Below are 72,089 nucleotides of genomic sequence, written 5' to 3' on the forward strand. Positions count from 1 at the left end.
GCTTTTCTCCCCGGACCTCCACTGAAAACGGGCTTTGCTAGGATCATCCTGATCATCAAACTGTAATAAATAAGTAAATAAGAGAAGAATAAGTTGGGTCTATAAAGTCCAATAATTAGTATAATTAGTACAAAGTCTAAAGAGACTGGATATTTATATCAAAACTTGTGTACTTACTGTTATAATGTAAAAAAAGTTTTTTTTTAAAGAAATGCTTTGAAGTTCACTATGTTAGGGGGCTCCATATATTGTGTGAAATGTTGCACTAAACAGAGGGGATAATTTTGAGAATGCTTTTCTCAGCTATAACAAGTATGTAGAGAAGTATGCAAGCAATTATATTGTCATATTCCTTAGGGAGTATATATTGTTCATAGGTTCATAGGTAGGTACTAGGCTATCGGCCCAAGGGCCTACGCAAGCCTAGCCAACAAGGCGTTGGCTTACGCCACCCAAGAAAGTTATTTTCCTGTGCCCCTGCCGAGCAGAGCCACAGAAGTGATCCCCGGGATGTATTTCCTATTTCCCATCCACTCATCAAGATTTTTCTTGAAGAGTGCTAATGAGGAACTTTGCTTGACATAGATGGGTAGCTTGTTCCAGAGTATGGGAAGTCTCTGGGACAGGAATTTATCCCTCCAGCATGTCCTGTTTATTGTAGTGACAAGGTTTAGGTCCCTAGAGCATGTAGCTTGGAGGGATTGGGATTTCTTTAGGTGTAGCATGTCCAGCAGCTCTCGGTTTGACATAGCTTTATATGTTAGGCAGAGATCACCTCGAAGTAGGCGATATTCTATGGCGTAAAGCTGGAGTTTTTTGAGACGGTCAGTGTAGGGCATCTGTTTGAGGCCAGTAATCCTCTTTGTGAGGTACTTCTGTGGCCTTTCCAGCTGCTGCAGATGTCTTGTGAGGTACATTCCAAAAGGGGCGTTGTACTCTATAATGGGTCAATGATTGTCGAGTAGAGGGGAACAATGACCTCTTTTTTCCTGGATGAGAGCCCTTTTGTGATGACGTGTGCCATGTAGAGGGATTTCCTGACTACTGTGGTGATGTCAGTATCAAAGGAGAGACTACTGTCCACCTGGGTCCCAAGGTCTCTTATCACACATTCGGCATTAAGTAGACTGCCACCTATATGGTAGTTCATGGGTACAGAGTTTTTACCAAAGGGGATGACAATGCACATTTTGGCATTGAGCTTGAGGCCATGACTCTGACACCAGCCATCTGTCTCAGTGAGGGCCTTCTGTAGGATGTCCACATCATTTGGGGACTCAGCTATGGCTCCTAGTTTGCAGTCATCTGTGAAATTCATTAGCCAAAGGTCTTCTGTGTTAGCCTGTACTTCAGAGAAGTAGATACCAAACAGTAGAGGTCCCAGGACTGAACCCTGTGGTACTCCACTTGTCACTGGTTTGAAGTCAGATTTGGAGTCTGCAACTTTTACAGTGTGGGTCCTGTCAGTGAGACAGTTGGCAACCCATCTTGTGATGTAGGGATTTATACCTAATTTAGTGAGTTTAGCTATAATTCCAGAATGGAGGATGGTGTTGAAAGCCTTGGTGAAGTCACGATAGGCTTTGTGAACCACCTTACCCTCGTCTACAGCTTTGGTGACTGCCTCAAATAAGTCGATCAGGTTCAGGAGTCATGACCTGCCTTTCAAAAACCTGAACTGGGTGGTGTCCATAGTTTGGAGGTTGCTAATGTCTTTATTTATGAGTTCCATGATGATGCTTTCCATGACCTTACAGACCAGGCTCGTCAGGCTAATGGGGTGATAGTTCCCAGGATCAGTGGTGGCTCCCCCTTTGTGGAGTGGGATAACTGTTGCTGTGCGCCATCCAGTGGGCACAAAGCCTGATGTGAGGCTATGACTGAACATGGTGCTTAGGTGGGGAGCCAGTTCGTTCTGAAGTTTGTGTAAAACGCAGCCTGGGATGTTGTCCAGTCCCATGGATGCTGTGTTTCTGGCTTTAGAGAGTGCAGCTTTTAGCTGTATAGTTGTGATTACAGGGACTCTGCATTCTTCCTGTATAGATATGGGCCCTTTAGGGGGTGAGAGGGGGGTAAAGTTAGCACTGACCTTTCTGCCAAGATGTTGGCAATATCAGCTGGTTTTGTAATTTCTGTGCCATTGTGCTGTAACTCAGTGCAGATCTGGGTGTTGCCATTGAGATTCTTGACATAGCTATATAATGCTTTGTGGTTGTCCCTAGAATCAGTGGCAGTTTTGTATTTGTAGCTAGCTCCAGAGGATCTTATAAGGGATCTCAGCTTCTTACTGAGGCTGACCAGGGAGCTCCTCCACTCATGAGATTTTACTCTCTTTTGCAACAGATTCTCCCTTCTGTTGTAAGTTTGTTTATGGCAAGGGACCACCAGATTGGCTTCCTTTTTTTGGAGGATAGTGTCTTGGTTCTGTTTGGGATAGCACGATCCATGCACTCCTGTAAGTGCTTATAGAGTACATTTGTGTAGGATTCAGCAGTCTTAACTGTATTGTCCATCTTGCATGGGTGTCATGAAGTTTGCCACTTCTGTCTTAAGAAGCATAAAGTTGGCTTTGGAGAAACTTTTTACTGTGGTTTCCTTAATGGATAGTTACTTATTTGCAGATGGGTTTCAATGCATTGATGTAATGAGAGGCTATGATCCAGTAGCACCCCTATCCATTTTTGTTGCATGAAGTGTAGTTTGTTCTTCAGTGTTGAAGAGTAGTCATAGTGTATGAGTTGGTAAGTTAGTGCACTTTGGAGAAAGGTAGTTCTTAAGATGCTCAAACCATAATATTTTTACTACACTTTTTGCAGCATTTCAGAAATTTTACAACTATAACTTTGTTCTGCTTCTTTGAAAAGGAGGTTTGAGGTTTTATAATCCACTTTTAGTTGTTGTAGTTACTTTTTTGCAGTTGGGTTTCAATGTGTTGTTGTAATGAGAGGCTATGACCCAGTAGCACCCCTATCCATCTTTGTTGCATGGCTGAGGGTAGAGGACAGCCATGGAGATCAGTGATATGCAATTCCTTAGCATGTGTTAATCTTTTGTTTATGACAAATAGCATTGCTATCATTTTTATTGGTGTTCAAACAAAACCTGTTTTCCTGTATCAAGTTCCAGAGGTTAGTAACATCAGTAAGTTTCTGAGATGTTGTGGAAGGAGCTGTGCACATTAAGGACTAAGCTATCAGGGTACAAAAGGTGGGTAAGAATTGATAGACATAATGAAAATTTGTGGATAAAGAGAGAGAGACACAGAGAAAGTGCAAAGATGTAAACCTTGGGATACTATCTTTTTGCAGGTAGTAGTGTTAGTATGTATTCAGTCAGGGAAAATAGTAAACATCCTGTTACTGAGATAGTTTGAAAAGCAAAGGCACAGTTCATTTGAAAATGTACAGGAATGCATTGTTTCAATTAGTAAATAGGATCCATGCATTAAAATGCTCTTTTGAGGTAAAAAACATTGTACTGCAGGTATTCCTGTAGAAGTTTGGAAGTTAGGAGGGAAGAAAGTGATGAAGATATGGAAGATTTTGTTTAATAGTATTTTAAAAGTAAGTGAAGTGTCAACATTTTGGAAGAAAGTTGTGGTGACTGTATTGCCTAATGACTGTAAAGACCCATCTGGCTCATCTTCATATAGTCCCATTTCATTTTTAAAACATGATTATAAAGTGTTTATGTCTATACTAGCTGAAAGAATGGTAAATGTGTTGCCAAAATTGATAGATATGAATCAATGTGGTTTAGGAGAGAGGAGGAAACATTTGACAACATCAAAATAGCAATTATTATCTACAAGAAAGCAGAACCTAAGAAAATGCAGCTGTTAGTGGATTTTGATGCAGAGAAAGCATTCAATAGAATAAGCTGGGATTTTTTGAGTAGGGCAATGGAAACGTGTATTCCATTACAGTAATAACATTAACTAGGAGGATAGATGAAGGATCAGGGACAAGAATTAAAGTGGGAGGGTTCATCTCTGATAAGTTGAGTTTGAACAGAAGAACCAGGCAGAGGTGTCTTCTTTTCCTGTTATTTGCTTTATATTCAGAGCCATTGGCAAAGAAAGTAAGGGACTGAGAAATGCAAGGATATAATTAGTATGGTAGTCTAGAAAAGTTGGCCTTATTTGGAGATTACATTATTTTGTACCTGATAAATCCAGTAAGGAAGATTTTGAGACAGTTTCAGGTCTTTTCAGAATATAAAATGAATGAAGATAAAACAAAGATTATAGCTGAAAAAAATAGTACCCACACATGAATTGGTTAAGCAATACATATATTTATGAGGACATAATGAGTTGAGGTATTTAGAAGTATGGAGTAAAAAGGCTTATAGTATTGCAGTTAATGGTATGCTTGAAGAGACTAAACAAAAAATACAGCAAGTGAGAAACTGGAAGCTCTTGTTTATGGATAGTAACATACAAATAATGACAATGTTTTTAGTACCTTTAGTTTTATAGGTTCATAGGTTCATAGGTTCATACTAGGCTATCTGCCCGAGGGCATTTACAAGCCTAGCCCATAGTTTTGTGGCTTACGCCACCCCTTTAGTATGGGGAACTATACCCATTATTTTGCTGTGCCTCTGTTGAGCAGTGACACTGAGGTAATCCCTGGGGTATATCTGCGATCTCCCATCCATTGGTCAAGATTTCTCTTGAACAAGGCCAGCGAGGTGCTCTGCCTCACATATACCGGGATTTTATTCCACAGCATAGGGAGTCTTTGGGTGATGAATCTATCCCTCCAGCGCCCTATTAATAGCCGTGTCGAGGTTTAAGTCTCTCGCCCTTGTGGCTCTGACGGATCTAGATTTTTGAGGTGAAGCATATTCATCAAATCTGGGTTTGACATGGCCTTGTATGTTAGGCAAAGGTCACCTCTGAGCAAGCGGTGCGACTGAATAGAGCTGGAGTTCTTTCAGTCGGGCAGCATAGGACAGATGTTTGAGACCCTTTATCCTTTTGGTGAGGAACTTTTGTGGCCTCTCCAGCTGCTGCAAGTGTCGGGTCAGATACATTCCGAATGGGGCATTGTACTCAATCATTGGTCTGATGAGTGATGAGTATAGGGAGACTATGACCTCCCTTGATCTAGATGAGAATCCCTTCATGATAAGGTGGGCAATGTAGAAGGTCTTCCTAACTACTTTAGCTACATGGGTGTCGAATGACAGACTACTATCAACCTGGGTCCCCAGGTCCCTGATAACTTCTTCTATGCTCAGTGGATTGCCACCTATTTGGTAGCTAGGGTAACCTTGTTTTTCCCGAAGGGTATGACTATGCATTTTTGGCATTTAACTTTAGGCCATGGCTCTGGCACCAGTTATCCGTTTCTGTGAGACCCTTCTGAAGGATATCTGTGTCAGATGTGTTTTCTACTATGGCCCAGTTTGCAGTCATCTGCAAACTTTGTCAGCCATAACCCTCCTGTGTTTGCTTGTACTTCGGAAAAGTAGATGCCAAACAAGAGTGGGCCCAGGACTGAGCCCTGTGGTACACCACTTGTGACAGGCTTTGAGTCTGACATGGCGCCAGCAACTCTGACCCTGTGGGTTCTGTCACTCAGCCAGTTTGCAACCCATCTTGTGATGTATGGGTTAACATTTAAGCTGATGAGTTTTTCAATGATACCCGAGTGGGGTATTGTATCAAGGCCTTCGCCAGATCGAGGTAGGCTGTATGGACTGCCTTTCCTCATCAATGGCTTTGGTGACTGTTTCAAAAGTCAACCAAGTTTAGAAGGCATGATCTGCCTTTGACAAAGCCAAACTGGGATGGATCCAAAGTCTGCAAATTCCTATGTCTTTATTTATGAGGTCCATTATGATCCTCTCCATGGCTTTGCAGATAAGGCTTGTCAAGCTAATGGGCCGGTAATTTCCAGGGTCGGTGGAGGCACCGCCTTTGTGAAGTGGGACCACAGTTGCAGTGCGCCACCCCTGGGTAATGTATCCAGAGGTAAGACTATGATTAAACAGCTGTCCTAGCTGTGGGTTTAATTCCTCGTTGAGTTCGTGGAGCACACAGCCGGGGACACCATCAGGTCCCATGGATGCTGTGTTTTTGCTTTGGAGAGAGCAGTTCTCACTTGGGCGTTGGAGATGTTTGGGGGCTGCAATCGCTTGGTATAGATATCTCTCCTTTGGGGAGGGGAGAAGTTTGCACTGAACCTGTCAGCCAGTATGTTGGCAATGTCTGTAGGATCAGTAATCTTCACATCATTTTGAACTAGTTCTGAGCATATCTGGGAGGTTCCTCCCAGGTTTCTAACATAGCTAAAGAAGGCCTTATGATTGTCTTTTGAGTCTTTAGCTATTTTTCTCTCAAAATTTGCTTTGGATGATTTTATGAGAGCTCTTAGTTTTTACTTATAGTGATCAAGGGTGTCTTACCTTTTAAGGATTTTGCTCTATCTTGTAGTAGCTTCCTCCTTTGTTGTAGAGTTTGTTTATGGCTGGGGTCCACCAGACTGGACGCTTGCCTTTGGTACAAAGAGTCTTTGTTTTGCTTGGGATTGCCTTATCCATGCAGTCCTGCAGGTGCTGGTAGAAGGCATTTGTAAGTGATTCAGCGGCTTGAGTACTGTTTTCCACGGCTCGGGGCCTTAAAGGAGACCACACTAGTCTTTAGAAGTGTGAAGTCGGCTTTCGAGAAGTTCTTTACTGTGGTCTTTTTTATTTCAGGTGGGGGTGGGATGAGGACCTCCAGCGAGATTAGTTTGTGATCTGATCTCACCAGTGAGGGGTATACTTCCGGTGTTGAACATTGTGCTCCCATGTTCGTGATGATGAGATCAAGTATGTTTTCTGGGTTTTATGGGTGAAGTGTATTTTTGTCAATCAGTTGAGAAGTTGTGGAGAATAATTAATAGAGTTGAAGGAATTTATCTGAGAGGGGATAAGTTGACCTTTCTAATAGAATCAGGTGGTTTGGAATTACCTGATTTGAGGGGATATTTTAGTGCTACACATTTTAGGCTCATATAGATAACACAATTAGAAGGTTATAATTTAAAATGTAAAGGGATGATGATAAAGTAGAGGGGAGTTCAAGAAATAAACAAAGAGTGAGATTATGGATGCAGATCCTTAATTAGAATAATAGCAACTATACAAAATATTATATTCATAAACAGCTGAAGGCATTCTAAGAACTAAGCTAACACAAAAACGGAAAAAGGGGATTTTGCCAATAGGGATGATTGAAAGTAGGGGTACAGAAAATAGACACGAAGCAACTGACAAAGGAGTCAAGGTACTGGGAGCAAGAAACTAGAAAGGGAAAGTTAAGAGACTGAGATGAGGCCAAGAAGACATTTGGTTTACAAGCAAATGACCACCTTCCTTACCAAGGATTGATATCAGAATATAGGCAAAGAAAAATGGATGGGGACTCTTAAGTGAATGACATGCTCTGGTAGAGTTTATTGCTGAATTTTGAACAGAAGCTGCTGTTAAAAGGGGGTAATTAGTAGGGAATATAAAATATTGCAGGATATATATATATATATATTTATAACAATCAATCAGAAGAGGTTAGAAAAGATTGGGATGAGAGACTATGTTATAGCACTGGGATATCAAACAATCTTCAGACACCAGCATTAAGAAATCTTCCTTGAACAACATGTGTGAACAATCTTTTATGTGAATGCTAGTGACTGAAATCATGAATACAAAACTGCATGGAAATAAAATGCCTAGTTAAAAGGGCATCAGCCAAGATAAGACAGTGCTTATGAATAATTCCTCTATTTATCAAGGCATAATTATCAATAAGAATAAATATTTATGATGAAAATAATTCCTCTAATAATCAGATGTCAGATGATAGATGTAAACCAGCTATAAGACTCTGCAGTGTTTTTTAGAACTGTCAGCTCAGCTTGCTATTAGTGAAAAAATAGAATGAAAATGTTACAGCAGACTGGAACAAGGGTCACACACTGACACACACTGATGTATTGTAACAGCATGGAATGGCTTTTCTGTTAGAAGCTGTATAAATCGTGCATTAATCAGTAATTTTCCATTTCTGTCAAAACATTCTTAAACCAGATGTGTAAAGAATAAAAATAAAGTAAAATACATGTTTTTTTAAAATGTACATATATGCTACAAACATCAAAGAATAGGAAAATGTATATTATTGTTTCATACGTTATCTATAGAATAAATGACAGAAGCAGATGTTGTGCCTTGTATATACGTGCCACAGATTTTATATGAAGGTTTTATTAAGCTTTTGTATTACTTTGTAAGTTGCAAACTTTTATTGAGACTGAATTATTCAACAGTAATAATAATAATGCAAATATTAACTGCAGCTGTAACAACAATAAATAGTCTTTCTTATTAGAAAAATTAAATAATTAGTAAGAGCATATGACGATAAAGCTGAAGCAAGAAATGCTTGTGTCTGTACTTGTTACAAAAAATGAAAAACCTGTCGTAGTAGCACTTCTAAAATAACTCCATGACCAATTCAGGACACAATGCATGTCTAAGGAGGCAGGATGGCATCTGTCAAAACAGTATATAAAGTGCTGTACTCACTTATAATCTTTGTCAGATACATGAGAAATAAACTGTACTGACCCCGAGATGCCTTGCTTTGCGTATCATTTATTTTTCTTGTTTTTCTGTCTGTATTTTTCTTCCTCATAGATGCAGTGCTTGTGCATACGTGTACAGACTAGAAAAGCAGTTTACAAGAGAACAACAGAAGGACATATATATGATTCCCAAGTATGCAACAAAGTCAAGAAGGTTTAGAATCTTTGCTTGCAAGTGTTTACATAGCTATTTTATATCGCAAGCAGGCTTCAAAGAAGTTTTCCTTAGGTAGATAACAAATGTTGAAGGTGCCATGGGGAAGAAAAAGGTAACTGGGTACATTTGTTTTAGGTGTTTAATGAGTTGGCAGATTTAAAAAAAATTCCTGCAGAGTACTTTGTAAGAAATATTGGGTGAGCAAATGGGTGTAACTAAGAAAATGATTTTTGAGCTGGGACACAGGATCTGAATTGCCAAGACATAGTAATTCTATTAGCTGCCAAAGACACCCACACAGCATGGTTTCCGTCCCAAGCATAGTACAACTACTGCACTCATATCATTCATCAACATAGTCTCCCTAGCTTGTGATAACAATAAACTTGTCTCATGCCTATTCCTTGACCTTTCTAAAGCCTTTGACACTGTCTCTCACCCACTCCTCCTCGATAAACTCACTAACTCACATTTCTCTCCCCCTACTAATTCCTGGTTCTCCAGCTATCTCTCAACCTGCCAGCAATCAGTTAAATAGCTCTCTGCACTATCCTCCCCTCTCACTGTACAAATGGGAGTCCCCCAAGAGTCCATTATTGGACCACTACTTTTTAATATTTTCACCAACGTGCTCTACTCCTCTTGTCCCCAGTCATCTCTTGTGCAATCTGCTGATGACTCAACTGTTATAACCATTGCTGACAACCCAACTGACCTTCACTCAACTACCCAGGCATCCTTCCACACCATTGAGACTTGGCTTAGTGATAAACTAATACTTAATCCAAAAAAAAACTAAGCTCCTACTCTTCCTCCCTAAAAACATCACCACACTCAAAAGTACATTTACCATCTTATCCTGCAACAACACTATCATCTCAACTGAATCTAGTACTCAATTGCTAGGTGTTACAATAGATGATCAGCTTAAGTTTGATCTCCATATTACTAACTTGGTTAAAAGAACTCATCAGAAACTTGGACACCTTTCCTGTAGCAAGAAATGCTTAACTAATACTGCCCAAATAACTCTCTCCCAGGCGTTATTACTCCCAACACTCCTGTACAGCTGCCACATATTCACAAACCTAAATTCTACACTTATTTCCAAGCTTGAAACTACCTATAATAAGATTGCCAGGTTTGCAGCTAATCAAACCTACAAGTCACACCACTGCTTAGCAAAACAACTAGACTGGCTAGAATTCCCTCAGCTGCTCCAACTATACCAACTACAAATCATCCACTCAATCCTCTATCTACCCTCCTTCTGCCCCAGCCTCTCCACTATCATATCCAAATATTCCCCTGCTAGGATGCTACGCAGCTCAAATCAAGAATTATTAGACATCTACAAACCCAAAACCAAAATAGGCTGCCTTCTCTATAGCTATAACCCAGCTATATCCTGGAACCAACTCCCTTTGGAAATAAAATCCCTCCAGCATAGCAAAAGTTTCAAATTAGTCACAAGGAAATACCTAAAAACAAAATGGTCTTGCCACTGTAGCCAACCACCCTGAAACCACCATACTTTCTCCTATTTCACCACCTCACTCTTAATGTATCTTTAACACTATTCCCCTGCCTCTTCTACCTCTTCCCTTCCTCTATCTCCACCCACTCTTAATTCTTACAGTCTTGAAACAACCTACCTGTCTAGTCTGTCTCCTATACTCTACCTCCCCTACATCTCCTACTAGCCATTCCTACTTTCCTTTCTTGTTTCCAAACTCCTGTACAACTAGATGCTACCCACTTTAAATAAGCATCTACCTAGCTACTAGCTTATTTTGCTCTAAGCAGCTAAAATAATATTGTAACTAGTCACATTTTCTTCTGCTAATTGCTTAAAACCTTGTTTGTAACAACTCACATATTTGTCTGCCAGTTGTTAATACTCTGTATAATTTAATTGCCTGAGGAGTTTTTTTTTTCTCTCCAGGTCACTGCTTGTAAGATCCTATAGCTGATTGTTACTACTATGTTACTAAAATTTAATAAATTGTTTTCTAGTCCACAGGAGCTTTTCTCCCCGGGTGTCTGCTGAAAATGAGCCAAAAGCTCAGCCAGACTAACCCGGTTAACAAATGTAAAATAAATAAATAAAATAAAATAAAATAAAATAAAAAAGCAATTATTAGAAATGGAAATTAAAGTCTTAACCAACTGTATCTGAAGTACTGGGTATTATAAAAGCGACAAAAAGAACTGGAAGAGGGACCTTTATAAAATGGAAGGAGAAAATTACATAAAAATTAATGGAAATTGTGGGAACAATAGCTGCAGAATAATGTTCAGGAGAAGGAGGAGTGATGATTAAGGGAAGGGATAGAAATTCAGCAATTTATTTATTACTGGACTGCTGAAAGTTATGAAGAAAGAAAAGATGTGTGATGTATTTTGTATGTAAATGGAAAAATGTTAATATTTATTATTTTTTTTCTGTTAATGTATGTCTGTCTATGTCTTAAGTGATAATTTAATACAGGTGTTAAAAAATGGCTGCAGTAACCATGCATTCTCCTGGTTTGTGTATACATAATCTGTAACAGAGTATGCTGCTGTAACAGTGCTGTATTATGGCCTATAATCATGTTATCTGTCATAAAATATATTTGCTAAGGTATTCTAAGATAGGATTATACACTAATCTTTCCAGAATTTTTGCTAGAAGGTCAGTGTTTGTTATAGGCAGTAGTCATACACTAATGTCGGACTGGTTATTTTTGGGAGTGGGACGATTGTGACATGTTTGAAAGATTGAGGAGCTATTTTGGTTGTGTGAGAGAGGGTGAGTAACCTATCTTATTGTTTTGGCAAAGATGTTGATGTCCATTTTTGTATTGCAAGAGTATCTCTTGTATATTTTTCTTCTTGCAGTGTAGTCAGGTTATCAGTCATGAATGTCAGGCTAATTATTTGCCTGTGAGACTGGCTGTTTGTTTTTTAAGTTATCAGTATCACTGAGCCTATTTTAGGAGAGACCTGATGAGGTATTTATACTTAATATAATACTGTCAGATAAAATACACCCTTTTAATTTTATTTATTTATTTAGCATTTGTTTACTGGGAGAGTCTGAATGGGATGACTAGCATACTCATTTTTGTGGAGGCCTAAGGAGAAAAGCTGCACAGTTAGATTACAAATTGCAGTGATTATAGAGATTACAAGCAGTTAAATATTTGATACTTGCCATAATGATAACAAACAAATATTATGAATAGTTCTAAAACATCGTAAGTTAAGCTACGAAAAAATCATGTAAGAAAAGTTGGCAATATGACACAAGGTAGGTAGTAGAAAAGAAATAAATTTGCTGGAGGAGAAGTAAGAGAGTCTAAGAACAGGTAGGGAAGTAGAAAGGTGGGGGTTACAATGATGGCTGAGGAGGAGGAGTGTAGTTGGTGGAGAGAATAACTATACTGCTAAGACATATAACTATAACTCAGAATACATCAGTTCACACATACATTAAATCAACATGATTTACAGGTATGCAATTCTCTCAGTGTAAAAAATATCCAGATCTCAAACTGTGAATGTTTTCCATATCTATCAACCATATGTTTACTGTTCTGTGCTTGCAATCTTGACTCATACTAAATCATATGACCTTGATGTAACTGCATACGCTAATCACCCATGTAATCTAAATATAACTGTATATGTTAATCTTGTATGTAATTTATATGTATATAAAACTGTGCTTTTAAACTTGAATCTCTGTAAAGAACTGTGTTAATCTTCATGTCCTGGGTTGTGGTAGGCAGTTTATTTACATAGTTAACAAAGATAATAAATAAATAAAGAGAAGTAAAATTTCCTGGTTTGCATATTTGAGGGAAGGGGGGATCAGTGATATAAATTGAAATGTCTACATTCAAAGGGGAGGTCTTTGACACTTCTGTGATGATAATGTAGATTACAAACCAACATCTACAGAATGAGGGGTAGGAGCAGATTTAACAATGCTCTGGCTGCATATGTGGAGAGAAATCACAGCCAATTTTTTTCAACAGGAAGAGTTGGTTGAAGATTTATTTAGGAAGCAACTGATGCTGTTGCATTGTTGGAACAGAAGCTTGTAAATGAGAAAAGATGAAGACTGGAGCACGTTGCATCCATTTCTGCAATGAAAAAAAATTGGGGGAAAATGGCAAAAAGAGTACTGGTTGTTTTGGTAAAGTGCAAGGCCTTCCACATGGCAACCAAGGCCAGGAATGAACAAGAAAGCTGGTATCACAAACTGTCAAGCCACTGAAGGCTGATGAAATAATAAGAAAATAATAAACACAATGAACTGCACACAAATTAAGCTAAGCACTCTCATTCGTTTAATTTGAACTTCTTCAGAGCTTTAATATGCACACAAACCATATCATGTGACCAAAAACAATTAATTAATTAAACAAAATTCTAAATTTTAGAAGTTTCAACACATAAAAAATGTGAAAGTGCTACATATAAAAACATTCATAAAATGTGCGTATATTTTGGTCTATTTAGCTACTTGTGATTCTTGAAAGTTCTTATGTAGGTGAAACCATCAGAAAATTATGCACTCAAATTTCTGAACATTTATTAGCTATCAAAAATAAAAATGTCACAAATGCTCCAGCTAAGCATTTACTAACGTTAAGAAGTTTGCATTTTTTTGTAATAGATTATTTAATCCCTAGCTCTTACATTGGTGATTTCAAGATCTTTTTGGAAGTTAAAGAGTTAAACTGGCAGATTTTTTGCAAACCAGCAAAGTGCCAGGTCTTAATGAGGCAATATTAAATGGCCCTTGAAAATGTGATCTTTTCTGTTTTTATGACTTGTTAGTATACTTTGTTACATTTTGGAGTATTAAATATGAACATTTTGTGAATGTTTTTATATGTAGCATTTTCACATTTTTTATGTGTTTGTAACTTTTAGAATTTAGAATTTTGTTTAATTGTTTTTGGTCACATTATTTGGTTTGTGTGTATATTAAGGGTTTTCTTATATTGCACTGAAGCTCTGAAGAAGTTCCAATTAAATTAATGAAAGCACTTAGCTTCATTCCTGTGCAGTTCATTGTGTTTATTTATTATTATCTTATTATTTCATCAGCCTTAAGTGGTCTGACAGTTCATGCTGCCAGCTTTCTTTTTCTTTTTGTTTTCAGTAATTATGTTTTTTGCCGTTTTTGGTTTTGGTTTGTTTCTATATTTTACAGCATGGAAGCCAGGAACACTAGTTCACCTGTTGGCTTTTTCGATGATGGATCTGGCATTAATCTAAACTTGACTAAACATCCTGTGCCCTTTGAGCTCCTGGATCTCAGCCAGTCACTCATGGGTTTTGTAGCTAGAGGGCATGCAATGCTTACAGATATCTAACTGCACGGTGCTGACTTGTGTTTGTCTACAGCAAATGGTAGTAAAGTTTTTGGCAATGGCCAGAGGAATACAATTGTAGAACAAGCTTCTCAGGGGCAGAAGCAATCTATTAATTCTTGTCATGTAGTAGCTTGTTTTAGTTTGAGCGACATTTTATACATGAGCACTAATCCTGTTGACTCTAATGAAACTTTGCCTTCCAATGCTTTAGGCGATGCTGGATCACTTAAAACTTACCAACAACTTATTTTTGAACTAGAAAAGCAGCTTGCGAAATTCAAAATCATCGAGCTTGAAGTTTTTTATCTTGAACATTGTATTGCAATTCAGCAGGTTCCATTTGGTTTGAGAGTGTTCAAATTTCCAAACAGAAAGCAATACAATGATGCACTTTACAGTAAATGCATTAATGTATTTAATAATACTAGCTTGGAGGTTATGAGACTTCTTATGTTTGATTATAAATAAAAGCTCAAGATATTAAACACAGCTATTAAGAACGTGGATGATGCTATTAATAAAAACAGATGTTTTCATGAGTGTTTGGTAGAATATAATATTATTGGGGCAAAATTGCTAGGCATTGTGCCACCATTGTACAACATAAATGGAGAAAGTTGTTGAGGGACTCAAATGCATATGATACTTGTAAGATATATCCTATTGGTAAATTCAAAAATGGTGAAGATGATAATTTGCTTGATAATAACTAGCATATGCCTTCTACTGTTACTATGGGTAGAGAAGTTAATTCTCAGATTAACCAGGAGCATTCTGCTAATCCTTTTCCTGATTTGAACAGTCTTTCTGTTGGAGCTGGTTGTATGAGTTTTAGTAATGTGGTAGGCAAAAATTCTGAGGTTATCACTTCACCTTCCAATTTTCAAGATATGGTTCCAGAGAATCTTGGTATCAAGCAGAATGGCATAAACAGCAAATGGAAGGTGAAGGGGGAGAGGCAAGGGAAAATGAATTTTACCAAGTCTGACAGTTCAGCACATGGTTTCTTTGTATTGAACTTTAGTGACTTTGTTATTCAAGAGACACATTTGGCTATTTTGAACAATATTTTTTTATTTATTCCATCATGCAGGGTGAATTTGGTCAATACTTTTAAAGAACTGAAATTATATGTACAAAAGCTTAATTTGCATTTCATTTTGAATGATGTAGATGTTTTGATGAAAAGGGGAATGATAAGCTTAAGAAAAGGAGAACATTTAATCCCTCAATTCACCACACTCTACAAGTATTTTCCGATACTTGTGATAAGGAGATTAGAGACCTTTTGTGTGCTTCATTGCCTAAAAAAGTTTTAATATGACTAGTTCTGACAGACAGGCTTTGTTGGAGCTAAGAAATGCTAAAGGGCTCCGAATTATGAAGTCTGACTAAGGCAATGGAGTTGTTCTGATGAATTCTGCTGATTATATAGACAGTATTTATGCTATGTTAGCTGATAGTAATCCCTATGTGCCTACATAGGTTAATGAAATTAATTATCATTTCCATCAAGTTGACAACATTTTATTAGATGTTTTATTTAATGGGCAAAGTGATGGTAAGCTTTATGAGTTCTTACAGATTGAATTTCCAAAAATATAGTTGATTTTTCAGTATCCTGAAAACTCATAAAGTTATTGCTAAGGGAGATTTTCCCTCTTTTAGATCCATTATTTCAGCAGGTGGAACAAAGAATTTGCTTTTATTTATTTATTTGTTTGGATTCTGTTATTAATCCTTTGGTTCAGAGATCCCGATTTTATTTGAGAGACTCTTGGGCATTGTTGGATTTATTGTGTCAATATACATTTTCTGGTCGTGAACAATTCATGTTCACCTTAGACGTGGTTTCATTATACTTTTGTATACCACAAGACATAGGGTTAGATTTTTTCAGAAATTATTTAATTTATTTGACAAATTTTGATGGCACATTTGTTAGTATTCTTGGCACTCTTGCCATGCTTCTTTTGAATAACAAATTTTTGTGTTCAGTGGGGATTATTTTAAGCAGAAGAAAGGTGTGGCTATGGGTGCAAGGATGGCATCATCTTATGCCAATTCAGTGAGGGAACAGGAATTTATTTGTGTGCATGCTTATTTTTCACAAAGTATAATTTTATAGGAGATATATAGATTATTTTTTTTGTTTGTTTTTTTAAGGGAGTTGGAGGAAGTTGGTGTATTTATTTGTGATCTTAATGCTAGCATATCATTTTTAAATTTTACTAAAGGGTGCTTAGAAACTGTGGTTAAGTTTTTGGACATTGAAATTAATATGGACTTGGTGTTGTGTACTTTTGAGAGTAATATTTTAGGAGAGCAACTTTTGTCAGTAATTATCTTCCTTCTAACAGTCAACATCCAGAGTTCATGAAGAAAACTGTTGTTAGGGGTTATTTTATTAGAACTAGTTATCTTCTTAGTGTGGACACCAAATTTGAGAATTAAATTATATATTTCAAACATTTTTTATTAATAGAAGTTATACTGATCCCTTTTTAGATAATATAATTGGTGAGGTTAGAAGTTTAAGAAGGACCAGATATTCTCCTATTTTGCTTGATGGCTTTCATCATTTCAATACTTTTAGTAAACAGTCTTTTGAGGATGGGAATTATGAATTGATGTCAATGGGGTTTCTTTTAAGTATTTCTACTGATGCCCATAACATTAGGATTATTTTAAGTACAAATTGGAAGATTATTTTGGGCAACAAGGATCTTACTGATGTGTTTGGGTTGGCACCCAGGTTTAATTATAAGCAGAAGTTTGACCTCAAGAAGTTATCTGACCATATCCCCATTACTGGTAATATTAGTAAAAGGGGTGTGTTCTATTGCAATGGTTATTAAGTAGTGTAGATTTATTAATGAAGGATCCAATGTTGTCGTTAGACACAATTGTTTGCAATTATGGGCACGTTTGTGGTCTGTTTAGCTACTTGTGATTCTTGTCAAAGTTTTATGTAGGTAAAACCATCAGAAAATTATGCACATGAGCATTTATTAGCTATCAAAAATAAAGATGTCACAAATGCTCCAGCTAAGCATTCCTTAGTTAGCACCAACTTTAAGAAAATTGTATTTTTTGTAATAGATTATTTAACCCATAGCCCTTACAATGGTGATTTCAAGAACTTTTTGGATGTTATAGAGTTAAATTGGCAGCTTTTTTTGCAAGCCGACAAGGTGCCAGGTCTTAATAAGGCAATTAATGTTAGCAAAAAAATGTGGTATTTTCTGTTTTTATGACTTTTTAGTACACTTTGTTACATTTTGGAGTATTTATTTAATATTAACATGTTGTGAATATTTTTACATGTAGCACTTTCACATTTGTATGTGTTTGTAATATTTAGAATGTGGGATTTTGATTAATTAATTAATTACTTGTTTTCAGTCACATGATTTGGTTTGTGTGTATATTAAAGATTTTCTTATATAGCACTGATGCTCAGAAAAAATTCAAATTAAATGAAAGAAAGTACTTAGCTTCATTTCTATGCAGTTCATTGTGTTTATTTATTATTTTCTTATTATGTCATTAGCCTACACTGAACAAAGTTTGTCATCTCAACAAATTAAAAAAAAACTCTTGGTAGACGAAGTTGGAAACAAAATTCAAAGATTGAGAGTTGGAGCCGGACACTAGAAATATATTTGTTGCCCAGAAAAAGAGGAAAATGTGCAGATCTGACTAACAAGTAATGATTATTGACAAATATGGTTAATTTCATAGCCCTTCACCATTTTTGGCATATTTGATGGCTATATCTAACATACACTATAAAAAGGGGAAAATTAAAAGGTTTGGAATGGAGTGGGAAGTGGTGGAAAATGAATTATGTAAGGGTGATACTGTATTCTTTGGAACGGATATTTTGCCTTTATTATTATTATAATTTCTTATGATGCACTTATCGATGTCAGTTTGTAGGATATATAAATATGATCAACTCATCATTTACTTAACTGTCTCAAAAGCAAAAACAAACATAGAGATTTTTTAAACCAAATCTAAAAATATCAAACTAGGGAAAAAAAGTAAAAAAAAGAAATATTTTTAAAGGTGAGAGTTCCCCTACACATTATATACCCCAACTCCGAGATTATACAACAGCAGGGTAAGGGCAAATTCCCAGTCATTGCTATACCAGAGTCTCACATGAAAGCAACAGAAAGGCTGAAAAAGAAGACTGTAAGTCCATTTGTTTTGGTTACATATGGCACACTGAAACATTTCCATTGCCCCAAGCTTTAATATATATATACCTACATTACTTAAGCATCCTGTTCTGTTATATGCAAGTATATACCTATATAGAAATTATTGACCAAATGATCAAGAGATCATCCAAGGCTAACAAACTGAAAATTCACTAAAAACTTAGCAGAACAACTCACCTGTTATCCTTTGCCTCATTACAGTAATCACAATAGACACTTTTGGCACATGACATTAAAAAGATATGTTCAAATGTAATTTCTTGTGACTTCTTTCATGATACAGTTTTGACATGAAACCCTTAACTCCCAGTCAAGTCTTTGCTGACTTTGTTTGCATATACTTTTAGACTGTCATATAATCCACTCAGCTTGCAGACAATTGCTTGGAGCACCTGAATATTATTTACAGTTCCTCAGGCATACTGGCTTGAGATATCCTTTGCTTCCATATTCTTGCACACTCCTCAGTAGAGTAAGTTTTTACTTGTTCACTTATTAGTGAGTTTGTTTAGGCCGAAGTCAGTGTAGTTCTGTGAAAAAGCAAGACATAAGTTATGTTGCCTGGTAGCGATTGCCTTTTCTCTGACCTTGATGTGAGAATAATAAAATAATGGCTCCATGGGTTATAGGGAAGCTTGCTCCCCTCAAAAATGATTTTTATGCTATCAAAGTTGCTCATAAATCAAGTAGCTTGAATACATCCATTATTTATTTAACATTTGTTGTCCTGGAAAGTCCGACTTGGAATTAAGCCAATTTTCAGCGGAGGCCTGGGGAGAAACACTCTGGATGCATGTCTTTGTAACATGGGAGAAAACCAGAGTACCCAGGGAAAACCCACGTGAATGCAGGGAGGACATGCAGACTCTACACAGAAGGCACTCCAGCCAAGAATCAAACCAGAGAACCTCTTGCTGTGAGATTTCAACACTACTGCTGCACCACTGTGAGGAAACCGGATTACCTGGGGAAAACCCACACGAACACAAGGAGGACATGCAGATTCTGCACAGAAGGCACTCCAGCCAATAACTGAACTGGAGAACCTCTTGCTGTAAGACAACAACACTACTGCTGCACGACTGTGCCGTCCAGTTATGAGAAGATATATGCTTGTGCTGTAACTTGCAAGCGTATTATGAGGAGGTTAGTGTGACATGAGGACATGAGGTAATTTGAAGTAAGTATGCAGAAAGGATTTGATCTATCCCTATGACTTACTAAAGCCATACTGTGAATATCTAAAGTAATCTGTTCAGAACGGTGTTTACATATTACTGAGCTAAATATCATATACATTGCTTTAAATACTGATTGTTGACACATATCTAGTATCCACCAAAAATCATTTGCATATATATATATATATATATATATATATATATATATATATATATTACAAGTATTTTAAAACCAGTCATAGGTTTCTAACTTTTCCTTACTTGCTGTCGATGCCACAGCACTCACTAAGTGCTTTATTGGCTTTCAAAGCAAGTAAAACACATCACTATTTTTTTTCGTTTTTCTTTTGTAACTGATAGGACATGGAGTAGATAAGACTCCGTGCACTACAAACAATTATAATCAGATTTCACCAGTCATAACCAGTTATTGTTTGTTCTCGATATGGATGCCAAGATTCACCTTTCTATCTTTGTTCTCTAGGTGAATTTATTGACATCCACATCTTCAAGACATAATAATGTGGTTGCAATCTGAGTCCCATTATGTTCTCTGTCAGCAAACTAAGTATATCACCACTGCATGCTGCATTGCCTTCTGTTGAAATACAATTTACATGTAATATATCTGACAACAACATATTCTAGCTAATGTCTGTTATCTCAGTGTATGATGCTAGCATGATGTATGGAACACCCATTATCTTTATGTCCTACTTTATGACTTCTGCCCTAATAATTTTGTCATATCTGATTGTAATATGATTTATTTAATGTGTGTGTGATCCTGAGTATCCTTCTATAATAATATCTGGCAATACTAATGTTATGCATTGACTGTCAAATATGGGTTATTGATTTTGCTACTGTTTGTTGGCTTTGCTGACCTGGACTTTTCTGCTCAAGCCTGCAGTGAAAATGAGGTATGCCTAGTCACATTACAGCAGTTTGCAAAGTGAATAAATAAATAAATAAATAAATCAGTTGATTTTTTTTTTAAGATGAAGATGATAGCAAAATGTTTAGAAAAAGTAGAATGAAAACATCTAAATGAGTTGTAATAAAATTCTTTTCATTGATTTTGGTATCTGATTATGTCTAGGTTAAAGTCATTAAAGAGGTACACAGAGCTGGATTAAGTTGAATATTTAAAACTATAACAGTTTTATGCTGGGCAGGGATCTTGGTTGGCATTAGAAATATCCGTTTTTTTTTTCAGGAGGGTCAGAATATTCTTGCTTAAAGTTGTTGACGATGGCATAGTGAGTAACAATCTCACAACACAGCAAGAAGATCTCTGGTTCTCGGCTTCAATGCCTTCTGTGCAAAGTGTGCTTCTCTTTCCTGTGTTTAGATGAATTTTCTCCAGGGGCTTTGGTTTCCTCTCACATTTCAGATACATGCAGTAAGTAGACTGGTGAATTCTACACAATAGTGTGTGTGTGTGTGTGTGTGTGTGTGTGTGTGTGTGTGTGTGTGTGTGTGTGTGTGTGTGTGTGTGTGTGTGTGTGTGTGTGTGTGTGTGTTTGCGTGCATGTATGATATGCAAAAAAGGCCTAGCAATCTACTTTAATTCCTACCTTGTGTAGCAAACTCTGCAAATGATGATGACTGTTCACTGGGACACTACAACTGTGACTCTTACGTATGGATTATAAAAAGTTGTTGAATAGTAAGGGTAGAGATATTTTGCCAAAAAGTGGAAGCATTGGTGCTGTTTAAGTCCATAAGAGATTGTCATATTTTAGAGAAGGTTGTCTGTATAAGTTTTACTATGAACCTTAGTAAAGCCAGGAATGCATAAAAGTGTATTGTGATTTACATTTTTGAAGCAAGATATATATGGTACTATGAGTGCTGATGATTTTAAATCATAATCCAAGCATTTCCTTCCCTCAACAGTATGCAGTCTCAAAATTAGTTTATTTTAATCAGGATGACTAAAACATTAATTTAATGACCTAAAAGTCTGATGTATTTGCATCAATGTGTTTTTTTAACTGAAAATAACTTTAATGAGATGCCAGGTTTCCATTCTAAACCATGCCCTCATTCATTCTTTTCCCATACTTTGTGCTACATGAGTTCCTATATAGTCCTCTTTTGTTGGTCCTCTTTAACGTATATGCAGTTTGTATTTCTAAACCCCACCCCCACATACATTCCCATCCAGTCCCTTTTCTCTTCCTGTTGGGTCTACCCCTTCTGGTCCAGCTGTTGCCTTAATTCTTCCATGTCAGATCATACCATCTGACTATCCCACCTCTTACTTAATTTACATTTTTCTTCCCTCTTTTCCAGCTCTGTCACATAATAATTTAAACCTTAATTGATCTTAACTTCATGAACTTCTTCACTGTTTTATATTCCTTCACCACCTTCCTGGAGACAGAGTTATTGTGTTTTTTTTAACAATATTCTATGCTTTTAACCTCTCTTTCAGTTTCACAGCATGTAGCAATTAATACAAGTATCTAAATATAATTCTACTAGTCTTTCAGCTTTTCTCCAAGTCTAATGTTATCCTAGCAGCCAAATGAACAAATCCTCTAAGTTTACGTTTCTTCAGAAATCTTGTCATATTTTCTCTGAACAGTCTACAGAGTTTCCTTAGCCCATGCACATGACTCAAACATAAGTAATATTCCAACTCTTTTCTATCCACATCTTCTGTACTTATCACCCACCTTCATTTATACTTTCTTTAATCTGTTTTGGTGCAAAAATCTGTTGACATCCATATCGTTTGACTCTGCCTGAAAGTTAAACAGGTCTCTAATTAAACTTTTTCCCATTGTTCCTCCTTTTCATTACACCTTCTCTTCAGCATAACCATCTCTCATTTGATTCACACTTTCCGTCAAGTCTCCAGCAGGGATCAGATTCCTGACTGCTTTGGTGCAGAAGCGTGAAGTCCTGACTATGAAAGAGGCAACCAGAGCTTAATTAGTGGCCTGGGTTCTTGCTGGCTGGAAGGAAGAGGAATGCTGAGGCACTGCCTGCTAACATCTTCCACAGAGTAGGGTGTGAGGGCAAGCAAGCAGCATGGCTATCTCACAAGCCCTGGAGATAGTACTGGGGCTGTTGTTTTGGTAAGTGGGTAGGCAAAGCTTAGATAGGGGCATTTCCCTCATGTCATCATTGCACACTCACAGGAATAATGTCAGCCCCACATGTCAGTTGAAGGTAGGACTTAAACAAAAAAATGCATGCGTGGCTTTAGCATGATAGCTGTATTGTTCATTTTCCTCTACAAACCTGGGAGGATCATAGCCAAACAACCATAACAGTCTTCTATTCTAGAGGGACAGGATCATAGTAGCAGAAGGAAACATGAGAGTGACCCCCTCCACCAATGCAGACACTCCTGGAAGACAGACACCATAAGAGAAAACTGAGAATGTGATATTACTGGTAAGCTGTCAAAAAAGTGTCCATAAATTAATCTACCCATTCTTATTCCCTTTCCTTCAAGCATTTTCTTCCTCTATCCACTCTTCTTTCCTCTGATTATTAGTAATAATTTCAACCAGCCTGTCCTTTCAAAACCGTGGCCCTCTTTCTTGTTCTTCATATCACTCTTCATTATGCTTTTAACCCTTTTACCATAGGCATCTTGCCCATTCTCTGTATTTATGTTCCCCTTCATTACCTCACACATTCCTTCTTTCCTCTTTTGTATTCCTTAAGATTCCTTTATCCCAGCGATACCATCCTTCACCCATTTCCAAGCCTAGTGTCTTTATTTTCTTCCAATCTACCTTGTTCAACTTTTTGTTCATTACTCTTTCCCTCGCTATGGATTGCCTAATTCTGCCTCTAGCACTTTGCATACAGCCTTCCTGCTGTTCATTATTAGATCACTGCTGCAGTAGCCTTAAGCTATATGGGACATCCTGCCTAGGATCTGACCAGACATCCAGCTTTCTAAACCTTTTAGGTTTCCTTCCATGTGCCCTAGCTGCTGGTATTTATGAGGGATGCAGACAAAAAAAAAAAAAAAAAAAAAACATGGTGATCAGCCACCCAAACTTCAGAACTTTCTTACCTCTGAAGAATGTGTTCCTCTGTGGGTTTCAGGTGATCGATGTATAGCTAACACTTCATTGAAGATGGCCAGATAAGCTCCCCACAGGGAATTATTTCCACATTTAAAAAAAAAAAAAAAAAAAATTTCACTATGATGAATACAGTGTTTTAAAGCATTTCTGCCCTTTTGACTACTTGCATCAGTACTTTACCTCAGAGCTTAAGTTCCATTATTTTATTTCTCTGAGAGATTTCCTGTATAAAATTGTGTATTTTTTCTGTAAAAGTGACAACATTTTATTTTAGAAATATTTGTCTATGCCTTATTCTTTACCAGCAGTATGGTCCTTGGTAAATTTTACAACTGAAATGTTAATTTTTCTTTTAGGACTGACCCTGGCTAAACTAAATGTTCATCAGACACTATTCTTATCTACAAGCCAGTCTTGAGTCTGTGTGGGAATTCTCTAACTTTTTGGTTATTTTTCATGATTTTGTGTGGAAAGTGTACTGCTTATGCATTACTTTGTTGTGTTTGTTTTGTGCTTGTGTCTAAAAATGTTTACCTTCAGTACCTGCCTTTTTAGTCAGAAGGTATCATCAAATCTTCTTGGCTTGACTATCCACCTGAGAGACTCCATACATGGCTAGGACATGGACCACAATGCAGCTAAGACTATTATCCCATCCCAAAGCTGCAAGAAACAATACTTGTCCAGTACACATAATTTTCTGTCCAGTTTCTGACTCTGCTGTGGCCAACAGTTGTTTCTCTGACTGCTCATCTTTTTCTCCTGGTCCCCCTGGAGTTATTCCTCATGAAGTAACTATGAAGTGGGAATCAGGAACACCCTCTGCAGCTGTACAGCTACCTTTGCCAGTGAAGGGAGAACTACCCTTGCAGGCTAAGGGGAAGGTACCAGGGGATGCTCTTTCACTAAGCTGCAATGAGGATCCTCTTCAATTGGACAGAGACCATCTATTCAGCCAATCTTTTTCTGAGGGGATCTCCTAGAAAAAGAAAGCACGAGTCTAGATAGTTTTACTCCTTTATAACAGATAACTGGCTAAGTTTATCAAAAGGATTGTTGAGAGCATTTCATTCTTTGAGTGATACACATCTTCCTCCTACTTCTCCTCAGAAGAAAAAAAATTATTTCCTTTCAGATTTTGATGCCCATTCTGAGAGACAGGATTTGGACATGGACTGTGTTTTTCATATTCCCTCACTACATGGTGGATATTCTGAAAAGAGCCTTTCCTCAGATTATTCTGCCATAGAATGGACTGTTTCTAATGCTATTGCTGATATGAGGGACTTTTTTTTCAATGGGAACAAAACTATATGCGTGTGTGTGTGTGTGTGTGTGTGTGTGTGTGTGTGTGTGTGTGTACACACACACACACACACACATATATATATATATATATATATATATATATATATATATATATATATATATAAAGAGAGAGAGAGAGAGATAGAGATGCATATACACACACATATATACAGTATATATATATATATATATATATATATATATATATATATATATATATATATATATATGTATATACACATTTATATATAAGTCAAAATCCTGAAGGGCACTTTGTCAACCAGTGGTTCATCGGCATACAGTTTCAAAGTGGCTGAAAATCTAACGTAAACTTAGTAAACCTGCATCAACGAACACCGAATGGCACATGAAATCCAATGGCCACATTTCATAACAACGAATTTTGAAACATCAGTAGTAACATGGTTCAAAATTGGGGCATGAAATCATTTTTAATTTCTTTAATATGGTTCGGTGACATGAATAAACGCACATGTGCACTTTAGAAGTTTGCATGTATATGTGTGTATATATATTAATATATATTACATATATATATATTTATATATATTTTATATATATATATATATATATATATATATATATATATATATATAAAAATCTTAGCAAAGATATTATGATTTATTACAGGTGGAATTTCCTCAGCCTGCACCTGATTTTCCTATTTTGCTGGCCTTAAAGGATGCCTTTTTTGGCAGTTGTACTTTTCCTGAGAATGAGACATCTGCACCTAAAAAGTCTGATAAGTTGTATTAAGTGCCCTAGTCCCATACGCTTATTTTTTCTAACTACAGTGCAGATCCTGCAGTAATTTACTCGTCAAAGTCAGCTTCTGCCAAGCCTTTTTTAGTTGCTAGCCTTACACATTCTGACAGACAGGTAAAGGTTGTGGATAAGTATGGCAAAAAAGTTCTTCTTCCACACTGGCCTTCAGAATTGTAAATTTTCAGGCACACATGTCTTAGAAGTTCATCATATTGATCACTGCCAAGTATATAACAACTGGCCGGCTTCAAAGCTTCAGGGCACATTCCTCACACCCAAACTTTCAGGCAGCTTCAGCTGAGCTGACTAAAAAACACGTTTGGGCATGTAGACCTTCAGACCTTTACTGCTGATGAACAGAATGCTCCTCTGAGGCTTTCAAGGATCGACAGTCGGCTTTTGCTTTCCTTTGTTAGGCAGATAACTTCCCTTTGGGGAAAAAAGTTAAATTTGTTTACGTTTTATTACTTTTCTCTTCAGGAAATTAATTTTAAAGTTATGAGTGTTGTGTTTTAACTAACTGTCTCTGAACTGTAACTTACCTTTAAATAAAGTGCTTGGTTTTTTTTCTTTCATTTTCAACATGGTGTAAAGTAATTAAAACCATTTTTTTCTATGAAGAAATTATGTTTGTTTTACTTTTGTGGGGCTGGCATAGGTTCATATGTTCATAGGTAGGTACTAGGCTATCGGCCCAAGGGCCTACGTAAGCCTAGCCAACAAGGTTCCCTGGCTTACGCCACCCAAGAAAGCTATTTCCTATGCCACTGGAGAAGAGACACAGAAGTGATCCCCAGGGTGTATTTCCTATTTCCCATCCACTCATCAAGATATTTCTTGAAGAGTGCTAATGAAGAACTTTGCTTGACGTAGATGGGTAGCCTGTTCCAGAGTATGGGAAGTCTTTGGGACAGGAATCTATCCCTCCAGTATAGTATTCTAAAGTGCTTTTAGGGTGCTTTTCTGTCATAAAAGTTACTTTTGTGGACTGATAATTTTTACTAGCAACTGTTGTTTGTCTACCATGGGAAAGAAGCAGTATTTTTTGGCTTGACCATGAAACAGACTACTGGTCCCACTGTCAATCTTTCTTCAAGCTACAAAAAAAAATTAAAACAAAGAGTGAGAAGGTCACACAGAAAAAACAATCAGTAAAAACTAAATGAACTAGAACTTCCACTGAGTGACCTCTCAAACATCTTTTACCAGAGGCACATGGGATATATATGCAAATGACCCTTATGAACATCAGGTGTTTCAGCTATATGGCAATTCTGAATGGCCATGACTTATTACTTTTTAAGTCGTTTTAATGACAAATGTTAAGTTGAGAATCTCACCTTCATTCTTGTTGGATGGGTTCAGAGCCAATCCTCGGCTCCGACTCGGCACTTGCTAAGCTCGAGAGCTAATTTTACCAGCTCGAGGCAACCCTATATCCCATGATGCAAGGCAGAGATTACCCAGATCTCATTTGCCGCTTTGCTAGCGAGGTGCCTTCTTTTACCAGCTCTTGGTAAGTGAACTTTTCAGAGACTTTAGTCTACCCCCCTTTAATTTTATATATATATATTATATTTTAGTTAGTAATCAACTCACCTTAGCCCTATTCCCATCAGTGTTCCCTTCTTTTTGACTAAAAAATAAACTTATATTAAGGGGCTTATTAAAGCCCGAGAGCTCCCCGACTAAGTTGGTGTCGGGGAAGCCCTCGAAGCCTGTTAAGCCTTCGGCTCAAGCTTCCAAGCTGTCGGCTTCAGGTCCTTCATCACCAGGCTCGAGATCGGCTCCGGCCGGAGCCGATCTTTCCATGTCAGTCTCAGTATCGGCTCCATCCGGCGCCGATGCTACTAGATCAAGACACTCAGTGTCGGCTCCGACGTAACTTCGGCTCTGATGGCTCCATTGATCTCAAGAAAGAGATCTCGATCCCCTTCAGTGGAATCCATACATTCGGCTCCGAGATCACCTTTGCTCTCGGAGCGGAGCCATCGGAGCCGATCTTTTCAGTCATCCAGGCTATCTGATCACGACCTTGAGAGAGTGGTGAGTAGACTATTAAAGTCTCAGGCATTGGCCCAAATACTCCATAGCCCATCTCAACAGACGGTAGCTATATCACATCCACCGAGCATTCCTCCTCTGACTCTCTTACAGAGTTCGGAGCCGGAGCTCCTCGGAACCGGTACCGGTGTGACTTCGGAGCCGATACCACCCCTTTCGGCTCCGTCGTCCTCAGCTCCGATTTCCTCCTTGAGACCTTCATTGGAGGGATCCGGGCGTCTAGTCTCTCTCATCGGCTCCGAGGGGGCGAGTGGCATCGGACCCTTGTCCGACCCCGTTCTCCCTCTCGGAGCTTCGGCGTTGGTGAGCTCGGCCCCGACATCTGCCTCGGAACCTTCCCTCTCGGTGAGGCCTGGGGTTCCTATCTCTTCGGAGAGGGAGCTTTCTGGTCTCTCTGATGGGGGAGCCTTCGAGGTGATGAGGAGTGTACTAGCCCCTGGGCTTAGTCAACGGACAGTTCCATCAGCTCCTCCCACTACAGTGCCTGCTGACGTCTCCTCCCACTCTCTTGCTCTCGGACCCAGAGATCCAACGCCTCAGGTTTCCCCATTGGGAATATCTTCCTCTTCCGAGGCTTCTCCTGATCCGTCAGGAGAACCCCCGCATAAGAGGACATGTAAGAGGAAACATTTAGACTCCCCTGAGTCTACTACATCAGATACTGACTTGGATGAGTCGGAGGGATCCCCAAGGTCCTCCTCTGAGGATGCCTAATTTTCAGACATCCTTGAAATCCTGAAACAGAGGGGGAACTGGCCTTCCCTTAATCCCTCCGAGGACGAGTCAGTATACCTGGAGGTGTTCGGATCTCGACCCTCCACCTCCTGGGTATCTCCACCTTTCGACCCTCTCATGGAGGTAGTGGCTTGGAAGGCATGGATGGCTCCAGATTCGATGGAACCTATCCCTAAGAGACCTTCAAAGTTTATCACGGCCCCACAAGACAGACAATATTTGACAAAGGGTGTCACAGTTGATGCCATGGTGGTGGCTGCTGCCACCAAGAAGGAATTAGCTGATCCTTCAGTACCTGTCCATCCTCCTAATAAAGATTCTAGGACTATGGACAGGTACGGTAAGCGGATTTTTTCTTCAGCGACTTTTGCTATGAGATCGCTGAACTACTTATGCCACTTCACCCGACTTCAAAGAGACGTTCTTAAAGAATTGGGGGAAGTTTTACAGGATCCGTCAGCTGCTGGGTCTCAGGATAAGATTAGCTCACAGCTAGGAATCCTTAACTCCATTGCTAACTCCTCCATGCGGCTCATTTCTTATGCAGCCGATGGAGCGAGTAGGGCCGCAGGCACAGGAGTGGCTTTAAGGCGTCAGTCCTGGATGCAGCTTTGTAATTTTGCAGACCCCTTCAAGGCGTCTTTCACAAACTCCCCCTTCGATGGCTCGACCTTGTTCGGTCCTCAAGTGAAAGACACTTTGACTAGATGCGAACAAGATGGTAAGACTCTTTCTGCCGTAGGAGTCCGTTTCTCCACCCCTTCTAGACCTTACCCCAAAGGACAGAAGGGAGGGAAAATGTGGTTCCGCAAATCTCAAGGAGTCACGCCTGACGCACGAAGTCAGTTTACCCCCAGAGGCAGAGGGGGTAACAATAATAGATGCCACCCTAGTGGCAGAGGTGGTCCGCAGAATCAGGGTAGCAGAGAGCCTCTTTCTGACAAACCCTTCCAGCATCCCTGAGATGTTGCCCGATTGTCCGCCTTCGGAGGCAGTCGGGGGAAAACTATTGCTGTACCCAATAGCCTGGCTTTCCCTTTCTCAAGACAAATGGGTACAGTCAATTATATCCGAGGGTTACAAAATTCCCTTTGTTCAAACTCCAATTCAACAAAAGGGAACCCTTCCAGACGTTCCACCCGGTCTAAGGGAATTAGCAGTACTAGAAATATCAAAACTGCTAGTAAAAAGAGCCATCCAGCCAGTCCCAGCGGACCAAATAGGATCCGGAATCTACTCAAGGTTCTTTTTAGTTCCAAAAAAGACAGGAGACTGGAGACCAATATTAGATCTCAGCAAACTCAACAAGTTTGTAAAGAAATCAAGATTCTGGATGGTCACGCTTCAGTCCATTCTGCCCTTTCTGGGCAAGGACAATTGGATGTGCTCGATAGATCTTCAGGATGCATACTACCACATAAAAATTCACAGATGCTCCAGAAGATTTCTCCACTTCCGGCTGGGGACCAGTCACTTCCAATTCAGAGCCCTGCCCTTTGGACTCACTACAGCCCCCAGAGTGTTCACCAAATGCATGGCAGTGGTTAACGGCTCACCTGAGACGTCAAGGATTCCAGGTGTTTCCATATCTAGACGACTGGCTCTTCACTGCCACCACCAGACATCAGCTTCTCCAAGCCAGAAATTACACCATTCATACTTGCAGAGGGCTAGGAATTTCTATAAATTTCGAAAAATCTGCCTTGTCGCCTTGTCAATATATTACTTTTATAGGCGCAAAATTGGACACCGTACAACTTTCTGCAAGGTTGACAGACCAAAGGATCATGGACATTCAAAGACACATCCAAGTGATTCTATTCAGCAACAAAATTCAGGCCAGATTTGCACTGAAACTACTGGGTCTTATGGCGGCCGCCATAACACTTCTTCCCCTCACCCGGTTTTACATGCGGCTTCTACAATGGATGCTATTCACCCAATGGTCTTTTCAACAACTTCCCATGCGTCACCAGATCATAGTAACTCCAACTTGCAAAAGGCTTCTGACTTGGTGGATATCGTCCCCTCAAATCCATCAAGGCAGACCATTTGTTCCTCTTGCCCCGGTTGCCACGGTTACATCGGACACCTCCCTGATCGGGTGGGGGGGCATTATCAGGGCAGAATGGTCCATGGCACTTGGCAGCCTTTCGAGTACCATCTGCACATAAATGTTCTGGAGATGAGAGCAGTGCTTTTAACGTTGCAAGCCCTCAACGACTCTCTTCCCCTGGGAACTATTGCAGTCCAAACGGACAATATGTCCGTAGTGTGGTATATAAACAAACAGGGCGGAACCAAGTCCTATCCACTGTGTCGAGAGGCTCTCAGACTTTGGCAATGGGCAATCTCCTCTCACCGGTTTCTGATAGCAATGCACATCCCCGGGAAATCCAACATCATAGCGGACAGACTGAGCAGAGCTATTTTCATGCCTCACGAGTGGTCTCTCAAACAGTCAGTGACAGAAGAGATTTTTCAGAAGTGGGGTCTTCCTTGCTGCGACCTTTTCGCTACACCTCAAAACAGCAAATGCCCAGACTTCTTCTCTCTCTTCCCCCTTCCAGGCCATCCCCCCAGAGATGCTCTAACCCAAGATTGGCCCCGGGGACTTCTTTATGCCTTTCCACCTTTTCCGCTGATACCTCAGCTAATTCAGAAAGCAACCGCTTTGAGAGCCAAGTTGATTCTCATTGCCCCTTATTGGCCTCGACAGATATGGTTTCCATTCCTACATCATTACCTCTTGGTACAGCCATGGCATCTGGACCCGGTTCCAGATCTTCTGTCCCATCAGTCGGGTCAACTGCACCAATCCATACCCTCTCTCAACCTCACTGCTTGGTTGCTCCACTTCCATCCTTAGCCAGGCTTCCTATGATTTCTAATACTGTACGGGATATCTTAGTAGCTTCCCTAAAATCTTCTACCAGAAAGATTTACACTAGTAAATGGCGACGTTTCTCTTTCTGGGCAAAAGCTAGGAACATAGACCCCTATACTGCTCCAATTCATTCTGTATTGGACTTCCTAGCTGACATTTTTCATTCAGGATCCTCTTCTTCCACAGTGAAAGTTCAACTGGCAGCCATTTCAAATTTTCATATAGGCTTTTTGGACCACAACATTATGTCACATAAACTTAACATCCTTGATTCTTCCCCCGTTCAAACCTGCAGCTGCCTGTTCTTTGAAATTGCTTTCTTGGAAGACACTTTTTCTAGTTGCCATTACATCTGCCAGAAGAGTATCTGAGCTTCATGCTCTCTGTGTTCGCCCTCCCTATCTAATATTCCACAAAGACAGGGTGTCCCTAAGAACTAATCCGTCTTTCTTACCAAAGGTGGCATCACAAACTAACCTAAATCAATCCATTGATCTTCCAGTATTTTTTCCGAACTATTCTGATAGAGCTGAACAAAAGTTACATTATCTCGATGTTCACCGTCAGCTCAGATATTATCTGGATAAGACAAAAATTTTTAGGAAATCTGATCAACTATTTCTATCCTATGCAGAGAACAGGAAAGGCCTTCCAGTTTCCAAGGTAACTTTATCTAGATGGCTGTCTTCTGTGATCACTTACATTTATCAGCTCAGAGGCAAAGAGTTGGTTTCTAACCCAAAAGCCCATTCTACCAGAGCTCTGGCTACATCTACAGCTTTTCAAGCTAGACTTCCCATAGACACTATTTGTGCTGCAGCCACATGGGCCTCTCCTCATACCTTTGTTTCACATTACAAATTAGATTTGGTCTCCAGAGACAGAGCAAATTTTGGTTCCACCGTTCTCAAGAGTCTGTTCCATTGAGCCACCCAGGATAGAGGTGCTAGGGACGCGGTCCCATCCAGCAAGAATGAAGGCGAGATTGACAACTTAACATTTAGAAGTTATGTACCTACCATAACGTTCCATGTTAGTTGTCTTCCCTCGCCTCCTTTCTTGCGTCCCGCCCTCCATCCCCCTAGCCTGGTCAGACCGGGAAGATTATACATCTTCTATTAAGACGTTATTACCTTTTTCTAGCTGTTCAACTCCTAGTGTCACTAGATTATGTTGATCCTTTCTAGAGGGTTATGATGTTATTTAGTATCCTTATTTTCTTCCTCCTCTTAAGTTGGAAGAAAATACTGCTATTTCTTTAGCTACCAAATGAGATCTGAGTAATCTCCGCCTTGCATCATGGGATATAGGGTTGCCTTGAGCTGGTAAAATTAGCTCTCGAGCTTAGCAAGTGCCGAGTCGGAGCCGAACCCATCCAGCAAGAAAGAAGGCGAGAGAAGACAACTAACATGGAACGTTATGGTAGGTACATAACTTCTAATTTCAGACCAATAAAGCCAAGCCCCACTAGCTGTGGATATGCATATTTCGGCCTTGTTATAACCTCATCAGCACAGCACAAGCACAGTGTTTGACTAAGCATAAGAAACACAGGACTGTGGGTATAACAGCCCTGTGTTTCTTATGCTTAGTCAAACATTCTGCCTGTTCTGTGCTAATGATGTTGCTTCAGCAGCAGGAGGGTTTCTCTGCTGTGGCCATTTGTTGTACCTTAGAACACTCAGCTTTTACCCCTGAGCCCCCTGGTGTAGCACCTACAGCCATTATGAACTGGGGGTTAGCCACATCCTCTGCAGCTGTTAGAGCCCCCTCAGTAGGCAAGGGAGAACTACTCTTGTTGGTCCTGGGAGAGGGAGCAGCGAAAGTTTCCCTGTTGTATCAGAATGCTGTGCCCATCCCTGGGGAAGCTGCTGCTGCCATTAGTGTCACAGTTGGACCCATTTTTCCTGCTAAAAGAAACAGAAAATCACAAATGCATCTACTCCTCTTCAATTTTCATTGGATAAAGGGTAGTTTAATGGGTCTGGCTCAGGGTTTAATTCAAGCTATTGATCCTTCTTGTGAAGTAGTTGATGATAAATGAAAGAGGGATTCATTTTATTGTCAAGAGATTCAAGATTCTGACTCTGATCAGGAAGATGCAGGGCTGGATACAAGGCTTTTTATTCAGATTTCTGATTCAGTCTCAGAGGAAACCTCAGTTTCTGATTCTTTCTGTGGAGGTTTCTCTTTCTCAGAGATTATTGCTAGAATGTGCCAATATTTTCAGTGGGAGACATTGAGGTTTCTTAGTCCATCAGAAAATGTTATGAGTTGTTACAGAATGATTTTCTAGAACCTACACCCTACCCATTCTTCCTGTTCTTTCCGATTTAGAGATGTGTGTGTTAACTGTCCTCAATTTTCTTGATAGTCAATTCCCCCTAAAATGGTGGATGGGATGTATAAAGTTCCTCAGTTTTTTAAATTGTTATACAGTATTCCCAAACCTGACCCAGAAGCTATAGCTTTATTTGATCCCACTGCTGCTAAGCACTTACTTAATTCCATTCCTACTCTTTCTGGTAAGGATGAGAATATTATTGCTAGGTATAGAAAAAAGTGTATACTTCTGCAGCTTTGATTTTCAGAATTGTAAATTATCAGCCTCAAATGTTAAAGTTTGTTCTGACAAATTGTGAAAGTACGAGGAAAGTTTTATCCGTAGTTTCTTCTTGTGAGGAAAAATCTGTCTTTAAATTGGTTAGCTTTTTCTAGTGGATAGGTCAGTGCTCATTGTTTACAGTAGGCATATGACTCTGTTGATACTTCTTCCATGGTTATGGCTACTGGTACTGTTTCGAGGATGTTTGCATGGCTGCATTATGAGAACCTCCTTGATGATGCTGAAAAATGAAATTTTAAATTGGCCCTTGGATAGAGATTTAGTTTCTGGCCTCTCTGCTGCAAACGTGATCAAAAATGGATGAAAGGGGCAGGTGGATCCAGGGAATCTAGTAATATTTTTCATCCCTCCTTTTCCAAATTTCCAAGGAATTATCTATTTCCTCATCCAGTTTTGGCAAAAAAAAAAAAAAAAAAAGAAAAGAAAAGAAAAAACAGAATAAACAGCCACACAAAATACAGGTAAACATACGTTTAAGAAGAAATGGCAAATGGGTTCCAGAAAGAAGTCTCAAATCTCCTAAAACCAAGGACAGTCCAATGAGTCTGGATGACTATTCCAGAGAGCTTGTGACCCCCTCCCACACTGGCTCCTTTTTTTCCTCCAGAATGTCTGAATCTTCATTTTTCTCTTTGCCACCAGATTGTTTCAAACAAGTAGGTTCTGACTGTCATTCATCAAGGTTACAGATGGCAAGGGGAGGAAATTTCTCCTTTCCAGGGGGTCATTCTCTCATCCTCCAAATCACTCTCTTTTGTTTCCACCAGTTCTTCATCACATGCTGTCCGAAGATGTGCTAGAACCTGCTTCTCCTTCCCAAGCGGGGAAGGGTTTTTATTCAAGGATGTTCCTAGTGTTAAAGAAAAAAATGCTTGGAGACTAATTCTAGATCTTTATTTCTTAAATCTGTTTGTGATAGTGCACAGTTTCAAAATGATGTCACTTCAAAGCCTATTAAATCTTCTTCCTCTTTCAAGATTCCTGGCAACACTAGACTTAAAAGATGCTTATTATCACATCCCTATTCATTTGGACTTCAGATGTTTCTTGGACTATCTACTGCACCAAGAGTGTCCACAAAATGTCTAGCTCCAGTTATAGCTCATTGCCAGCTACAGGTTATCCACATTTTTCAGTATTTAGTCAACTTGCTCATCTTTGCAGAGTCTTTTTCTAAGTGTCATGAATCTTTCTGTCTTGGGTAAGAGATCTCTTACACAAGCTGGGATTCCAGGATAACATTTAAAAGACTCTATTGACACAGGATTGTGTTCTAGGATGTCAACTAGACACTTCAATTCAAAGAGCTTTTCTTCCACAGGAAAAAATAGATCTATATCTATATCTATATCTGTTTCTAAAGTTTTCCACTCAGACTTCAATCACTGCAAAGAAATACATCAAAATGTTGGGTCTCATGGCATCTATGATTTTCATGATACCCATATGAGAAGGATACAGTGGTATCTGAAATCTCTTTGGTCCCAGCATCAGCACTCTTAATCTCTTCAAATTCCAGTGCTGGAGTATGGCAGAAGAGAAATCTCTTAGTGGAGGCAACAGATATTCTTAAATCCAGGTCTCCCCTTCTCCCTTCTTGCTGCAAAGCAGTCAGTCACCACAGACATGTCAGACTTTGTTTGGGGAGCAGTTTCACGAGGGATAAAAGTACAGAGGGAGTGAGTCACCAAGGACAAACACAAGCACATACATATCAAAGAGATGCTTGCCCTGATCAAGACGGTCTACTCTATGAACCATCTTTGGTCCCTGTGACCAGTTCAAGTGGTTACAGAAAATACCATAGTCATGTGGTACATCAGCAAGCAAGGGAGAACTGGGTCATAACCCCATGAAACTATAAAAATCACATATTAGAAATGGATACGTTCTTTGAGTTGGTTCTAAAAACGTAACCAGCATCCATTCATTGCTAGTTGTTCTCTAGCCCAGTAATATTTGTGTGAGTTACTATCCTGAGTCCTTTCTTATTCATCTATCTAATCTATTTAATCAATTAAAATTCTGCATATTTTAAAGTGAACATGTGCATTAATACTACTTTTACTAGTATTCCCCTATATCGGCTCATAGCTATCCCATACTTAAACTACGTACTTCTATTAATAATATGTAATACATAACATAACATAACTTCCTTTGACTACATGAACTACATAACTCCATTCAAGACTATCTATAAAATATTCTAAAATTATATAAACACATTCCATATTGTAATGTGAAATATTTAATCAAATACAAAACTTTCTTTGGACAGGGGCAAGACCCAAATGCCCCATGAACACTAAAACATATTCTATGGCAGCTACAAACATCAACAATAAGGACAAAGGTACTGTAAACTATAGTTCAAGCCCTAGAGGCAATATTAAGAATAAAACAAGCGTGGGGGGCAGGGCATTAATCAACTGGACAATTTTTTGCAAAAAGACATTCAGTTCAATTCTCTGAGCCCACATGCTGGCTCTGAGGGGAATATGCAGAATGCTTTAGAAAGAACACCAAAAGACTTGATTTATATGTTTGGCAAAAAGCTAAATGGTATTAAAGGCATTAAACTTGATAATGCATATTTGAATAAGTGTATTTCATTGAATAATGTCCCTATGGGACTGCATTTTTTTAAGGCGCCAATGGGGGTTGTTTTAGATGAACAAGCATATTTAGAGTTTAATATGCTTTTTACTCTGTTTGGTTTTCTCTACATGAAACTACTTATTAAAAAGAATGATGAGATATTGTGCAAGTTATTAGATGAAGTGGAGAAACTGAACATTATTGTAAATGATCTATTGTTTTCACAATGGGATAAATTATACATGAAACAGTATAGTGTAGCTGATAAAAGGGCACAGGTGATTTACTTCAAAAAGTGTAAGAAAATAAAGAGAGATGTAGACCATTACAAAAACAATGTGGCATACCCCTGGAAGGAGGGGAAGGGTAAAGGAAATAAAGATAAAGTACAATACGAAGTAGATAGAACACAAAGGAATAATTTTGAAGTAGGTAACAGTCCAAATTTTCAGAACGGATGGAAATATCAGCAACACCTGGGTTGGAGGAAGGACTGGAAAAGGAAAAAATACAGGCAGAAATGGAATCAAGAACATTATGGGGGTACGAAATGGGGAGAAAAAAATGAGACAGTGGTAGATTATGGCACCGACCCAAGGGAGTCACTAGGAATCGTTATTTCAGATGGTATAGTTAACAGTTTTAATAACTTTAAGATTTATAACTATACAAATCTAGTAGTGGAGCTAGACCATTTTACCCTGTTGTCTAAGGGTATGAAATATATTCCCAAAACTAGATTTAATTTAGTGGACTCCATTTTGGAGATTAAGTTGTACCTTGGGAGGTTAAATCTAGCTATTATGTTTCATAACAAACCTCAACCATTGGTTCAAGGGGGACTAAGGAAAAAAAGTACTTATATACCACCCACCCACCCTAGTTTGGCTGTTTATGAAAGATCGGTTATGAATGACATGTATAAGTTACAAAATGATATAAGATATAGAAGACTGCAAAGTAACTTATCAGATAAGGAATAAACAGCCAAGGAAACCATGGTGAAGAAATTCTCAAAAGCAAACTTCACACTTCTCAAAACCGAGGTGGAATCCTTCAAAGCCCCCGGGCCAGTGGAAAATACGGCCCAAACCGCAGAATCCTTTACAAACACATTCTATGGACACCTACAGGAATGCATGGATCGTGCTATCCGAAATAAAACCAAGACTCACTCCTCCAAAGGCAGGAGACCTGTCTGGTGGACCCCAGCCATAAATAAGCTATACAACAGAAGGAGGAAGCTACTACATGATAGAGCAAAATCCCAAAAAGGGAAGGCATCTCTGATCAGCACTAGCAAGAAACTACGATCCCTCATAAAATTATCTAAGGCCAGCTTCGAAAGAAAAATTGCACAAGACGCTAAAGATAATCACAAGGCCTTCTTTAGTTATGTCAGGAGCCTGGGTGGCAACTCCCAGATATGCTCTGAGTTAGTGCAAAATGACAAAAAATACACTGAACCCACAGACATTGCCAACATCCTGGCAGACAGGTTCAGTGCAAACCCCCCCCCCCAAAAGAGCAAATGTCTATCCCAACAGAGTGTAGCCTCCCTGACATCAGAGATGCACAGGTGAGAGCTGCCCTCTCCAAAGCAAAAAACACAGCATCAATGGGACTGGACGGTGTCCCAGGCTGCATCTTACACGAGCTCCAAGAAGAAATGAACCCTCACATAAAGTCACTGTTCAATCTCAGCCTTACTACAGGATATGTACCCTAGGAATGGCATACAGCAACAGTGGCCCCACTCCACAAAGGTGGTGCCACAACGGACCCCGGAAACTATCGCCCTGTAAGCCTGACTAGCCTGGTCTGCAAAGCTATGGAGCGTATCATCATGGAACTCATAAACAAAGGCATTGGGAACCCAAACACTGGATCCTGCCCAATTCGGCTTTGTTAAGGGCAGATCTTGCCTCTTGAACCTGGTCAACTTCTTTGAAACAGTCACCAAGGCCATAGATGAGTGGAAGGTAGTCCACACAGCTTACCTGGACCTCGCAAAAGACTTTGACACAATACCCCACTCGGGCATCATAAATAAGCTCACCAGCTTAAATATCAACCCCTATGTCACAAGATGGGTTGCAAACTGGCTCAGGGATAGAACCCACATGGTCAGAATTGCAGGTGCCATGTCAGACTATAAACCAGTTACAAGTGGCATCCCACAAGGCTCAGTCCTGGGACCTCTCTTGTTCGGTATATATTTCTCTGAGGTACAGGCTAACACGGGAGGACTATGGCTGACCAAGTTCACAGATGACTGCAAACTGGGTGCCATAATCGACTTGCTGACTGACAAAAGCATCCTCCAAAAGGGTCTCACAGAGACGGATAACTGGTGCCAGAGCCATGGCCTAAAGCTAAATTCCAAAAAGTGCATAGTCATCCCCTTTGGGAAAAACAAAGTGCCCACAAATTACCACATAGGTGGTAATCCATTAAGTATGGAAGAAGTAATTAGGGATTTGGGGACCCAAGTAGATAGCAATCTCTCCTTTGACAATCACTTTGCCAAAGTGGTTAGAAAGACCTTCTATATAGCCCACCTTATCACGAAAGTGTTCACATCTAGATCAAGAGAGGTCATTGTGCCCCTCTACTCATCACTCATCAGGCCCATAATTGAATACAATGCCCCATTTGGGATGTACCTTACCCGACACCTGCAGCAACTGGAAAGACCCGAAAAGTACGTCACCAAGAGGATCAAGGGACTCAAACAGATGCCCTACACAGTTAGGCTAAAGAAACTCTGTCTCTACTCAGTTGCTTACCGCCTACTCAGAGGCGATCTGTGCCTGATGTATAAAGCCATGTCCAAACCAGAATTAATGGACATGCTCCACCTCAGGAAATCCAAATCCCTTAGAGCTACATGCTCCAGGGACTTAAACCTCAGCACAGAAATAAATAGGACATGCTGGAGGGACAGATTCATATTCCAGAGGCTCCCCTCACTCTGGAACAAAATCCCAATCTATGTTAGGCAGAGCCCCTCAATGACCCTCTTCAAGAGAAATCTTGACGAGTGGATGGGAGATCGTAGGTTTTCCCCTGGGATCTCTTCTGTGTCCCTACTAGACAGAGGCATAGTAAACTAACCTTAAAAGGGCTATCTTCTGTGACCTACTATACAGAGTCACAGTCAACTAATCTAAAAGGGTGGCGAAAGCCAAACGCACTCTGGCTAGGCTTATAAATGCCCTGGGGCAGATAGCCTAGTATCAACCTATGAACCTATGAACCAACAAATGATCATAGCATAAGGGTTATGAAACCCGACAAGGTGGGTGGGGTGGTTATATATGATACCCTGGAATATGTCACTGAGATGTATACGATATTACAAGAATCTGGGAATTATGAAACTGTGTCCATTAATGAAATTAATATAGGACACAAACAGATAGATCTGTTCCTGCAGGAATTTCTTTTGGACAATCGTATTACCACCGATACATACAATTATTTGAAGGTTGAACATCCTATTCTGGCGACAATAGTGGGTATACTAAAAGTCCATAAGAACATAAAAAAAAAAAAACAACTTTTGCCCTATTGTTTCGGGTAGCCACTCTAAAACCTATCCAATAGATATAGCCATAGACAAATGGCTAAAAAACATTTATGGTAGAATATCACATCTGCTTAAGGACTCTTGGGCCTTCTTAGGCAATCTAACTTCTAATATATGGAAAGAGAATTTCATATTCATTACTATAGACGTCATTGATTTATTCTCTTGTATACCTAGAAAAACAGGGATTGGATGGATTTTGCAACAGCATGAGGAAGTATTCCAATTTGGAATGGGACAATATCTGTCTAATTATGGAACTTATGGCAGTTGTTCTTGATTATAATTACATTTATTTTGAAGGTGAATATTTTTGGCAGATCAGAGGGGTGGGTGGGGGTGGCTTGTGCCCCCACATTCGCCAACCTGGTTATGTTGGAATGGGAGACCAATCACTTATTCAAGAGCAATTATTACAAGTACATATGCCATTACTCCAGGTTTTTGGATGATATTTTTATCTTATGGGATGGACCACAAAATATTATAGAGGAATTTATGGATTATTTGAATAGTACTAGCACTTATTTAAAATTTACATACTCTAGCAGTCTTGAAGGTATAGCATATTTGGATACATTTATTTCCAAGACTACTAGTGGTTTCAAATCCCATATTTACAGAAAAAATATTTTTTCTAACAGTTATTTGGAATACTCAAGCAACTGTCCAAGGAAAATGATGAAAAATATTTTTAAAGGACAATGTATTAGAGCTGCTCGAATGACATCTACGTATATGGATATGACTGAGGAAATTAATTTTATAAAGTCCCCATTTATTTCCAGAGGGTACCCAATAGGTATGTTGGATGACGTTAAGAACTATGTTGTAAGTGAATGGGGAAATAAATACCCCCCCTTACTTGGGAAAGAATTTATTAAAAATATGGAAACAGTAGTAGATAGTAATGAAGCACATTATAGTAGGGCCTGTGTGTTGGAATATTCCTCATATGTAAACAACATAAATATATATATTAAATAGAAATTGGAACATTTTAACGGTGATAAGGAAATAAGGAAAATAAAGTGGAGACACACTGGTATTTGTTTCTAAAATGGGGGGAAATATTAAGAGAAGACTTGAAAGAGGGTACACAATAAAGGAGAGGAATGACCAGAACAAACATACTAGGAGATGTCGTAGCTGTGGGCAGAGTCATGCTATACTTGAGAGAGAAGGAATAATTTTAGAGAATGTCATCAAGACTAGAATTAGTTTTAAACAAGGGAATTGTAATTCTAAGTATGTTATATATTTGGCCAAATGTATGACCTGCCCCAGCTACTACACAGGTAAAACAGAGAGGCAATTGAAGAAAAGAATTTATGATCAGCTATATAGTATTAGAAGGAAGGATACAAACGATGCACTTTATAGACATGTGGCTAAATATGGTGAAACCAATGTTTTTAAATTTGCTATTCTTGAACAGGTTAGTCTAAGGCCACTAGGGGGCAATTATAAGGCACTTTTAGGCCAGAAAGAAATTAAATGGCAAATATTACCTGATGCGGCATGTGAGAATTCATCACTATTAAACCTATTTTACAGCTACAACAATAAAAGTGCATTTATTATGCATTTATATTATAAATATGAATTTGTTTTATGTATGTATTTGTGTAGATAGTTAAAAATTCATGATAGTGTTATTACATATGTATAATGTTTTTATTTTTGTGTTTATACATATATATATATATATATATATATATATATATATATATATATATATATATATATATATTTTTTATTAGTTTTTCAGTATCAGCTTCACTGTTTAGTATTTGGATCTAAAGGAATTGGATATATAAAAGTTTTGTATTTGATCAAATATGACACATCATAATATGGAATAAGTATTTATATATTTTAGAATATTTTAGATAGTCTTGAATGAAGTTATGTAGTTCATGTAGTCAAAGGAAGTTATGTTATGTTATGTATTACATATTATTAATAGAAGTACATAGTTTAAGTATGGGATAGCTATGAGCCGATATAGGGAAATACTAGTAAAAGTAGTATTAAAGCACATGTCCACTTTAAAATATACAGCATTATAATTGATTAATTATTGTTTAATGAAAATTTATGGAGCCAAAATGTGGTATATAAGTGTGTAATTAATTATTTATTGTATTCCTGATCAAGTCCACCTTGGTGTGGATAAAAGCGCTAAATGAGTACAATTTTGTTTTTGTTGAACATTAAAACTGGGTAATTTTATGAATATAGTTGTTGTATCATTCCTGCTGTGAATCCGTTATTATACAGCACTTGTTGTTCTGCTTTTGGCATTCCTGAACCTAAAAATGAGGGAGAAAGGATACTCCATACCTTGGATGTCCACAGATAACTCAGGTACTATCCTGACAGAGCTAAATCTTTCAGATCTTTTGATCGATTGTTCATTTCTTATAAAGATAAGAAGAAGGGCCAGTCTGTATTAAAACAGACTATTTCTAAATGTTTATCAAATGATATTACCTTTTGTTATATTCACCATAAAACTATTGCAGGCCGGGTCAAGGCCCACTCTACCAAGGCATTGGCTTCATCTATGGCATTTTGGAAAGGGTTGGATTCTAGAAGTATTCTAGAAGCTGCAGCTTGGTCCTCTGTACATACTTCTACAAAGCATTATAAGTCGTATTCCTTCTCTAGGTTCAGATCACACTATGTTAGGACCATTATCCAGGAGTTCCTTGGCTCTTCTCCTTCCACCTCCTAAATGTAGTTAGCTAAGGTAATCTGCCCATATAGCAAATGCTACTGCAGAAGTGATCAATATGATGAACATATTAAAGCTGTGTAAGTTAAACTTATTATATAATAACAGATGTTTGAATGATCACTGCTGCAGTAGCCACTCCCTTCCTCCATCCCTTGTTTTTTTTTTTTTTTTTTTTTTTTAACGACAGGGTGTGTACATCTTTCTTTTTGTTCCTAGCATTGTCCTTTCAGGGCTCAACCTCCCCTTGCTTGCTGACAGGAAAGTTTTGAAGGGCTTTGCACCCAAACCTTGTCTTTTAGTCAGCTCAGCTGCCTGACAGTTTGGAGCATGGATGGTGCCCTGAAGCTTTGGAAGGTGCCAGCTGTTTTATCCTTGGCAAGATATAACCCATATAGCTAAGGCTACTGCAACAGTGATCATGTACTTTTTTGCAGATTCTTATGATAATTTACAGAATTTAATTGCTGATCTCCCTCCTTCAGATACTAAATGTGTTCTGTAGTGTTGACTGTGTCTCAGGTAATCAAACAATGCTCATACATAGCCTAAGATATATGGGTTATTTTCTGCATAAGATGTAATAGCTACCAGCTTCCAAAGCTTCAGGGCACATTTCTCATCTCAAATGTTAGCTTGAGCTGAGCTGAGCTGAGCTGAGCTCACTAAAAAGACTGGCGTGCCAAGCTCTTCAGAGCTTCCTTGCCACCAAGAAGAGTACTGCTGTGCATGCTTTTGAGGATCATTGTCAGCTAATGCTATTTCACTGTTGGACAGATAAATTCTGTTTGGGAAATCTTTCCACATTACTTTTTAGTTGTTTAAACTAAGTTTTTGTGAAAAATATCTACATCAAAGCTGTGGAAAAGTAATTTTATTGACTGTAATACTATTTTATGTTCTTTTAAATAGGAATGTACTTTTTAAAGTTGTGGAAAAAGTTGATAAAAGTGGTTAAAAATACTTTTTCTGTGGAGAAACTATGCTTATTTTAGTTTTGGGATGGAGAGTTTAGTGAATTTTACTCTCTTTTTTTTTTTTTGTGGAAAAAGTTACTTTTTTGCTATTTTCCTGTTTTACCGATTATTGCTGCTTAGCTTTCCTGGGTAATGAGCACCATTTTCAGTTTTCACCATGGAACAAGCTATCACTCGCTCAGTTAGACTCTCTTCCATGCACAAAAGAAAAGGTTAACTGGCAGCCTTTATTAGCACAGCAGACTGATAATTTGCCACAGCACCAGTTGTGTGACTCTGTTGGGGCTAAGGCTAGTTCCTCAGACCTCTTATCTTTTTCCTGGGATCCCTGTAGTTTTATTCATACAGCTGCCATGGATCTGGGTTTAGCCACATCCTCTGCAGCTATTAGGGAGCCCTCTGTGGGCAAGGAAGAGTAATTTTTGTCAGTCATGGGAGAAGGGCCAAGGAACATGCTCTTGTTTAGCAGAATGTTGTACCCATCACAGGGAAAATCTTTGCTAGAAATACTACATCTGTATGCCCCAGTTTTCCTGACACAAAGAGACAGAAAACTAAACATTTAACTTCTTGTGTGTCGGTTTCTCTGTACAGGATTAATTTATTGGGCTTGGCTCTGGGTCTTTTGCAGGCTATTGACCCTTCTTGTAATGTGGTTTTGGAATCTGTAGGGGAATATGAAGGGAGAGATGCAGAGCCAGATCATGGTCAATTAAGCCCTTAGGCAATGTAATTAACTGTGAACCCCATCGGCCATAACAATATCGCACTACTTGTCATTCTATCCTCAGTTTCCATAGAACACTGTTCAAACTTGTCAATACTCAGATTATTTTCTTTTTTATTTTTACAATGACCAGATAGTTGGATTTAATTTAAAACGTTTATTTCAAATTTTATAGTGAAGATACTGACAGCCATTTCACTCTCACATTGAAAGCTGACTTAGCTTGAGCAATGAAAAACTTCTCTTCTGTTGAAACTCACATTTATTGAAAATGCATTTGGCAGCCCATTAAACTACAAGGGATGTACTGAGATTCATTGTCAGATCACACATAGTAAATCACTAATTAGCAGCTATGTGAAGTGTATATGAATTCAAAAGTCAAATGTGTAACACATTAATTAAAACCCTGAGATGGCACACTGAATGCAAGTGCCCCTTTTCAGGAGTAGCACATGAGCACTGTCTGATGAAGTGACTTGGTCAGAGACATACAGGAGACAAAAGGTGGCTGAGGGAATCAAACCTTGCACTACAGAAAGGAGCTCATTAACAACTCACAGCCTTACTCATATACACCAGACAAATACAATACTATACAAAAAGCAAGGTAAATTAAAAATTAATTCATAGTTAAAATATTAACATTAAACATGTAGCCTTTATGCTGTCTAGTTTACTCATAGCCAAATAATAAGTATTCTGTCAGCAGTCAACAAAACATGAAAACCAAGGGTCATAACAAAAGAATGTTGTTCATGTAATGATTCTCCTGTTTACTACAATCAGTTCCTTTCTTTACACCATAACTACTCTAGGATGCAGGAACCAAGAATTTATTCCCATAGACGTGACTGTCAGTTACAACCCCTTGTATGACTGTGTAAGCCTCGGATGTTTGAGATCAAATGCATAAATAAATGCTTAAATAATGACCTAGAACTATACTTCAGCTCACTGCTGTGAGAACCACACTGTATAACCCATAGTACTCCCTATGGCTCCAGCTTCTTAGCTCAAGGATCAGAGACAAAGAATTTAAATCAAGAGCATAGGTAAATAGGATAAGACGTTACTAGGTTAGTGGCCTAGAGTCTTTATAAACCTAGCCATGTTAATTCTGGGTTACCTCAATTGTCCTTGGATAGGTGGATGTACCTTACAGATTAGCACCGACTATCCCTGTCCATGAGGGACATGGGTGCCACGACTGGGGTGAATTTGCAGTCACCCATCCATTTGTCCAGGTTGTGCTTGAACAGGGCCATTGAGGAGCTCTGCATCACATGAACTGGAAATTTATTCCAGAGCAGTGGTAATCTCTTGGAGACATACCTGTCTCTCTAGCATGTTATGTTAATGTCACTGGCAAGATTGACATCTCTAGAGTGAGTGAGTGACTCTAGTGCCATTTGATTTGTGGATGTGCAGCATTTCCATCATATTGGGGTCAGAGACTGCCCTGTAGGACAGGCACAAGTTGCCTGTCAATAGCCTATATGATACAGAGCACAGTGACAATGCATTCAGTCTATCCACGTAGGTCATAGTTTGGAAGTCCTGTATCTTCTTAGTGAGAAACCACTGTGGACTCTCCAGTTGCTGCAGGTTTCTGGTGAGATACATGCAGAAGGGAGCATTGTACTCTATTAATGGACTGGTTAGGGTTGAGTAAAGTGGGGTTATAACATCCTTAGACCTGGATGCTGTGCCTTTTACTTATGAGATGCTTAATATAGAAGGCTTTCCTTACCACCATGAAAACCTGGTGGTAAAAATTCAGATTGCTGTTGACCTATGCTCCCAAATCTTGCATCACTGGATTTCAACTTAGAGGGGTGCTGTCAATGTTGTAATTAGTGGGGAATTCCGATTTGCCAAATAGCCAAAATTTGTAGCTAGCATTCCCTGTCATCTTTTTCCTTCACCGTTCCTCCCCTATTCTCGCTGAGTGGCTATCTGGCATAGTGCATGAGCTGACAAGATCATTAGTGTGACAAAATAGTTAAACATTCTGAAACTACAAGCAATGAAGATTGTACAATGGAAACAGCCCTTTTGATCCCACTATCTACAAAGTGCTTGCCATGATCTTTGAAACCAGGAATCCCACATTCTTTTCTACTCATCAGTATTGTACAACGGAAACAGCCCTATCCACCCCTGCTATATACAAAGGGTTTGCCATGATCTGTGAAACCAGGCATCCTACAAACATAACGTTCTGCTTCCACCTTCTTTTCTACCCAGCAATGTATGTGCTAATATTAAACTATTAGGTTTTATACTGGTTGTAACCCCTGGTCACTCACTGCATTTTTTGTACACATATCTGCTCACTAAAGCACCCTGCTGCTCTCTTTTCTGCTCCCTTTTACTCTCCCTGTCCTAGACCACTCTATGTTTTAATTTTAAGTCCTACAGCTTTGGTTACTCAACATTTGGCATTAGCTTAGAAATGGCAAAGAATTTAAACACGTTCTCTAACTTACTGATTGTTCCTGATGGCTCCTTATTTCACAGTTTGGTCCATATATTTATAGTATTTTAATACGATTTCATTCATTACAGTTTGCTGTCATCCCTCTCTCCCTCCCCTGTCCCATCATATTTTGTGAATTTAAAACCTGTAGCTAATGTTCCCTGCTATCTACAAAGTGCTTGCCATGATCTGTGAAACCAGGCATCCTACAAACAAAATGTTCTGCTTCCACCTTCTTCCCTACCCGGCAATGTATGTGCTTATATTAAACTATTAAGTTTTAGACTGGTTTTAACCCCTGATCACTCCCTGCATTTTTTCGAGCTGCTCTAGAACTCCAAACTTTCTTCTAGCTGCCAAAACTCTTTTCTAGCTCCAAACCTTCTGCCTCTTCCCATCCTGCATATTTTTGTAAACTTATCTGCTCACTAAAGCACCCTGCTATTCTCTTTTCTGCTCCTTTTCACCCTCCCCATCCTATATCACTCTACCTTTTTTAAAACATTACTTTAGCAGGAATTTATGTGTTACTTTTAAGTCCTACATCTTTGCTTACACAACATTTGGCATTAGCTTAGAAAAAGGAAAGAATTTAAACTAAATTCTATAATTTACTGATTGTTCCTGATTGCTTCTTATTTCACAGTTAGGTCTAACCCACTCTGTTTGCCCTTGCTCTGCGCAGGCTCACTCTGCTCCCCTAACCTACCCCCAATTCCCACCCAACCCAACTTCCTCTAAACCTATACCCCTTAACCATACCTCCCAACTCAGACCTATCAATCTCTTTCACATCCTCCCCCTCAGTTCCTACTTCTAATTAAAACTCCACTAGTTCATCATGGTCCCCCTCCATCACTCATATACTGTACTTATTCCACTCTATATTACTGCAAGCCCTTCTAATACAAATTCCCTCATTCAACTCGAGTGATACTCACTAAATATATGTCAGAATCCTACCTCCAAAATTCCCCATCAGAAAGCTCCTAGCTTATATTATATAACTCCATGGCTCTGCTCTAAAATACTTCTACTTTCTATCCAAACTAAACCCTCTCCCTTTTGCTGCACTTTATCTACTCCAATCAACCCACTCTCACACAACCCCTTTCATTACTTTTCTTGACACTAATTTGATGCAGTGACATCCATACCAACCGAGATCCTACTGCCTCCACTCCCAGTACAGCAAACAACTCTACCAACTGCTTTAAATCATTACACATAACCACAATAAACCTTCAAAGCATCTGCAACAAAACTGCAAAATTGCATGTCTATCTCATAATAAAACAGATATCTTCACCATTACTGAAATCTGGTTGAAACCAACAGTAAAAGGCTCAGAATTCCTCCCTCACAACTACAGAATAATGCAGGCTGGTAGAACTACCAAAAAAAGTGGTGGCATGGCAATACAATTCCCCAGTACACTTAATTTACAACCATTTACTGGTTACATCCCACAATTGAAGTGTGTGCAGATAATTTGCACTTGAGAGGTCTCTGATCTTTTGATAGGCTTCTAGTGAGTACCTCCATGTATGAAGGTTTATGTGTTGTGTCCTAAAGCTGTGTGAGAGGTGAAGTGTATGAGCTGACAACCTGTTTGATGTCTTGAGTTTTGTTACATGAGAGGATTGTTTCCAAATTGATAGTCTAATTACATCTCTCACATACAGTATTTATTTGTCTCAGGACTAAGTAGTTGTCAGTATACATGAGGCAATTATTACATTGCCTCAGGATACCCAAGTCAATAAGGCTAGTTGGCAAAATGGTGGGAAAGTGACCATCCAAAGTGGCAGATTTATACCATAGTACTGTTAGGGAGTGGGTAAGTTAGATTCATTTATGATGTAGGAATAACAGAGGGGCTTATTCTGTTGATGGTTTAAGATGAAGAGCTGTGATGATGATGCTCAGTATTCAGTTGAGTTGCCAGCAGAGCAACGGTGGACTTGGGATGGTTCTACTGACAGACATCAAGGGGAAATTTAAGTTTACAGGTGTTTGCATCTATACAGGGCAGCAATAACTCCAGTTGTGTGATGTGCAACTACGCTCAAACTCAAGGCTTAACTACAGGCAATTCAACAGTTTTAAGACAAACCACAAATGGGAAAGCCCCAAATTGAGCCTTTCTCTAGCAATCTCCAACTCAGATGGAACCTGGGTTACAAGGGTCTGCCACATGGGTGCAGGGAGGCCCTATTAATGTAAGATGGCTGGTTTAGAGCACAGTGATAGCAAACAGTCTAGATTCGGTAAGTCTGAATCTAGCCTATGCTATATAAGGCAGGAGTACAGGATTTCAAAGTGAAGAAAAAAATGCAAACATGATCAGCAAAAATGAAGCAACAATTCAAATAAATACAGTTAACAAAGTGCAATATAGGCTTTGACTCTGGCTAAAGTCACCAAACTCTGAGTAGCAAGGATAAACTGAGAGCAAACCTTTGCAAACATGAGACTTATATACAGGTGAAATTCAACAGTTTTAAGACAAACTACCAATGGAAAAGCCCCAAAGTGAACCTTTCTCCAGCAATCCCCACCCCAGATGGAACCTGAGCTACACACTTCTGCCACAAGGGTGCAGAGAGGCCCTCTTAATGTAAGATGGCTGGTTTAGAGCACAGTGATACCAAACAGCATATATTAAGCAAATCCGAATCTAGCCTATGCTATATAAGGCAGTAGTACTGAATTTCAATGTGCAGAAAAAATACTGACAAAATCAACAAAGATGAAGCAGCAGTTCAAATAAATACAGTTAGCAAAGTGCAATACAGGGTTTAAATATACTTATTTTTCAGTTATTTGCAGAGGATGCCTTGGATTTCAAGTTCGGATGCACTCCAGATCTCTGGCTAAAGTCATATTTTAAATATTTATTTACACAATTAGAAAGGTGCTAGAATAGCAATCCTTGCATAAGCAGGGATTTCCTGAAGGATACAAAGTCTAAAACTCACATGCCTTTCATTATTTATTAACTGTAATCCCCAGCAATTTGTCAGAAAGCCACAAACAAGCCAAAGAACCTCGCATCTTCTTTGATCAAGAATTCTGGATAAAGCAAAAATAATTGGGGGGGGGGGGAGGAACAAAAATGGACAAATAGTAAATATTCTATTTTTTCTTGTTGTTAACCAGGTGAACCCATTGGGCAAAATGTTTTTTTCCAGGGGTAACCCAAGAACACTGTCTGGTTATGTGACTTTCTGAAGTTGTATGGTTGGGAAATGGAGGTGAAACGATTCAAATCATGTACTATTGTCTACCAGAAGCAGTTCGTTAACAGCATAAAACATTATGTACCACAGAACAACAGGTGTTGCATGGACAGGCATTTTCTGAGCAAAAGAAAACTATAAAACTGTAATTAATGCCATTACTGACTGACTGTAGCCCATAAATGGAAATTAATGGGGGGCAGAGCGTAAGTATCAGACAAAATCAGAGATATTTTTGCAAAATAGATTCAGAGAGGCATACAGTTCAGGAGAACATGAAGTAGCCCACCTCAAATTTCCAACTGCCCTAAAACATTGTATAGTGAAATACTCTGCTCAAGGTTATGCCATTTGCAATTGAAAGTAGGAGGATTCAAACTTTGTACCCTTGGCACATAAAACAGCTCATAAACAAGTCACAATTTTTGACCTCTGCACTAACAGTGAGATTGTCAAAAAGAGATAAAAGGTGGACTACTAGTTCACTTAAAACCTTAACAGAACAACTGGTTCTGAACAAGAACAATGAAACACTAATGACTGGCATTGCTGACTGGCTGTGATCCTTCATGATGTATCAGAAAAATAAAGTATTCAATGAAGGTCAAGCAGTTGGTGTAGAGGATTAAGGCTCCAAATGCTTCATAAACTGCTTCCTATAATCCATGGTGCAGAGTTTCATGCTTTCTTTTTCCACTTGCTTACTGTGAGACTGAGCAAGTCAGTTAACCAGACAGTGCTCCTGTGTGGTATATACATTTGGAACTGGAACAATAAGAATTGTAAAACTTTAGTCCCTAGTATTATATAGTTCATTATAGTGTTTAAAACAGTAACAGTCAGTGCTTAGAGCAGTAACACAGGCACACACACACACACACACACACACACACACACACACACACACACACACACACACACACACACACACACACACAAACATATGCACACACAATAAACAAAATGTACCAATTCAGTAGAGTGAATTATGAAATTTCAGCTTGTTGGCAATAATTAGAAAGTCAAATGAATTTAAAACATTTCTCTGTGCAGCTCTGTGATGCAAAATGAGTTCAGAAAAGTGTGTAATTGCCAAGTCTTGGCTGATCAGTGCCTCATCTCAGCTGTATGAAGACAGTAATAAGAGCTATGCTACAAAACAGAATACCAGTGCTTCCATGCATTTGTAATGCATGCAGAAAAAAAAATGACTGTAAGATCAAGGTCCTTGCTGTAATAGAGATGATAATAACTAGGCATGCTGCAAAATACCTGAGCTACAAAACAAAATACCCATGATTGTGTGCAGGGAGTGGAGTAGTCTTGAAGTCTCTTTCTTATTGGCTCAAATGTAGAGCTAATGAGAGAGATAGACTTCCTGAAAGTAAGCTTCTACATGTTAAGGCAATCAGATGGCAATCGTGCTGGGAGATGTGAGAGTGGGACCATTTTTTTTTTTGTAGCAGTGTTTTTGGGCCCCCTCAGCCAACACAAGACCCTAGGCAGTCTTTGACAGATGGAGTTTTTTCTCCTCAGGATTCTGATTCTGAGTCTGAAGAGAGCATGGTATCTGAATCCCCATATGAGGGATTCACTTTCTCTAAGGCTATTTCCAAAATGTACCAGAGTTTCAGTGGAGTCCCTTAGAAAATACTATGAATTGTGACAACTGAAATTCGCAGAACCTTCACCCATTTCCCCCAGTGCTGTCAGCACTGGAGGATATGTTTGTCACAATCTGTGGTTTCCCCTGACAGCCAACCTGCTGCTCTTAAAAAGCAGATATGCAAGGATGGTAAAGCTATTTTTAAGTTTTGGAAAAAAAAGTGTATGCTTTTGCAACTTTGATTTTAGATTTGTGAATTGTTGGGCTTATATGTTAAAACTGGTTTACCATGAGAAGTTGAACCAGACTCCATTGAATGATGAAATTACAGACCCACTTCCACTAAAACGACAATGTTGAATTCTGACATTGTCGAAATATGACTCGCCGTAAATCTCGGAGCGGGCTTTAAAGTGGGTCAAGATGGGGTGAGATTTGTACTTTGACAATGTCGGGTTCAACATTGTTGCCATTCGGCCTCCTGACTTTGACTTAAGATGGTTCGACCGAACCCACTTTGAACTTCTAATGCCAAACCTTTAAAACTTATACTGACAAATTGTGAAAGTGTGAGAAGTGTTTTAGCTTCAGTTTCATTTTGTGGTGAAAAATCTGCTTTGTGTAGTCTAATTTCTTAAGTTTCTCAGGTAGCTACTCATTGTATAAAATGTTTGTGACTCTGTAGATACAGCTTCCAAGGCTGTTGCCACTGGTACTGTTTTGATGAGATTTGCCTGGCTTTAGTCTCAGAACCTTCCAGAAGATTATTTATTTATTTACATTTGGTAACCGGGTACTGTCCAACTGGACAAAAGCATAACCCGTTTTCAGCAGAGACATGGGGAGAAAAGCTGTCAAGTAAAGTTACAATATTTATCGTAAAAAAAATGCATGTTACAGTACATAATGATTACTAAGAAATTTACGTAATTACATAGTACAGTATAGACAAGTTAATAACAGATAATACAAATCAAAATCAGAAAATCAATCAAAATCAAGCATGAGTCAAAGATCAGTCCATCAAATCAATCAAATTGAGTTAAATAGTCAGAAAGACAGGAGTAGGGAAGGGAGTTAGCTTAGCCAGAGAAAGTACAGGAGCATAACCAGTGATTGGAGAAATATTTTGTAAGGAGCTGTTTAAAGTTATGAGTATTAGGAATAGATAGTAGATGCTGGGGAAGGGATTTTCAAGATTTGGCTATGGAGTAGCTGTATAAAGAATCACCATAAATATTGTGGGTTTTGATAATTTTGAGCAATATTTTATCTGCTGACCTGAGTGAGGTAAGATTAGAATAAGGTTGAACAAGGTTGGATAGGGTTGGACAATAGTCAGGTTTATGGATATCAGAGTGATCTACTATTAGCTGGTTTAGGGTGAGTAAGTCTGGGAGTTCAATCCAGTTGAGTTTTTGAAGGGCGATGCAATGGTGAGCTCTGTGGGGAAGGTTAGTGGCAAATTTGGCAATTTTATTATAGCAAGCTTCTAGGTTATCCAAGTCAGATTTACGAAGGTTTGTGAAGACTTGAGAACAGTAGAGAAGGGTGGATAGTAGGTGAGTTCTGACAGTGGCTATCCTCACATGATTAGATAGATATGGTTTAGCCCTATAGAGAGCACCTAATTTTGTGTGGACTTTTTTGATTGTTAAAGCAATGTGTCTGTCATATTTTACGTTGCAGTCAAGGCTAACATCTAGGAGTTTAGTATGTTCAGCAGGTTAAATTTGTATACTGTTGGAGGCAAAGGTATAAAGATGAGTTTGTTGGTTTTTATTGGCAAAATTGGAAAATACCATAAGTTTGGTCTTGTTAGGGTTTAGAATGAGTTGCTGGTCTGATAGATATTTTTCAATGTTATGTAGGGCAGTCTGAGACTTTACTTGGAGTTCGTATAAAGAGGGGGTGGTGCAAATAAGGGAAGCATCATCAGCATATTGAATGATAGAGGCAGGTGAAGCTGCAGTATAAAGATCATTAGTAAAGATAATAAAGAGAAGTGGGCCTAAGATAGAGCCTTGTGGGATGCAGACAGTGATGGGCAAAAGGGGTGATAGTTTGTGCTCCCATATGGTGTCTTGTTTACGGTTTGGAGAGGTAGCTGTGGAACCAGTGTAGGGTATCACAGCTGAAGTTGAGAAATGCAGGTTTGTTCAGGAGTATTTAATGGGATACAGTGTCAAAAGCTTTTGACATATCAAGGAAGGTGGCAGCGACAAGGTGGTTATTGTGTTTGAGGTGGTTTACAGTATTGGTGAAACTTAATAGGGTGGTGTTAGTACTATGTTTGGGGCAGAAACCATGCTGAGTAGAAGATATAAGGTTATGTTTTAGAAGGTGGTCTAATGTTTGTTTATGTAAGCATTTTTCTAAGATTTTGGCAAGTGGAGAAAGTATAGCTATAGGCCTAGTCAGTAGAGGATCCTCCTTTGTGCAGGGGTATGACATGAGATATTTTCCAAAGCAGGGGTACATACTGTTCAGAGACAGAGCAGTTAATAAGAATAGATATAGGATAAGAGATAGCAGCAAGTTTAAGAAATTCACCAGGTAACTGATCTGCAGCAGGAGTACATGTTTTTATTTTATTTAGGAGGTTTTGTATATAATTAGTTTGGATCAGTTTAAGAGAGAAAGGAGGAGTATTGGGGTCAGTGGGGGAAGGTATAGAAAGTGTGGAACTGATAGTATTGTTTAGTAATGAGGTGATGGAGGTGATGAAGTGGTTACTGAATTGTGTAGCTCTACAGTCTATAGAGCAGTTAGTTGTTGGGGCTGGAGTGGATGGTTTTCCTGGGTTTAGGAGGAGGTTGCTTGATTGCCAGAATCTTTGGGGGTTGTTTTGGTATTTTAGTTGGCATGTTTGGAAGTAAGTCTTTTGCCATGTCTGATTTGGTTTTGGCCTGATTTCTAATCTGTTGGTAGGTTGTGTAATTGTTGTTATTTTTGTCTTTGCAATAGTGAGACAAGGCTTTGTCCCACTGTTTAAGTAGGAGAATAGTCTCTTTAGATAAGTGGGGAAGTTGTTTGGACTTGGAGTGAATTTTCCTGAAAGAGTGAGATTATTTAGAATGTGCAAGAAAGCAGTATTAAAGTACTGACCTGTACGATCCAATTGTAGGGGTTTCAAAGGTGACTAGTCATATTCATGTAAAATGGTATTAAATAGTGAGGGGAGATCTGTTTCTATTATGTATATAATGATATGTAATGTTATTTATACCCTGTGTATGTTTTTTGATAAGCTAGGTGGGGTGGTGGTCACTAAGAGAATCAGGTAGGCAACCTGTGTTATATTTATTATTGGATTTATTTGTTAAGATCCAGTCAAGTACAGAATGCTTGTTTGCTACCTTATCTATGTGTGTAGGTTGAGTAAAGGTATAAAGTTTGATAAAGTTGGTAGGGGAGTCAGAGGAACAGGTAAAAGTTAAAGTTACCAAGTATTATAGTCTCTTGAGAAAAATTGGAGGATGCCCATTCTAGGATGTTTTCAATGTGTGAGAGGTTATTAGTGGGTGGGAGACAGATAGCTATTAAGATAATGGATTTTTGAGTGTTAAGCATGAAGGTAAGATTTCAGCTTTATGAAGTTGAGGTGGTGAGGTGGGGAGCTGAATTAAGTTGAGGTGGTTCTTATACATTATGGCAATACCACCACCACTTTTGGGTAATCTATCTTTTCTGATAAGACAATAGCCAGGAGGAAGTAATTCCTTAGTTTTTATATGTGGCTTGAGGCAGGTTTCAGTAATTATGGCAACGTCTGGGGAATATAGTGTAAGGGCAGCAGGGAATTTTTGTACTTTATTGAGGAGGCTTCTACAATTGAAATGTATCACAAGTAAGTCTGAGCTAGATGATTTGAGTGGTGTGATGAGATAGTATTGGTAGAGTTTGGAGGATGAGATGATTTGGTAGTAGTTCAGTGAGTGAGATGTCATAAAGGAAACTTTGAATGCTCCTTGGGATAGAGATTTAGTTGTTTGGACCTTCTTGCTGCAGAGGTTATCAAAAAGTGTGACGAGAGAGGTAAGATGATTCAAGGAATTTCTAAGATTTTTTAGCCCTCCTTCATAAATTTTCCAAGGGATTTTCTGCTTCCTCATCCAGTTTTGGCAAGAAACAAGATAAATAGTATTATCAGAATGTTGGTAAGCAGATGTTTAAAAAGCAGTGACAGTGAGGTTCCAAAAAGAAATCCAGAACACCTCAGAACAAAAGACAGTCAAAGTAAGACACAATGACTAATGCACCTTGTCCCCCTTGCCACCCTGGCAGTCCCTTACCTCTTCTATCCTGATAGTTCCGTTCCCCTTTAAAAAAAAATCTAAATCTTTTTGAAATCTCAATTTCTCTCTGGCAAAAGTTTTTTTTTCAGACAAATGGGTTCTGAAGCTGATCCAGCTAGGATACAGATGGCAATGGAGGAAATTCCTCCTTTCCAGGGGATTCCTCCTCATCCGCCAAACCAAACTCTTCTCTTCCCTCTTGTCTTACATCACATGATTTCACTTCTTCATTTGAGTTTTTACAGTAACCTTAGATTTATAAGATGGATGTCATTACATTCCAATCCACACAGTTGTCATGCTTTTCTTAATATTTTGTGAGTCTGGATCACATTACCAGTTCTCTGCCTTACTCTTTGAGCTATCCACTGTTCCAAGAGTGTTCACAGGATGTCTGGCTCCTGTCACAGTCCATTGCAGGCCACAGTGCATCCACATTTTTTCATATTTAGATGACTTGCTTATGTCTGCAGAGTCTTTTTCAATGTATCAGGAATCTCTCATTTAAGTAAGAGATCTCCTACACAGGCTGGCATTCCAAGAGAATGCTCATAAGTCTTTTTTGACTACACCACGGAAGATTGTATTTCTGGAGTGCCTGCTAAACACCTCAGTGTAAAGAGTTTTCTTCCACAGGAAAACAAATAGATCGGTATTTAGATTTATTCTTGGTATTTTGCACACAGACGTATGTCACTGCAAGGGAATAACTCAGGATTCTGTGTCTCATGGCATCCATGATTCTCATAATACCCCTTGCAAGACTCCACATTTGAAAGATGCAAATATGTCTGAAGTCTCTCTTTTTTAAAACAAGAAACATCTTTACTGAATTATCACTTATGATGTAGTCAATACATTTATAGAAATGAAAACAGATGATATTGACATATTTTCAGTTGCAAACATTATACATTACATAAAATCTTCTATGCAGTCGTTCTCAAACGAATATTACATAATTTATTCAATTTCTGCCTCCCCTTAGACCTCATTACTTCTCCAAAACATTAGTCTGCATTTATTGTTTAAAAAATTCCCATGTTTTTTCTATACAATTTGGTCCTACCCTCTTTTAAATATCCTGTTTCCAGTTCTTTTATCCCTGTTACTATATTCACTGCTTCTAGTATGGTTGGTTTATTTCTTATTTATTGATTGATTTATTGATTGACATTTGATTACCGGGAATGTTCAACTGTATAGTAGCCAATTTTCAGCAGAAGCTCAGGAAGAAACTTTCCAAAGTATTGCAAAACATTTTAAGAATAAGAATAATAATTTTACAGTCTTTAAAATAATACAAAACATAACTACAGTTTAAATAAGTACACCAAATTAGACATAATATGAATCATTAGTCAGGAATAGATACGAGTTATATGACAATGATTTAAAAGAGGAATTTTAGCCAGGAAATAAAGAAATTAAAGGTAAGTTAGTCTACTGCAAACAGGAATTGCAATACAAAGCAAGAGAAAAGCAGGCTTATGGCATATTTAGAGAGAAATGGTTAGAAGAAAGGAAGTGAGTGAAGAAGGGAGAGTAAGGAGATGTAAGGTATGAACAGGTATTTGTTCGTATTTAGGGATATACTTTATCCTGGTGCTGAGCAAGAAAAGAGCCAGCTTTTGTCTAGCAAGTCTTTTCAGTACTGTTTTGAAGGTTAAGATGGAGGGTATTAACCTGGTGGATAGAGGTAAGGAGTTCCAGGCCTTAGCAACATGGCACAAGTACAGAAAATGCCCAGTAGATTTGATAGGTTTGTGGACAGAGAGGAGTATTTTTTCATTGGATTGTAATGACTGAGTGGGAATATAGTTGTGTAGAATGGTATTTAGTGGTGGATAAGCAGATGGATGCTGGATAAGGTGGTAAGAAGCTGTGTATTTGTTCACTGACAGGGTAATTTTAACCAGTTTACGCTTTTTAGTGCTATACAATTATGGGTTCTGAAAGTGGTATTTGCTGCAAATTTAGCTGGGTCTGTATTGAAATGTAAGCACTTGAAATGCTAAGTACTGACACACCGAAAAAAATGAACCAAAACACGGGAAAAGATCAAATGTTGAAGATCGCCATACCTTGGCAAAGGGGTATATTTTGAGAAATGGCCATCTCATACTTAATATATGAAATTATGTTTTTTCAACCATTCAGTCTCTGTGTTTCAGGACTCAGTCTAGCAGGTCCCAATATTTCAAATAGTTACCAGTTTTAGCCACTTTATGATAACCTTGCTCCAATTCTGCTTTTTGTGACGCCTTGAGGTTAGTAAGGAGGAGGAGATAAATAATAGCAAGGGTAGTTTTAGTTGATTTGATGAGAAAGCTTTTGGCACTATAAAGCACCTCTAGTTTTTGGTTATTTTTAATGCAATTTTGTATATGCAGGTCAAATTTAAAAATTATCATTCATTATTTGACTTAATAATTTGCTATGAGAAGTGACTTCAGTGGAAATTTTATTTTTTCATGAGAGAGAGATTTGTAGAAAAAAGTTTTTAAGGGGAGGGAGTAGAGCATGACTTCTGTGTTACAAAGCCGTGTTTTAGTGGCTGTTAAAGCTTCGTGAGTAATTTTTTTGGAGATCTGCCAGGTTGTCTGATTTGCATATAAGTGTGGCGTCATCTGCATATTGTATTAGGGTGGCCTGTTGTGTGGATGTGTGGAGAGTGTTGGTAAGAATGTTAAAGAGGAGACCAAGGATAGAGTAGGGTGGTACATCACAGCTGACTGGAAGGTATAGATAGAGCGAGAGAGGATGGAATCTTATTTTACTGACTGATTGGACAAGTAGATTTTGAACCATAAAAGGGTGGCCTGACATAGACTTAGTGAGGATATCTGAAGTAGAAATTTGCTGTGACAAACTCTGTCGAAGGTTTTGGAAAAATCTAGAAATAAGGAGGAGACTAGTTTGTCGCTATCACTAGCTTTATTGACAGTATCTACAAAGGTTAAAAGTGCATTGTTAGTACTATGGGAGGGATGGAAGCTGTGTTGAGTTGGGGATAGTAGTTCTTCATGCAGGGTATAGTTAAGAAATTGTTTTTCAATGCATTTTTCAAATATTTTGTTGAGGAGATTAAGATTACTTTAGGTATAAAACGAGTCATTTCTGTTGAATTTCCTCCTTTGTGTAAAAGGGATAATGTGCAATTTTTTCAGAGAGAGGAAATGTGGGATTCCTGGATGGACCTATTTATAAGGATTAAGACAGGCTAGGCAATGCTATCGGCTGCCATTTTAAGGCACTCACTAGGAAGGTCATCAGCTGAAGTAGAGCATGGTTTAAGTTTGCTTTGGAGTAGCTTCATATAGGATGTGGGCACAGGTTTGAAGGTGAAAGTCGATGTGGTGATACATGGCTGGCAGGCAGGGCTGGGATTAGATGCTGGGGAGTCCTTGCTTAGGGATAATATGCTATATATGAAATAAGAGTTGAATTCTATTGCAGTTTTGAGTGGTTAGTTATTGGTTTATAGGTTCATAGGTTCATAGGTTCATAGGTTGGTACTAGGCTATCAGCCCTAGGGCCTATACAAGCCTAGCCATAACAATTCCCTGGCTATTTCTTCCCACACTATTTACTTCCCTGGACCCCTGTCTAACAGGGCGACTGACGTGATCCCTGGGGTGAATTTCCTTTCTCCCATCCAATCGTCAAGGTTCCTTTTGAAGAGGGCCAAAGAGGCACTCTGCTTGACATGTATGGGCAATCTATTCCAGAGTCTGGGGAGTCTCTGGGTCAGGAACCTATCCCTCCAGCATGTTTTGTTTATTGTGATGACAAGGTTTAGATTCCTGGAGCGTGTGGCTCTGAGGGATTGGGATTTCTTTAAGTGTAGCATGTCCAACAGCTCTGGGTTTGACATGGCCTTGTATGTTAAGCAGAGATCGCCTCTGAGTAGATGATATGCGACAGAGTATAGCTGGAGTTTTTTAAGGTGGTCAGTGTAGGGCATCTGCTTTAGGCCTGTGATTCTTTTAGTGAGGTATTTCTGTGGTCTTTCCAGTTGTTGCAGATGTCTTGAGAGGTACATACCAAACGGGGCGTTGTATTCTATAATGGGTCTAATGAGGGATGAGTGCAGTGGGACAATGACTTCCTTCTTTCTGGATGAAAAGCCCTTAGTGATGAGGTGTGCCACATAGAAGGATTTCCTGACTGTTGTGGTGATGTGGTTATCGCAGGTGACACCACTGTCCACCTGTGTCCCTAAGTCTCTTATCACATTTTCGGTGTTTAGTGTACTGCCACCTATATGGTAATTCACGGATACATGTTTTTTCCCAAAGGGGATAACTATACATTTCTTGGCATTGAGCTTGAACCCATGGCTCTGGCACCAAGCATCTGTTTCTATAAGGCCCTTTTGTAGAGTATCCACATCATTTGGGGATTCAGTAATGGCTCCCAGTTTGCAGTCATCTGCGAACTTTGTTAGCCAGAGTCCCTTAGTGTTGGCCTGTACTTCAGAGAAGTAGATGCCAAACAAGAGCAGTCCCAGGACTGAACCCTGAGGTACTCCACTTGTCACTTGTCTGGAGCTGGATTTGGAGTCGGCTACTTTTACAGTGTGGGTTCTATCAGTAAGCCAGTTAGCAACCCATTGGGTGACGTAGGGATTAATGCCCAGCTTAGTAAGTTTATCTATGATTCCAGAGTGGAGGATGGTGTCTAAGGCCTTGGCAAGGTCTAGATAGGCTGTGTGGACCACCTTACCCTTGTCCATGGCTCTAGAGACTGATTCGAAGAAGTCACTCAGGTTCAGGAGACAAGATCGGCCCTTCACAAACCCAAACTGGGTTGGGTTCAATGCTTGAAGGTTGCCAATATCTTTGTTTATAAGTTCCATGATAATACCCTCCATAGCCTTGCAGATAAGGCTTGTTAGACTGATGGTACGGTAGTTTCCGGGATCCAAGGTGGAGCCCCCCTTGTGGAGTGGGATAACTGTAGCTCTGCGCCACTCAGTGGGCACGAAGCCTGAGGTGAGGCTATGATTAAACATGACACTCAGATGAGGTGCCAGTTCATATTGTAGTTCATATAGTACACAGCCCGGGATGTCATCTGGTCCCATGGATGCTGTATTCTTAGCTTTGGAGAGTGCGTTTTTTACCTGTGTGGCCGTTATTACCGGAATTTGGCAATCTTCCGGTATTGAGATGGGCCATTTAGGGGGTGAGAAGGGGGTGAAGTTGGCACTGAATCGATCTGCCAGGATATTGGCAATATCCTTGGGATCAGTATATTTAATGCCATTCTGTTTTAGCTCAGAGCAGATCTGAGCATTGCCATTTAGATTCTTGACATAGTTATAGAATGCCTTGTGGTTGTCTTTGGAATCTTTGGCAATTTTATTTTCATAACTAGCTTTGGAGGATTTTATGAGGGATCTCAGTTTCTTACTGAGGCTGGTAAAGGAGTTTTTTGCATCCTGAGATTTTCCTCTTTTCTGCAACAGTTTCTTCCTTTTGTTGTAAAGTTGGGAAAGGGGCTAGGGTTGAATGTTAGGCAGGGAAGTAAGATTTCCTTAATGGCTGACAAGAAATATTTAGGATTGTGTGAACTATTGTTTGCATGTTGTTATAGTATAATTTTTGTCTTCATTTATTTGCCCTTTTAGTATGGTTGCAAAACATTCTGAAGTTTTTGATAAACTGCAGTGTTTCATATTTTTGCCATTCGTTTGATGCTTTTTCTCTATCCTGCATTAGCATTCTACTATTTTTAAATACCTAGACTGTATTATTTGCAAGGCTATTTAAGATAATTTTACTGAATTCATTTACATCGTCATCAAAGGTAAGGATTTTTAGGATTCTTCAGTTAACAGATGATAGGGTAGTAATGAATATTTCTGGGGTTAAACCTGGACAGGTTCTGTGCTTTTTATAAGCATGCTTGTTAAGTGGATGTGTGTGATGTCTGTATAGACTGGGAGATGTGGTGGTGAATGTGTAAATGTCTGATACTAAGATCCAGTCTTATAAGGAATTCCATGTCTTGCTATAATGTGTGAGGCTATTAATTACTTGTGTGAAACTGTATATATGTTCATGCTAAATGTAAGGGAGTTAGAGATTATGTCCAGCCAACTGGTATTGACATCACCTATTATTATTTTTACTTGTGGAGTTATTATGAACATCTAGTGTAGCATATTTTCAAGTGTAGTTGTACTGTCACCAGGAGGGATGAAAAGGAAGTAATACATACTTATTTTTATTTATTTATTTATTTATTTATTTTTAGGAAAGTAATAAGCTCTACTGAACTGAATTTTAATATTGGTTTGTTGTGGGGGAATGTGGTAGTTGGGATATATTAAAGCAACACCTTTAGGTGTAGATTCAGAGTCTTTTATGCTGGGCTTAAGCCAAGTTTCATTTATAGCAAACTGTCTAGCTTGTGTTAGGTAATCCAGATATGTAGTTCAGTAGTTTTCTTATGCTTTTAATATTTATGACAATAGAAGTTAAATTACTGGGGTGGAGGTTGACCATTGTAGAGTTTGAGTAGTGTGTGGAAAGGAATTTTCTTGATGTAGGTTGTGATAGGTGGCACCAGGATTTGGGTAAAAGTCTTACCTCTCAACTGTCCATATTTTCACAGAATGTCCAGATTTTTGCCTCATATTTTTGGTGTCTTCTTCATAATTCTTTTTGGGTTTTCTAGCAAATTACTGATGACTGAAGCCACTAAATAATGGAATACATTTGAATTTCACATTTCGTATTTTTCAGAAAATAAATAAATACTAACCCATATCATGTAATTTTAGCAACCTTCTATGCTTATAAGAGCAATATTTAAAGCATTTCCCTATTTTTGGGCCTCCCCCCACTGTTTTAGGCTTTGTTCAGATTTCTTGAACTAGGAGGTTGAGAGGCATGGTGAAAGTGTCCTCCTAGGAGCATTTTAATATATTGGGATGTTACTGTTTCTTGTTTTTTTGTAGAGCATTTTCCACTTAATTTTATTTTTATTTGAGTTGACATAAAGAGAATCAGTCTATATTTGGGGTAAAGGTGAGGGACATCATTAATTAGGTTTGCCTTAACATGTGGAAACTTTAGGAGGAAGTATGGCTAGATGATGGGGTAGAATTGGTGAGATGTTGAAGGTTATTACTGAGTCACATCAGGAAGAAAGATGGCTCAGTAAGCAGAGGAGTAGCACAATTAAGTAAATAGATCTGGATTTTATTGATGGCAGGTAGTGGGGAAGCAGCAATCATGAAGGAAGAAAGCATTTGCTGGACTGTAGTATATTTAGTGGTGGTGGAGTCTGGAAGCTGGTAGAAGCTAGGTAGGAAGAGAGTTATAGTGGCTATAAAAAGTTTACACACCCCTGTTAAAATGCCAGGTTTTTGTGATATAAAAAATGAGACCACAATAAATTATTTCAAAACTTTTCCTACCTTTAATGTGACCTATAACCTGTACAATTCATTTGAAAGACAAACAAATATGTTAGGGGAAAACATTTAAAAAATAAAAAACATACAATAAGCTGGTTGCATAAGTGTGCAGACCCTTAAATTAATACTTTGTTGAAACACCTTTCGATTTAATTACAGCATTCAGTCTTCTTGGCTACACACTTGCCATCAATTAAAGAGATTCTGATTAAATCCAAATAAAATTCAGCTGTCCTAGTAGGATTTTCTTGACATTTACTCAGTTGCCTGCTACAGCAAAAGCCATGGTTTGCAGAGAGCATACAAAGCATCAAAGGGATCTCATTGTTGAAAGGTATCAGTCAGGAGAAGGGTACAAAAAAAAATCCACAGCATTAGATATACCATGGAACACAGTGAGGGCAATCATCAAAAAGTGAATAAAATATGGAACAACAGTGACATTGCAAAGCACTGGACATCCCTCCGAAATTGATGAAAAGACAAGACGAAAACTGGTGAAGGAGGGTGCCAAGAGATCTACAGCAACACTGAAATAGCTGCAGGAATTTCTGGCAAGTATTGGTTGTGTACTGCATGTGTACTACTTGTTGTCACATGTAGTACACAACCAATACTACATGTGACAACATGTATTACTGGTTGTGTACTACATGTTGTTACATGTAGTACTGGTTGTGTACTACATGTGACAACAATCTCCCGTAGTCTCCATATGTCAGGACTATGGGGTAGGGTTGCAAGACGGAAGCCTTTTCTTACACAGAAAAACATCCATACCTGGCAAAAATTTGCAAAACAATACATCAAGTCTTCCAAAAGCATGTGCAAAAATGTGTTATGGTGTGATAAGACCAAGGCTGAACTTTTTGGCCACAATTCTAAAAGGTGCTTTTGGTGCAAAAACAACACTTCACATCATCAGAAGAGCACCATCCCCAAGGTGAAGCATGGTGGTAGCAGTATCATGCTTTGGGGTTGCTTTTCTTCAGCTGGAACTGGGGCTTTAGTCAAGGTGGAGGGAGTTATGAACAGTTCCAAATACTAGTCACTTTTGGCCCAAAACCTTCAGGCGTCTGCTAGAAAGCTGAAGATGAAGAGGAATTTTACCTTTCAACATAACAATGACCCCAAGCATACATTCAAATCAACAAAAGAATGGCTTCACCCAATCAGAGCCCAGACCTAAATCCAATAGAAAATCTGTGGGGTGACCTGAAGAGGGCTGTGCACAAGAGATGCTCTCACAATCTAACAAATTTGGAGTGCTTTTGCAAGGAAGAGTGGGCAAATATTGCCAAATGAAGATGTGCCATGCTGATAGACTCCTACCCAAGAAGACTGAATGCTGTAATTAAACCAAACGGTGCTTCAACAAAGTATTAGTTTAAGGGTGTGGACACTTATGCAACCAACTTATTGTATGTTTTTTATTTTTTATATTTTTTTCCCATTTGTTTGCTTTTCAATTGAATTTTACAGGTTATAGGTCACATTAAAGGTGGGAAAAGTTTTGAAATGATTTATTATGGTCTCATTTTTTTATATCACAAAAACCTGGTATTTTAACAGGGGTGTGTAAACTTTTCATATCCATTATAGGTTGTCCTGGTATCTGCTCTTATGTTTCTGAAATGTACGAATTATGAAGAATGAGGATATAATTAAGACAGGAAGTAGTGATAGTTTATTTGGGGAAAGTAGAAGCTGAAATGCAGAAGATGGGTACTGATGGGGAAGTAACATGAGTGTGAATGGATATAACAGTATGGAACGAAGCAAGGTTACTGGGAATGATCTAAATGTTAGATAAGAGATGCAAAGTAAGAAAACTGAAACAGGAGTGTTTGTATGATAGTAGTAATGTTGTTTGGGGTGTCACAGCTGAAATGTGTATGTAGGAAGTAGAATGGTAGAGTAAGAGGAGGTGGTTGGGGGGGGTAGGAAGCATAGTGGGATTCTCACTCTTTAGTCTGTTATTACAGTTTATAACCAGTACAGAGCAATTAACAATGAGATATAAAGTATAGCATGCTTTCTTTCATTCAATGCAAGCAGAAACTAGGAATCTAGGGATACTTAGTAAGTGGTTCTTAGAATGCAAGGACTACTCCTTTGGGGGGGATGTCACACCCACTTTCCAGCACTGGACAGTTATGTACGTGACTAGGTAAAGTTAATACACAGCAAGGCTCATCACGATAAACTTGCTTACAGTGCACAATCACAATATTCCCGTGAAAACTTTCAAGATGTTCAGAAGAACACTAAAAGGGAAAAAAATAACTAAGAAAAAAATATTCTTGTCAGTATTTGTTTTAAACATTTCATGATATAAACTACATATCATATAGTAAATTAGTTTTGTATAGTGTGTATCAGCCATATTTTAACTCTATGGGAGTATTCGCAGTGATTATTGTATGTATTAAAGATATTAAAATAAACATGAACTTTATAGTTCTAAGAAATATAGGCTTCAAAGCTGGACAAAACAAGATTAAGTTAATATCCCTGCTGGGGTGGGGTGTAAAAAGTGCATTGATTATACACTATGTAGAATTAAGATTATTGCTCTAATTTTTATAATGGCGAATGTGTAGATTAATACTCTTGGTTTAAGATATAAATAAGTGCTTTTTTTAAGCAAATAAGTTTGACAAATAAGACAAAGTGATGAAACTCATGAAATACTAAGTTCCTTGTATCTGTAAAGATAGTTTCTTTTAATTCCATTAGAAAATGTTCACAGTGGGGTAGGAGTCAAAATGTCTGCAGCTGGAAGCAGTTCTACATTCTGCTCTGAGTGAAATTCACAAAAACTCACTCATGCAGGTGGACGTTATATTTTTTGTTTTTCTCACTGCTGACTACTTTCACATAGTATACAATTTAGTTTTTTTCAACTTATTACATCCGAGTGATGCCTCCAGGTGTATCTGCAGTTAACTCCTACTGATGCCTCTAGGCATCAAATATTGCGTGTTCATATTTGCATCAATAATTCCAAAACCATGCTGTGTACGAGGTTTTAAAATATTTCATCTTAAGGTGTACACAATGGCAAACTCAACTGCATTAATATTTGACCTCTGTCTAGTGCAGGTAAATAGATATTAACTGTTGTTTTTATGATATTAATTTATATAGATATAATTTTCTCATTTTTCTAAATATCTCAACAACCAAGCAACACAGACAGAACTCCTTAGCCTTATATGAAAGCTCTCTGCTAGATGAATAAAATGCTGCTGACAGTGTGTATGTAGCTTGAGTGGTTGCTAGTTTTTTACAAAATATTACAAATGTAATAGTTACTGGGTTTACTCTGACTTATACAATTCAGTTTAAAACCTAGAACCTAAAGAATACTATCACTATAAAAATAGTTTTTGCTGAAGAATTTGTCATTTATACTTCTTTCAGAACCCTATGGTTCCAGAAATATGAACATTTGTTTGAAATGTGAGCACATAACGTGATTCTATCAAAAGGCTTAGTTAGGCTCAGCCCATTGGAAATTACAGTGTAAACCTCCTGAGATCCATTGGAGTGAATAACTTAATGATAGAAAGTGCTTTTTTCTTATAGCTAAAAGTTAATGTTTTCAGAAAACATACACTCTGTCTTTAACATCTGGGAGGGGAAAGGCGATAAGAAAAGAACAGATACCAATCAGTGTAAGTGGGAATACAGGCTGTAACATTTACTTTAGCATGTGTAACCTTCAATTTAGGTTAGGTAATGCATGTGGGTACTGCAGTCAGTTTGGGCAATTGTTCCTATCTGGAGGATTAAACTTCATCTTTTGAAGTTGTACATAGTTAACAGGGGGTGGGAGTATTCTGAAAATGAATTTAGTTTTTTTTTGAAGGTCTATTACAAAATAAAAAGACTTGAAAAATGTGACATAGGTTCAAATGGGGATGAGAAGAAACAACTCAATAAAAGATCAGCTTGCCAAACATTTGTGTGTACATGCAAGGCAAAAAGTGGAAATGCATAGTAAAAAAAAAACTCTCACACAAGCTTTTGTCATAATGGCTATGCTATCCATTTTATCTTGGAATGTAGATGGACTTACAGGTATAAGGAAAGAGTATACAATTATATTTAAAAATGCAGAATGCAAAAAGCAATGCTGCAGGAAATGTCTTTGGCAAGAAACAAGCATGTATATTTGTCAAAGAAAGGCTTTTCAGGATAAATATTCAGAAGGATATCAAGAGAAAAATGAAGGAAGGAGCAATGATAATAATGATTGCTAGAGGTGTTCCAATAGTGATAAAAGAGGAGAAACACAACAATGTTACATTTGTGATAGTAAGGGGCTATTCACAAGGGATGAGGATTATGCTGGCAGGTGTTTATCTTCCACCAAAGACTGTTATTATAGAACTTAAGAAATTTTGTGAGAAATAATCAGCTTTCAGCAGGGAATATTACTTGTAGTTGGCGACTGGACCTTGATTTGCAATGGTGAGGATGTATCAGGGGGACTTAGAAGAGAAAATATAACAAAAGAGGGTAAATTGATGAAGACATTTGTATGGAAGATGTAAATTTAGTAGTGGAAACTCAGAGAGAGTTTACATATTATTGCACAAGGTACAATAACTGAGCTGGCCTGGATAAAAGTTATATTTCACAGGAAAATGTGTATTTGATTGCACGCTTCTTTACCCATCCAATAACTGTTTCAGATCTTGCACTGATAAAAACTAAGATAAAAATGGATGGCACAGTGATGCAGAGGTTAACATTGTTGCCTCCCAGCAAGAGGTTCTCTGGTTCAGTTCTGGGCTAGAGTGCTTTCTATGCAGAGTCTGCATGCCTCCCTGCATTTGTATGGCTTTCCTCAGGGTGTTCTGGTTTCCTGCCATGTTGCAAAGACATGCATCTGGAGTGTTTCTTCCTGGGTCTCTGCTGAAAATGGGCTTGTTCTGAGTCAGACTTTCCCAGTAAACAAATATTAAACAAATAAATAATAAATGCAGAATAATGAAGCAAAAATGAGACATTCCCACTGATCTGTTAAAAAGAGAGACAGTTAAGGAATCGGTAGTGGAAATTTTTCTAGAGTTATTAGACAATATAGACATTTCTTCAGAAATGAGAGCTAGTGAGTGGGAAAAATTAAGATGAAGTTTAAAAATAGGATAGAAAGAAAAGAGAAAAAGATATCATTAAGAATAATAGGACCTGTTTAGATGGGCTGATTAAGGTTAAAGTATTGCAATACCCAATGGGTTGCTAAATGGCTTACTGATAGAACCCTCACTGTAAAAGTAGCCGACTTCAAATCCAGCTCTAGACAAGTGACAAGTGGAGTACCTCAGGGTTCAGTCCTGGGGCCGCTCTTGTTTGGCATCTACTTCTTTGAAGTACAGGTCAACACTAAGGGAATCTGGCTAACAAAGTTTGCAGATGACTGCAAACTGGGAGCCATTATTGAATCCCCAAATGATGTGGATACTCTACAAAAGGGCCTTACAGAAACAGATGCTTGGTGCCAGAGCCATGGGCTCAAGCTCAGTGCCAAGAAATGTATTGTTATCCCCTTTGGGAAAAAACATGTATACATGAATTACCATATAGGTGGCAGTACACTAAACACAGAAAGTGTGATAAGAGACTTAGGGACACAGGTGGACAGTGGTCTCACCTTCGATAACCACATCGCCACAACAGTCAGGAAATCCTTCTATGTGGCACACCTCATCACGAAGGGCTTTTCATCCAGAAAAAAGGAGGTCATTGTTCCACTGTACTCATCCTTCATTAGATCCATTATAGAATACAACGCCCCATTTGGTACCTCTCAAGACATCTTCAACAACTGGAAAGGCCTCAGAAATACCTCACTAAAAGAATCACAGGCCTAAAGCAGATGCCCTACACTGACCACCTTAAAAAACTCCAGCTATACTCTTTTGCATATCGTCTACTCAGAGGCGATCTCTGCTTAACATACAAGGCCATGTCAAACTCAGAGCTGTTGGACATGCTACACTTAAAGAAATCCCAATCCCTCAGAGCTACACGCTCCAGGGATCTAAACCTTGTCATCACAATAAACAAAACATGCTGGAGGGATAGGTTCCTGACCCAGAGACTCCCCAGACTCTGGAATAGATTGCCCATACATGTAAAGCAGAGTGCCTCTTTGGACCTCTTCAAGAGGAACCTTGACGATTGGATGGGAGAAAGGAAATTCACCCCAGGGATCACGTTAGTCGCCCTGCTAGACAGGGGTTCAGGAAAGTAAATCATGTGGGAAGAAATAGCCAGGGAATTGTTATGGCTAGGCTTGTATAGGCCCTAGGGCTGATAGCCTAGTACCAACCTATAAACCTATGCAGAATAAGGGGAATCTCACAAAACAAGAATAGGCACAACTGCATAGTGGTAAAGAGAAATAAGGTAGAATTTGGATAATATGCATGTGTTTAGAATTATTACTGTTGAGCAACTATTTTTTGATAACAACTCCAGACTAGCAAAAACCTTTAGCTCAATGACTTAGGTAACAAAAAGTAGAAAGGGTCATGCCTATAACAAGAAAAATAACCATAGATCCTATACAGGTATTACAGATATTTCATAAATTTTATGAAAATTTGTATAAACAGAGGAATGTGGAAATCAAGAAACACCACAAGTTGAAATATTTATGGAAGACTTACTTATGCCAAGGGTAGAGTTGGTTGAAGCTCAACAACTAATAGTTAAGATAGGAGAAGATGAGCTAAAATGGTGACGTATAATCAATCTGCAGGAAATTCTCCAGGAAATAGTGGTATTCCTGTAGATGTTTGGAATTTAGGAGGGAAGAAAGTGATAAAAATCTGGAAGGTTTTGTTCAACAGTATTTTAGAAGCAAGGGAGGCAGCAACATCTTGGAAGAAAGTTGTGGTGGCTGTATTACCCAAATATGGTAAAGACCTATCAGACCTATCTTTGTACAGACCCATTTCAATTTTAAACCATGATTATAAAGTATTTATGTCTATACTAGGCAAAAGAATGACAAAGGTGTTGCCAAAATTGATAGATCTGAATCTGGATCAATGTGGTTTAGTGGAGGGGAGGCAAATATTTGACAATATTCATAGAACAATGTTGATCCAGTGGGAAGCAAAATGTAAGAAAATACTGCTGTTGTTCTTGGGTCTTGAACAGAAATGGGATTTTATGAGTAGAGCAATGGAAGTATTTGTAGTCCATGATACAATAATTAGGTTAATTAGGAGGACAAATGCAGGATTGGAGGCAATGATTAAAGTGGGAGGGTTCCTCTCAGTTGTGTTTGAACAAAGGATCAAGACAAGGGTTTTCTTTACTTTTATTTGCTTTATATTTAGAGCCATTGACAAAGAAATTTATTTGCAGATAATATTATTTATACATGTTATATCCAGAAAGAGGCTGTTCAGTATTGTAAGCATTTTGAGACAGTGTCAAGTCTTTTTGGAATATAACATTGATGATAAAACAAAGGCTATAGCTATAAATATCAGTGATATAGTAATCATGAAAAGTTGGCTTTATTTGCAGATAATATTATTTAATACATGTTAAATCCAGAAAAAGGTTTCTCAGTATTGTGAGAATTTTGAAACAGTGTCAAATCTTTTTGGAATACAAAATTGATAAAGATAAAGCAGAGGCTATAGCTGCAAATTATGTACCCCCCACACAAATTGGTACAACAATATCCATATTTATGAGGATAGGATAAGATGAAGCATTTAGGAATTTGGATTAAAAAGGCTTCAGTTATGGCAGCTAAAATATGTGGAAGGGGACTAAAAAGATAATACAAAAGCTAAGAATCTGGATATGGATAGAAAGATGCAAACAGTAAAAATGTTTTAATCCTTTTAGTTTTATATACAGATCATGCATATTTTTATCAACCAGAGGAGAAGGTGTGGACAATAATTAATAAAGAGTTGAAGGAGATTATTTGGGATGAGAAGAGGTTAAGAGTTAAGTTGGATAACTTGATCCTTCCAATAGAACAAGGTAGTTTAGGACTACCTGATTTGAAGGGATATTTTAGAGCTACACAGTTAAGTCTCATAAATATATATGTATATATACATATATATATATATATATATATATATATATATATATATCTTCTTGATGGGATGACATGATTGACAGACCTCGATGCTTTGCCATAGATGGCCTGCATCTGTCATGCCTGGGCTTCTGGATACTGGCCAAGGCTCTTGCCACCCCTATAGTGCCTTTTTTAGGCGGTGTTCCAAAGACCAAATTACCACCATAACAGCTACAAACAAATGCAATATAACGGTCATGCTGCTCGACA

The sequence above is a fragment of the Protopterus annectens genome, chromosome 2.part1 (genome assembly GCF_019279795.1).
Source record: "Protopterus annectens isolate FY-2018-M chromosome 2.part1, PAN1.0, whole genome shotgun sequence".
NCBI classification, from domain to species: domain Eukaryota; kingdom Metazoa; phylum Chordata; order Ceratodontiformes; family Protopteridae; genus Protopterus; species Protopterus annectens.